At 38.9% G+C, this 68,643-nt stretch overlaps 3 protein-coding genes across 4 annotated transcripts; 1 reads left to right on the forward strand and 2 right to left on the reverse strand.

The window, feature by feature from the left end:
- Window positions 1-10,784: 10,784 nt before the first annotated feature.
- Window positions 10,785-20,518, reverse strand: CDO1 (cysteine dioxygenase type 1). Of its 2 annotated transcripts, XM_056514392.1 has the most exons (6): window positions 20,223-20,457; window positions 18,219-18,296; window positions 16,210-16,367; window positions 13,639-13,812; window positions 13,368-13,376; window positions 11,475-11,539 (listed from the first exon to the last, which is right to left on the reverse strand). In XM_056514392.1, exons 1-6 carry the CDS (start codon window positions 20,399-20,401, stop codon window positions 11,475-11,477), a joined length of 663 nt encoding a protein of 220 aa, XP_056370367.1. In that variant the 5' UTR covers window positions 20,402-20,457. The 2 variants fall into 2 exon arrangements, with proteins under 2 accessions (XP_056370366.1, XP_056370367.1); XM_056514391.1 differs by lacking the exon at window positions 13,368-13,376 and having other exon boundaries at window positions 10,785-11,539; window positions 13,643-13,812; window positions 20,223-20,518.
- An 8,896-nt stretch (window positions 20,519-29,414) lies between these two features.
- ATG12 (autophagy related 12) lies at window positions 29,415-32,078 on the reverse strand. The gene is made up of 4 exons (XM_056513042.1): window positions 31,907-32,078; window positions 31,631-31,767; window positions 30,186-30,248; window positions 29,415-29,837 (listed from the first exon to the last, which is right to left on the reverse strand). Exons 1-4 carry the CDS (start codon window positions 32,076-32,078, stop codon window positions 29,778-29,780), a joined length of 432 nt encoding a protein of 143 aa, XP_056369017.1. The 3' UTR covers window positions 29,415-29,777.
- On the forward strand, window positions 32,027-60,447 carry AP3S1 (adaptor related protein complex 3 subunit sigma 1). Its single transcript, XM_056513041.1, has 6 exons — window positions 32,027-32,473; window positions 34,479-34,570; window positions 37,123-37,234; window positions 45,450-45,521; window positions 50,572-50,679; window positions 59,860-60,447. The coding sequence occupies exons 1-6, from the start codon at window positions 32,405-32,407 to the stop codon at window positions 59,986-59,988; spliced, it is 582 nt and encodes a 193-aa protein (XP_056369016.1). The 5' UTR covers window positions 32,027-32,404; the 3' UTR covers window positions 59,989-60,447.
- The last annotated feature ends 8,196 nt before the right edge of the window (window positions 60,448-68,643 follow it).

Genomic DNA, 68,643 nt, shown 5'->3' on the forward strand with positions numbered 1-68,643 from the left:
GGTCCAGGGCACTTCCAACTCTGTTCCAGCAGAAGCAACACAGGACACCTGCTCAAGCTCTGGTCACAGCTGTATGCATCCTTTGAAGGCAGTTAGGCATTAATTAATTTAATTTTTAAAATAGTAATTCCCATCTCACACATGCAGTTTGTACTCACAGATTCAGATATAGTTCTTGGGAGTTGGTTGATTTATATCCACATAGATACAGTAGATTGCACATAACCACCTGTCCTTATTGGCACATCTCTCACTGTAATTATTTTTAGAGTAAAAAAACCCTTTTGTGGCGAAGCAATCTTGATCATCATTTTGGGATTTACTATATGATTTATATTCTTAGAACAGGAACACATACCTCTCAGAGTCATCCCAATTTGTTTTTCTGTATATATTCAATTTAGCTGTTTATACATTTAGGAAGTAAATAATATTTAGAAAGTATGAAATTAGTAGAGCCGGGGAAAATTTAAATGAATCTGAAGTGTGTGCATGTTATGACACAGTTTTTAAATTCCTGCCTTCCCAGATGGGTGTGGAGATCATGTATTATAGTGTGACTATGTATATATTGTCTATTTTAAACTGTTAAATAAAATATTTTACTACTAAAGCAGAAAAGCACTCAGATCTTAAACAAACCAGTCTCAGAGTAGGAGCCAATTCTAATTGTAATGTCTTCCAGCTACAACTGTGCAATATTCCAGCAGGGCTTTTCCTGTTAGCTGCTAGGATTTATGTTACACTTAACCTTGAGTTCTTCTGGCATTGCAGGGCCTGGTTCTGCTTCTCTGCTCCATCATGCTCACAGCAGTGTGATGATGCACCACCAACACGGCACAGCATGTCTGGCAGGGCTCCCCCAGAGGGTGCTGAGCATTTTGTTTGCACAGACAGCAGATCTGGCTCTTGAATTCCTTCTTCTTGCTTCCCTTGGCAATGTAAGACCTTTGACACTTTAATCTTAAGAACTAAAAGGACTCCCAAGGGAAGATATTGCATATTGTGGTGAGTTTTCACTCTGAAATGACAATTTCTGTGTTGCCTCAATATCCTCCTCCTTTATCCTCCCCCTTCAGTGCCCTAACTGTAACCTCAATATCCTATCTATTTGACCTAAAGGAAGGAATTTGACTTAATGCTAGCAAACATGAGGTCACTAAGGAAACAGAATCCTCCATTGTGCCGCTATGTTAGTCTTGGTATAATCACCACTGACTAGGAGAAAGAGGCAAGACAGAGAGCCCTGTCAATTTGACACATTTGTTTGGCAGATGTAATCCCTGTAAAAAGATATAATTTGAAGGTATTTGGAGACAGTTTGGTAAAAGAGCAGGTGAAAAGCCTCTATGTCTTCCACACTGCATATTTTGCTTTGCCAATCCATTTAAATATCCCATCCTTGCTTTGTTAGAGCTTCACCACAAAACCAAATTCTCTCTCCTGGCTACACCCATGATGCTTAGAAAATATCATTAAGGCAGAAGGTGGTGGTGGAAGGTGAGAGGGGAAAGAAAATAGCATAGAAAGTCAGGAAGAAAAAGGAGCAAAAACAAGATGGCAAGGGGGTGAAAGGAGGGGGGAAAGGAGGGAATAAAACCAAATTTTAAACTGACAGCATGACTGTGGCCTGCAGACACATGATAATGAATAATAAGTTACAAACCACATCAAGAGTGCCCTTCAAAATGCCTGGCTTATTTTCCCTACTTTTGCTCCACTGAGTTATTATTGGTCTGCATCCAGCAGCAAAAGACACAGCAAAGGAGACACCCCCTTAACTGGAGAGGACCTTCAAACATAACAAAAATAAAGCTGCAGGCCAACTGGTGTTCTTCAGTCAGGAATAATGGTACTTATGGGAGTAAAGCAAAAAGTGGAAAAAATAGTATCTAATCAGAGCTGTAGAGCAAAAAATGTGTCTATGTGGAAAAAGGTAATATCCAAGTTGAAAACTAACCAGGAAACAGGCTTGAAATAGTGGAAAACAGTAAACAAATTCCTGTGAGATGAACTAACATTGTGCCCTGCAATGAAAAGCAATTGGAAAGTAAAGAAAACAAGTGGTTTGGAGCCAGGACATAACAAAAACCATCACAGAGTCTGAGATCCCAGATAGCCCACACACTTCTGGTGTTCGGCATCTCTTGGAAGAACAGTTGGTCTCCTGTTTGACTCAGGAGAGTTCACAGGAATTTTAAAATCACAGCTGTCTGCTGAAGGGGATCTGAGAGATATAAAGAACATTGATGAATTGCTGCTGCCCTTTCCAAATGCACAATGTCAAAACCTCACCATTTATCACTAGGATTGAGAGATACGAAGGCCATTGCATCCAGTTCTATTTCTGTGGGGATCAGTAGTTAAACTCAAAGTTTAATATAGAAGTGATTCTATGAAAAGCTTTTCTGAACTTTGACATTGTTATTTTATTTGATTTTCTTCAGGGTGATATTGCCTTTCTATGAAAGAATCCCACCTCCATCAAGAAATTTCCTGTAAACCAGTGGGTTGCCATCTTAGACATAAATTTCTTCTGAGATTTAATCCTATGTGTTCATTATCTCCATGCAGGAAGACATTGTATCTGCCTGAAACTTGTCCTTTCCTAATTGTGATAGCTGATTTAGTGACACTTGTGGTATAAATTAATGGAGCTTTTTTTGTTTGTTTGGGGTTTTTTTGGGTTTTTTTGGGTTTGTTTGTTTGTTTGTTTTTTATCTTATGGGTCTCTGGAGCCTTATTCTTATTAATTTATGAATTATAAAAATGAGTTACAAGATCCCCCTATCACAAAGACACCAACACCCCCATTATGATTGTCTATAAGTCAATTACCTTCCTTGTGCCTCATCTGGAAATGTGGTGCCAGAGGATGAGTCCATGGAAACTACTGACATATCTGGAAGAGCCAGTGGTAACATGAGAAGTCACTTGGCTGGTGAGATCCTGTGCTAATGCACAGGCACCTGTACAGACTCTGCTCTCTAGGAGAAATGCCAGCAAAGCTGCAGCAACCCAAAAGCATTGGGTCAGCCCAAAGTGTACCCTAGAACCATCCTCCAGTGAGTGTCATGCAACAGATCTCTATCAATCAGTAAAAGAGAATTAGTTGAGATGTACCCATGATTCTTTCAAATGAGATGGCAATACTGACTCCTATAATCCATGGTGTCCCTACCCTAGCAGGCAGGGCCACGTACTTTGACCCCTAATAGAAATTTCACATACTTATTAAACGAAAATAAATCTCTTCTCAGCACTCCTAATGTTTGGCATAAGTTATTTGCATCACAATAACATCAGTAGTTATAACACTGAAAAATCAGCATGTCTTTTAACTGCTAAGCCATTGCCCTCTCACCAATCAATAATTCCAGATGTCTTCTAAGGGTACTGTCTCAGCAGAGTCCTTAAGGGAATCTTGCATGTAGAGATCTTATATGCTTATCAGGAAGCAAAGACTGTGAGTTGATTGAAGACTTCTATAAAAGTCTTTTGAGATCTGATTTGTGTAGGCAACTCTGGTCTTAGGACCTCATGATTGCTGCCAGTTAAACTGCTTGATCCAAGGTCATCATCTTTCCGTCTTTTCTGCATGGTCAATCATCCAGGGCCATTCAAATTATTATTATTTAGTCATGGGATAATTTCCATGAGCCCAGACTGTGGCATAGGATGTAGGAATACTTGTGTGCTAACTCAATGTGCTGTTCCCTTTGCATTAGTGTCATGAAGCTGCTTTCAAGCCACTGTATTTATTTAACAACAATGTCAAGACAACACTAGTAGTTCCAAGTCTTGTGTTGAAGAGTATATGTGGTACAACACCAAAATTTTCTTTCTTCCCATCCTAACTAGGAAGGAGATTTTCAGTTTAATGGGTTGCTGCCTCACTGTTTTTTGAGTGTGACCTTACTGGTACACTTTCCACCTTGCACCAAGATCAGTTGAGAGTATATAGCTCTTCATGAGCTTTGGTGATTTATTGCTCTGCAGGTGTTAAATCTGGTGTTAATTTCAGTGGACCTTAATATGCAAAGCTGCAGACTGTGGTGGCACAGAAGCATCTTCAACCTACAGATAGGCTCCAGCCTCTGAAACATGCATGTCCAGATGGACAGCTGAAGGTAGCAACAGCCTGACCTGTCCATTTCAAACTGCTGGTGACTCTTGGTGCTGACTGCTCCTCACTGGTCTGTACGAATGTTGCCACACAGCTAATCCCAGGGAAGCTGCAGTCAACAAGGATTGTAAATACAAGCTAGTGGCAGTGTGAAAATGCAGTTACTTGCAGTGGCTTCACTATTTTAGGGTGACAGTGAGATATCCCTTACAGATAGAGAGCAACACTTGTTTCAGAGAAATCCATTATAATTAAGGTAAGCATTTAATGTTCAGTGACTCCATGACTCACTCGTCTGTTTGGGATCCTTCTAACTAGCTGTTCTGCAGTTGGAAAGAAGGGAATTCCAAAGGCTAGTCAATATTTGGTTTTGTTTTATTTAGAACTAGCTGGTTTCCAAAACCCCACCTTTATTTTAGTATGAGTCTATGGAAAGAATTTTTCATTTGTTTTGTATAATTTTCAGCTCTGTGGAAAGGACCTGCACAAGTGTTTGGGAATTTTTGATTCTAGAAGTTGCTTTTGTTGAATGCTAAAGTCATGACTTCAGAGTCAAAACCTACTACAAAATACCTAACATTATTTCTTTTTGAAGTGGACTTTTCTCTGTAAAGCTGCCTTTGATATTTCTAGGTCTTATTTTCAAATTTAGTCTTTCAGTAGAAGGACAGGGTAACTGAGTGATACATCATAGAATCATAGGATGGCCTGGGTTGGAAGGAACCTTAAAATCATCTCATTCCAACCCCCTGCCATGTGTGGGGACACCTCCACTAAACCAGATTTCTCAAATCCCTGTCCAAGCTGGCCTTGAACACTGACAGAGTTGGGGCATCCATAGCTCCTCTGGGCAGCCTGTGCCGGAGCCTCACCACCCTTGCAGTGAAGAATTTCTTCCTAATACCTAATCCAAAGCTATTCACTTCCAGTTTGGAGCCACTGTCCTGCCACCAGAGCTCCTGAAGAAAAGTCTCTCTTCAGCTTCCCTGGAGGCCCCCTTGAGATACTGGAAGGTTGCTTTGAGGTCTGCACACAATCTTTTCTTCTCCAGGCTGAAAAGACCTAACTTCCTTAGCCTCTCTTTGTGAAGGCCATAATTGCTCTGCAAGAGCAAGTCCTTATATTTTAGCTCTCCATGGAAGATGGTATTTTTTTAGGCAGCAACAGGAATAAAGATTAGCTAAACTAATTGAAAACTAGCACAGGGTCTGCAACATTTTTGTAGAGCTATCTGCCCTGACAGAGGGCCACCATTTTTTCTGTGCTCAGTTCTGTCCTAATTAAAGAACTTCATATTACCCACCTGCTACAGACTTCATACTGTAGGAATAAAAACTTTCAGGAGCTCAAATGCTGAAGCAGTACAGGTTACTTAGGCAAAATCTAACTCATTTTGTGTACAAAAGTCTAATTCTCTCTAATTCACACTCTAATGCTTATTACATACTTCTGTGAGTCAGGAATGGAGGAAGAGATAACACATTGCATACGAAAAAGCAACAATGATTTACACTTTTGTACTTTATGCAATTTAATTTCATTGAGAACCTTGAGGTTGTTTTGCTATCTGGTTTAAGAAATTTTTCAATTGGAATATTGCAGCACTTTAAAAAATGCCCTAAACACTGTATTAGCAGAAAATCCAAGTTTGGAAATCTTAAAATTATTTAAGCTGTTTTTTAAGTGATTTGTGCCAACAGAGCAGGAGCCAGAATTCAGATTACAAACCTTAACACAAGGTTTTCATTTTTGCAAGATATTAGAACACCAAAATAGGTAGAACAAATTAAATGACCTTCTTAATCTTTGTCTACATTGCAATGCAGCAGCAAAGTGAAGTCCAAAACCAGAGGCGTGTGCTGTTTGTTTTCACTGATGCAATGATGTAGGAAGAAGCTTTTCCTCTCATAGTTGCCTGTTGTCTGAAGACTCTGATTCTGAATACTTCTGGTGGGCATGAAACTGGAGGCTAAAGCTTTTCTCAAGCAGCACCTCTTCACTCATAAGTAACCATGTTCAGGGAGGGACACAGTTGGAAATCCAGGTAATACAAGTAACCAGAATCAAGTACTCAATCCTAGTAATGGCTGTTTCAATCAGTGTAAAACATTTTAATCCTGTTGACAACAGCACAGTTCTTCCAGCTTCAACTGGATAAAGATCTAGCCCAAGAAGATTATAAGGTTTCCTCCAGCATCTGAGTTCAAACAGGACTGTTTTGCACATTTCCTATGAACAAAACTTTTTCAAGTGCTTGTTTTCTCCCTATGAATATGCTTGGTAAATATTCTCATACAAGCAGTCTCAGGCTCATTCAGAGCCCTAGCTATGACAGAGGAATAAATATGTGCTACAGGTCTGGGTGCCTCCAGTAGGTTTTTTCAATATTCTTGTGTAAGGTTCAAACCATGTGCTCTATAAGCATATGTAGCCAGAACTCAAATGAACTTGGTCTGTGCAGTAGCAACAGGCCCTCAGCATTCACAGAGTAGTTCTTTGATGTCCAGAACTATTTCTGCCCCTTGGAAATGCCTGTCCTTATGCCTAGGACATGCACCTCCAGGGCCATCCACTGGGTGAGTGATCAGGAGGAGGTCTCTGCACCTGTTTCCAAGCACTCACACAGCAGTTTAGTAATTCTCTTAATGGAGAGGCTGCCTGCAGATTGAAACATGGGAAGAAGCATAAGAAGTATTTTTCAGCAATCTTATTTAATCAGAGTTCTCATAGTTAACAGGAGATGTTTTGCTGGGGCATCTCTTTCAACTAGGGGGAGAAGAGGAGGTTTCTTTCTCTGACTGCTGCTCTCAGAGCTTCCCAAGACAGTGATTTTCAATGAAAATCAAACACTTTGCATTAACAATGTGATTTTATAAAACAAACATGGAAAAAAAAAACCAAAACAAAAAAGAAAACCAAGAGATCTGGGGATCTGATTCTGAATACTGACTGGGAGCAGAGAACAAGATGTAGCTGTCTTTTGCAGCGGAAATTTTGCTTGCTGGTCATGCAATATATTTTTCTCATAGTAGCTTTGTGATTCATGTGATTCATGGATCTCAGGGAAACTGGCCAGATAAGGGTAGCATGTGCCACACAATCCTCTTATGCTGTTCCTCTAATCATTGTGACTCAAAGAAGTAGGTTAATGATGTTTCATCTCCTAAGACATACATTAATTCACATGTATCCATTATGTTTTAAAATATTCTTCATATCCACAGATCAACCAAACAGCTAAACTAAACCTGAGAGAAAGCACAGGGGGCTGAAAGAATAGAATAGGCATGAAAAATAAACCAAAGCACAAGTGAATGAACAGCATATACACTTTATCTTTGTGGAAAGAATTTTTTCCTACTGGGAAGGGCAGTGCAAATAGAGTTCGTTTTAACCCCTCAAACTGCAATGAGAGAGGAAGAAAGTACATCTTAAATGTCAAGAAGTTAAGTTTTAAGAGAAAATAATGTACTTATCTGTCTGTACCAAAGGTTTCTAGTGAATTAGAGAGTAAAAGCAAAGGTGAGACAGATCTGGAAAAGGCATAAGATGTTTTCATTACTTGTTGAAAAGCCCCTCAAATGATTTCTGTGTGGCATGCACAAAATATCAATTAGGTCAGAAGGGTTTGTTTATCCCTATTTTGGGGGTAATTTATCCCTGCAGAAATATACTGTAGTCTTAAGCACCACAGGGTTCAAAGATTTGAGGTAAAATTATTGAATAAAGCTTCATAAGAGCCACAAGTGTCAGAACCAGTCTTGAAGACCTGCACAGTTGATCCATGGTGGTTTTGCTTCCTTTACCAGACACAGTGAATGGAATTACTCTCCATTCACAGAACATAAGTCTCTGACATTCAAGGACAGAGAAATCTTTCATGAGCTAAACTGGCAAGAACAGAGTGTATGCTATGGTTGAAAAGCACCGAGCTTCTGCTTGATTTGTTCTGTTTGTCTCTGCAAATAGTCAGTGTAGGCAGGTCACCTCTCTTACCCTTGGGAAGGCTATATTCTTGCAACACAGCTTTCTCTCAGTCATGACAGGAGTGTGAAAAAATAACTACAGGGACTAGCTAGTGAATAGCACATCTTGTATCATTGTGGTTTAGGGGAAAAAACTGTAATGAAAGAAGGGTTATATACAGGGTGGATTTTGGTTCTGTATTCCTCTGTACATCAACAATGGACAATGATGGACAACGTTCAAATATCAAGAGACTCAAGGCTTAAATAACAAATTTAACTGATTGGTGTATGTCAAGATTTTGTAGTGAGTTAGACACAAAGTAACTCTAGGCTCAATTATCCACAAGAACGTTAATAAACTCTTTAGGCAGTAAGGGACCTCTGAGCAACAGTTCCTGCTAGAGGCTTTAGAGGTCTCAGACCTCAGCATATGAAGCAAAAAGCTGCTCGCTTGCTGGTTATACATAAGTGAACTACCTCTTAAACATGTGTATAATTTCAGTGTATTGTCAGTCGTATTGTTCAGCCTTGTCAGCCATAGCCAAATTAACTTTCCTTTCCTGGAGAGCCCCCATTGTCATCTTTTCCCTTGAATATGGCATATGCCTTCCCAGTGACTCTTTGCTACAGAGCCTTCCCATCTCACACATGTCTTTGATAAACAGTTTTTCTTCTTGCTAAATTTTTAATAATAACAACACTCCAAACCAAAAACACCACACCCTTGGAATTTGCAGAATTTATGTAAATATTGCACTTCACTCCACTCCTGGCATTGTTTTGCCTCCCTATGTCATTCTGTTGCAGCTCCTTCACTGAAGTCTTGGTTAATGCATGAAATCATATTTAGGCTGAGTTCCTCCTGCTGTTACCAGCATGTATGATTTGAGGCAGTATCCCTCAACCACATAAGGAACTTAATGGTAACCCCAGTAAATGTTAAACACTCTTCAATTTACAGTGACACTGTTCAATTGCACCTTCCAGGTAAAAGCATGTGAAATGCTAAACATTGTACATTGCCCAGTGAAATCTAATTGTCAGCCTACAGCATATTGCTGCCTCATCAGGTGGCCAGTTCACTCCAAAGCAAGGGGCATTCATATGATAAGAGATTTAATACCTTGGCTGTTTGGTCATAACATTGTGCAAATACTGTTTTGTTATTACTAGTTCCTGTGTTTTAATCCAGCACAAGTTATACGAGCAGACTTCTCATTATATTACTTGATATTTGAATATTGATGATTGAATATTTGAATACTTGATGATTGAATATTGCCTTTAGCAGGTAGTAGCTTTATGCTTGTGCTGTTCAGAGCACTTGATATGTAGCTAATCCTTAGGAAGTAGCAAAGGTGGTGGCTGTGATGTGTGTTCTAAGGACTCTGGACCCAGTTAAACATTCCTCTTGAGGTCTCCTGTATTTGTACCCTTTGTGTTGGGCAGGCTACCTCTCATATGTTGAGGTATGGAGGACACAAATACCTGGTAGGTACCTTCTTCTGAAGCACCTAAATTCCTGTACCATCCTATGCAATGTACAATATCATGCTTACCATGGCTAAAAAGTATTTGGGACAACTTGTGTAGATTGTTGTTGTCACTTCTGCCTGTATTTTCTCTGTCCCACTTGCTAGGCATATGAGTGACTAGCTGGATGTGGGTATGCATCCTAGAACAGCTAGCTGCTCTCATATTTACTGTGCCGCCTTGGCTGTCTCTCTGATCTTCCATTCCCTTTGGCCTGACTGAACATGTGGTCTACAAGCTGTACAGTTTGTCCTTCAATTCTACCTACTAAGCAAAAGCTTGATGAATAAGCTGTAATTGAAGTTAGTTAAGTGAAACTGCTAGTTTTCTGCAGGAAGGATGAGGAGAACAAGAGGCACTGGGTGCAAACTGAAATGCAAAACATTTTGTCTAAAAATAAGCCTTTTTTACTGTGAGAGTGATAAAACACTAAAAGCCCAGAGAATCTGTAGTGCCTCAGTCCTTGTAGATACTCAAAATCCAACTGGATGTAGTCCTGAGCAATCTGCTGGAGGTGACCCTGCATGAGCAGGACAGCCAGATTGCCAGCCTCAGCTCATCCCTCATGCTGTCACACTTTCACAACAATGCATAGGTTCATTCAAAAACAGTTACACTGCTCCAACATTTTCTGAAAATTTGACACAGCCTCTCTGGAAATGAGGCCTCATACATTAACTATTTTCTGAGCTTGTCAATACAGAGAGAAATATGTGATTCATCTTAATCCAATATTGATAAAATTTAAACTGCTGTCTGACTAACTAGCCATCACCTACAAGACTAGGAGAATTGTTACACATTCCCTACCTGAGAATACGTTAAGAACTGCATTAAATGAATAGGATAGCCTCTATGCAGGCAGCTTTGCTGATTTTTATGTGTTTAATTACAGTTAACTTCTTTCAAGAAGTTTCTTTCCCTGTGACTAAATCAGGAGGATAAAACTAAACATCGGCGCACTTAGTGACAGAACTCCCCCCTAATTTAATTTGAGTCGGGATTCTTTGAATGTTTGACATACTGCCAGCTTTTAAAACTCTTTTCTAACAGTGTGTTACTTGGAAAAGATTTAGATGTTCATGAGGAATGTGGATTTTGGTAAAATGTGATGAGTATTTTAGTTACCATTAAAAAAAAAGCTGAGAACTCTGAAACCTGTGCAGAAATCCAGTTTTATTTCAGTTTTCTTCTTCATTAGCTACACAGAATACTTTGGGAACTGGACATTAGCTGAATTAAGTATGATTAGTCTTCTTAAAAGTCAAATCTTTGTGCAATCAGTTTTGAAAATCATCATGCATGAAGCATTTCTCTGTTCCTATTTAAAACAGGATCTGACAAATTAAATTAAAAAAAAAAAAAAAGTAAAAAACACACAAAACTATCAAGATGGCCACCTAAAAGACTTAATTAAAATAAAAAAAAAGGTGCTGCTGTTAGTTGTATCTACTGTACTACCCATAGGTACAAATGACTGGAAGCTTAGAAGTTTACATAGTTACTAATTACATTGAGAGCATACATCCCCATAGGTTTATCGAGAAGAATCAGATGACGTTTAAAAACCCTATTTCTGATATTCTCAGTGTGATATCCAAGGCGGAGTTTAAGAGGCGCTAGAATTAGAAAACAAACTACCGAATTCTAACGGGAGCCCAAGGAAAGGCATTTAACCTCTGAAGCAGGTTATGGCACTAGTCAGCTCAGTGTCCCGTAATTGGCATTTGCTTGAGGAAACTGCGTGCGGTCTGCAGGCTGCCCTAGCGTGCTCCGACGTACAAGGAATTGAAAGAGACCTGTCTGCCAGCCTCAGCCATGCAAGTCTTCTGTCCCTGGTTAAACATTCAGCAGGTCTTACGCAAAAGCATGCTGATGCTTCTCAGTTGTTCTCCTGCGGCGCTCCTGTGGCCTGAAAGGAAAGAGGAGAGGTTGGTGCTTTAAGGAAAGAGACTGTCACTGCCTATTTCGTGGTCTCCCTGTGGACCTTTGTTCTCAGAGTAGCTCAACACCTTAAAATACTTGGAGCGCACATTTTCAGAGCTCCTTGCCAGGGTTTTGTAGAGGGCACTGTGTGCCGGACAGGCACCCTGTCTATAGGCCCTGGGTAAGCCCATGGCAAAAGGGACTGCTGAGGAGTGCTTCCTCCTTCCTCCTTCTCTGCCTGACAGCCTGTTCTACTTCATTTTGACAGAAACTGCTCGAATGTCCAGCTTGGAAGTCAGGCTGCAAAGAGATACTGCTTCCCCCTGCAAAATTCCTGGCAGAAGGAACTGGTGTGCTGTAGCATCCAAGACAAAAATCAGTTTTCTGTCAGTGAACTTTCCTGTCAATATTCTCATGGTTTGTACTCGAACTATGCAGCTACTCCCATGGGCAAGTCCTTTGACACACATACTTATTTTTACACATTTAATAAAAATACGCATTTGTATTATTAAACCTATATAACCTATTGTGTATTTCCAGGAGAGTTAGTTAATCAAGACTTCATCATGGCCAGAGGCCAGAAATCACAAGGGATTTACGTGTGTTTAACCCATAAATATAATTAAGACAAAGAGGAATGGGCTTTTGTTAGGCCAATCTTCTCACTCAAAAATGATACCCAAATATACTTTACATTGCTCTCTTGGTATTTACAATTTATAGATGTCTGCCTCCCTATGTCCTTCTGTGATCTAGTAAGCAGAAGAAAGTTCGCTTTTCCAATCTGTTCTCCAGAAACCAAATCACTGAGACCAGAAGGTTTTTGTAGCATGAAGTAATTTTAGGCAGCTGAATGGTCTAGACTTGCTACCACCTTCTTCTTTAATGGAATTCCATTTATAGGAATTCGTGAAAGAGACCCAGTGATTAAGATTTTTCTCCTTCCTGTAAGCCAGATCCATTTTCCCACAAATGGTGAAAACACTGCCAAATGGTTACAGATCAGAGTAGGGAAACACTCCAAGCCAAAATATCTAGCCCTCTTACTATCTTATGTACTTAATATTCAATAAATTCAAATTAAAATAAAAAGAAAGCAAACAAGCACTGAATCCTTGCATAAGTTTTGTTTGGAATTCTTCCATGTTAATTACCCTTCAAAATCTGAACTATAAATTAAAATTTATTTCTCAAAGAGTTTTCAAACTTGGGAAGGTCACAATTTGTGTTTCAGCTGTTTGATAATGTGACAGGCTTCAGAGAAATAATTTACGTGGTACTTGTCAACTATATAAAACTTTAAATTGATCTGACTAAGGACTCACTCTAGGAAACTCCTGAGCACTCAGTTTCTGGCTTCAAGGAAAGTGAAACAAAACTAAACATTGTTTGAACATCTGTGGCTGAACATGCAGAATCAGTCTTTTCTCTGCAGGTAAATAGTTTTTTTCCCCAATGCATGGAATAGTGTTGAAACCCCATTACTCTTCTCTCACATGTCCTAGTTTGATGAAAAGATGGTCATACGATTTCTTTCCTACCCAAATAAAATCTCATGCCATTGCCCAAGAATAGAGACAACAGCCAACCAGCCTACTCTTACCCTCAGAGCAAGTCTTACTGTGTGAATATTGTGATTCTGAAGAATTCAGTTGGTTAAAGAAGTATTTGCAATAAGCTATTAGGTTTAAAACCTCCTGAAATGTGATCCTTTTTGGCAGAACAGTTTAGGCAGGAAATGTTACACCTGATTAATGCTGGCCAAAGCAGTGTAGCTACTTCACACTTTCCATTGACTGGGTTGTATTTACCATCATTTGCTGCCTGAAGATGCTTAACTAGTAGCAGATGTCTCATTAATCCTCCCTGCTGGGAAGGAGAGGTAGGCTACAAAAGGAAGTACACCTCGACCAGTGAAGCAGTACTTGGAACCAGGTTTTATCAGGTGCCAGGAAGGGCAGAGGTGCTGACTCTCCTGCCTGGCAGGCACAGTCACTGCAGGCTGTGCAGGCAGCAGGGCAGCCCCTTGCACCCCTCCCCACAGGGCTCAGAGCCCTCGGAGAGGAGCACCTCATCTCCTACTTACACAGACAGTCCTTTCTCCAAACTGGCTGTAGAAGGTCATGGTGACTTTGTGCTTGTGCCCAGTCCTCTGATCAAAGGTGTTACAGGTGTTGAAGGGTGGGCTGTACAAATGCAGGCTAACAGCGGGCTCTGTGTGGCTTATGTTCTCCACACGGTGCAGGCCAATGGAGTCTGTACCAGCAAAGACACAAAATGAGAAGATGTGTTAGCAGGAACATTCAGTGAGATCTCAATTGCCTGGAAAAAATGCTTTTTAAACTGTAACTCATGAGCAAATAGGCATGTCCACTTGTTGCCCATACTTCTATGGGCAGCAAGTAACTCAGTACAGAGAATTTTACTGCTGTTCTCTAGCACAGATTCCTAAATACACTGGTATTTTAAAATGCCTTATTGGCTTCCACAGTTTGTGTAAATTCTACATTATCTGCCACAGGATAAAGGCCAACAGAAATCCCAGGGAAATTAAGGAAAACCATATTGTAAGTATTTTTCTAGCTCTCATTCCCAAAGGACTTCAAGCTCATTTACTTTTCTAGGAGAGCTGCTGCAGTACATGCTTCAGAAGCAGAAAAGGGGCAAAAACTTTTGCGTTGCTAATTCTTCACAAACAACAAGGATATCAGTCACGTTAAAAGTCAGCTACATGCATTTCAGGCATGGACTTATGGGCAGAAATATGGTATCTTCTACTGCAGGCATCTGTTTTGTAATTAATCCTTCTAGTTTATTGCTTTGGAGAACATACTTTTCATTTGTTTGCTCTTTCCAATAAGGTGACTAATCAATAGCGACTGGCATACTTCCAATCATGACTGCATGGTAAGCATAATCCAGCTATTACATAAAAATGTAAGGTAATGTAATGTAAGAATCACATCCACGAAACAAACTGTGTCCATTCTACACTGAAATGGAGGTTTTGAGGTACTTAAGAGAGACCTTGAATTTAATTTATGACCCTACTGTAAAAACGACTCAGGCCTTTGTACTTGAATTTGTTATATAATACCTGGAATTGTATTGTGCAACATAGCCATGGTACTCTGAGAGCCATGAGTGCACTCTTAACTCTGATTGGAAACCCTAAGTGTTGTTAACATACTTTATCTAAATAGAGGATGTAGCAGCTGGGGAGAAAAGTCCTAAATCTGTGCTCATCTGATGGGGAACTCAAATAAACACAGTTTAGTCGTTCTAACCCTTATGTACAAGAGCAACCAAGAAGCACGCAGAAGAATCATGAGGGCACTTGCTATTGATGCAGTTATGGCCATCAACACACTGTCAATGTTTTCCTTCTGCTCGTTTAACGTGTTAGTTTTAAACCAAAACATCTGTTATGAAACATGGCAGAGATCCAAACAGCCTCAGAGAACTGGATACCAAATTTGTTTTAAACAACCAAGGGAGCTCTGGATAAGATGCACACAGTCTGCAATTGTTTGCATTGGAAAGAACTGCCTATGTAGGAAAACCTGACTGAGATGGAGTACCCATGTCCCTGGCATGGAGCATCAGCAGATGTGTCAAGCCACTTCTTGTATTTCCTGCCCTATCAATTTAGTGTCTTCATTTAGCATGGCAAAGCTTCAGCAGGGGCTGCAGCACACCAGTCTTTCTCCCCACCCTAGCTAAGTTCATAACCCAACATGAGGCTGCCTCTAGGTGGGAAGTTACCAAGGTCAGCCCCACAGGGTGTGTTCTCCAGGGTTTAACCCATGACATTTAAAGGAGATGACCTGCTTGTCTGCTGCTTCGCCTTTCTGTTGAACCAAGGTGGCCCAGCTCGATGTGCAGTGTCTTTCATAGAACCAGCACACATTACATGCAGAGGGCAACTCCAGGATGGGCTCCAGCAAAGCACGAGGTGATAAAAGTTAGATGCATGTGATGATGGCTTGAATTTAGGCACTTAAAGAGCCTTAGTGATGGAGTCTTAGTCAATCTCAACATGGTGTATTGTTTTTGTAGACTGGGAATTTCAGTTTTGCTCACACTGCACTTCAGTGCTATAGTTTTTTTGATTTGGACAAGAAGTAGCACTGTTACAGGTTTCTGTTCCTGGCTGGTCAATTTACTTCATAGAAAAGCTCTTACATTTTCAACATAAATTTTCCATGACTGAATAAAATTATTACTTCTTTGGGAACAAAAACAAAAACAAAAACAAAAACAAAACAAAACAAAAAGAATCTAAACTTTGCTTCTGTTATTTCTTAAAAAATGCTATTCAAGTATATGTTTACAAGCAATTTCAGATAATCATCAGGGGCACAATGCTAAAGGCTGCTGGGGCTAGAGAAGATATCTAGTATATTAAATTATCAAACAATTGCTTAAAACAATGTTTTAAAAGTGAGTGAAAAACACATTTTTGTTGTGGTTGTTTATTTTACTGAATCTAAATACAGGCTCGTGCACAGTCTAAAGAATCACATTCTTAAACTGTGCATAAAGCCATAAGTATTATACTGTTAAAGGTGGGAGACTAAAAAGAAGATGAACTCTTCAGTTAGGAATAAGACTCATGGACAGACAGTTGTCCAAACAAGCTTAGTATCTTACCATTAATGTAGGCACATTGATTTTCCCTCAAAACTCGTTCTGATTTCTTAGTCATTTCACCATTTCCTTTTTTCTCAGGCCATTCAAACAGAGTCTCCTTTAGATTTCCCTGGAGAATCTTCATAAAGCAGTGTGAATCAGTGTGATCATGGATACTGCTATATATGTAAAAAGAATAACCAAACTCAGTGTGATACACATATTTAATTTCAGCCAACATAGCATATTGTATGGGGACAAAACCTTGGAATGAAATTCCATTGCACAAGGGACATGCATTAAGGGATGTCTACTTAAAACTGCTTCTATAGAAATATATTGAGATAAATTCACATACAGAAGGATTTGGAGAAGAGTCAGATATTGGTCAGCCTATGACTTGAATATGGAGAAATATAAAGAAATTCTAGGGAAAGAGTAGAGCTAAAAATTTCTTCAGAATGCAAAAAGTCTTCTGGGCCAAGAAACAAAACAATGCTTCTATCATGATCCCAGTACTTCCAGTACTTTGCAAATCCACCATGCTCGCTCCCAAAATGTGAAGAAATGAGCTAATTCTGCTTAATTTCTACAGCCGCTTTACTGCTGGGATTCACATGCATTGTTGGGAAAAAAATGCTGTATTTCTCACTCTGATAGTAGAAAATACATCCAGCTATACAAAGATGTTAATTTCACTGGGATTTTCACATTAAAACCCAAGAGAATCTGGTAGAATTTGTTTGCTTTCTTGATCTCTCTTCTTGTTCTGAGGCATATTTTATTTGCCATATTTACATATGGGTTAGATTTTTAGTTTAGTATTGGTTTAGTTTTTTTAAAGTACAGGACTAACTGTTACAGAAGTAAATGGGATTAGAAAAAAGGGAGGGCTCTCCACTCATCAGGGGCAAAGGAGAAGAGGGAATTTGACCCTCCAAAGTACAGTGCTAATGACTTTCAATCAAAAAACTTGGTACTTGTACATTATTGTTTTTAGCCAACAAACATTAGGGTTTCTTGCAAACTGAGATGCTGAGAGAGCAGAGCTTGCTTCAGGTACAGAATACTTCACAAATGCCACATTCTTATGGTCCTTCCAAAAAACATGAGAAAATCTGACCACCTTCTTGTAGGAAACAAAAGCAACTTGTCTCAGTCTAGCTGTAACAAGTGCCCACCCAACTTGAACACAATTTAACATATATTACAGGCTGTGTGGGAATAGGCCAGAAGGAGTAGAGGTGGTCAGTTCCTCTATCGCTCTATCATGTTATGGCATCCCCTAAAGAATACTGTACATGATTAATTCCAACAAACAAAAAACCTGTTCCAACATCTCCTAAGGTTTTCTATTAAGATGTGAGAATATCTGGTCAAAATCTGCATACTTTGCTATTGCACTTTTTGTTTTAGTCCATATTTTGTGAAAGACCCTCCAAGAGACATTGTGTAGGACAACACAACCAAGTGTACAGTCTATGCACACGACTCAGGAGGCCACATCAGCATTATGATCCATTTTGAGGGAAGAGATTGGATGCATGAACCTAGAGAAAGACAAGCCATTCTGGAAAGGGGCTCTCTCCTCACTATCTGCAGTCCTAATCCAAATCTACTTTTCTCATCTTGCCACAAAGGCAGATTTAAACACCCTGAGAGAACAAAGACTATTTATACCATACCTAGTCCTGATTCTGAGATCGGGTGTTGGGACAAAAAGAACAGGGTCATATCAATCACTCTATCTCTGGGACCAAAAACTTTCTCTGACAGTAGAGAAGTTTAGTTTTTGTAGAAAAACAAAACATTTATGAAAGAGTGCTTTAAAAATGGCCATGAAGTACAAACTTGCAAAAGTTACAGCAGATATTCAGGTCTGCTGTGCTAACAGGAGCTCTGCACTGCTTACTTTCCACACACCACCTGATAGCACTCATAGGACTGATTAATTTTCCCTCTATTTTGTATGACAGCAAAATATATGGGAATTTATATATTTGCTAAAATCATAGTCTTTGAAAACAAACCTGCCATGACCTTCACCCCAGCACAAGATCATCAAGTTGAACTTTCCGTTTCCATTGTCCACAAGATTTCTCGTATACCTGAAATACAAAGTGTTTGCTCTTTACTGAACTAACATGTCTACAAAAGAGAAAATTATACAAACATATTTATGAAAGAAGGTTGTGACATACAAAACCTTTTTCTTCTGTTTCATTGAAATCCAGGTTTTGCTTTGAAAAAAATGAAATTGTATTGTATATAAGTTTGGCTTTTTTTTGTGGGAGCTCTTTTTCTGGGAGGGCAAAGGAATACCTAATATTTTGGAATTGAAATATCATATTTCTTTTGAAATACATAGATGATTGGAGTTTGGGAACTGTGAGTCAGACTAGAGTGGTGGACAGGATCAAATCAAAATGGTTATTGAATGAAGTCACTTCAGCAGCTGGCTTATAATTAGAAACAGAGGTCTGCAATGAAACAAGAAAAATACATAGTTACATTCTTCTGCAGTTCCTTTTCTGATATTCTTGGCTTTCCTTCTCTCATACAGAACTCATTTGTACAAAGCCAAAATAACAAAGAATGAAGATGCCAGACTTCCTCTACATGGTCCTCCCACTCTGTTCCTGAAAGTTCCATGTCTTGTCTTGTAGTATTTTCGTGTGGATAAAGCACCTGTGAGTTACATTTTGCCAGCATCTACTTCCAAACAAAGCTTATTAGAGCAAAATTCCTTTTACAACAACATTTTATGTTTGTTTCCTTTTACTCTCCGATAAGATTTCCCTGAACTGCTGATCATCTTGTTCTATTGAAAAGTTCACTAGAGAAGGAATTTGGATGTTGCTCTATTGCTTCCCATAGTGTGACCCTTCTGATCTGGGAGTGATGTGACAGTGGGATAGTCAGATTTAATTTTAGTAGTAGTCATGAGTATTTGCACTTTGCCAGGTAAAGAAAACTTTTATGCCTACCATGGTACTCCGCAGTCTTATCTGAAAAATGCAAGCAAGGGCACACAGAATGTGCACTGAATTGAATGCTTTCAAATTAATATCCCCATAAGTCCACTCTATTTTACTCAAAAAAGGATGCTCATAATGAGCTACTTTCAAAGCAGATGTGTATATCTATAGACTGCTTCTTACTGCATCCATGACCTGTACATATATTACACAGACATATTTTTCCTATCATGTCAGAAAACAAGTAATCAATGCTGGCATTTGACAGAACTTTTCAAGTGCTGTTACTTCTGTACAGGTCTGGCTGGACAAAAACAAAAATTATAAATAACGAAAAATAAAAAAAAGGTTGCCATGCATACTGCCAATCTTAACACACTTTGTTTTCCTATTCTTAGTTTCCTATGTTTTGTTATGAAAGTCATGATTTGTTCTGAATGGAAGATAGTCACAGAGAGGTGAAAGGAGACTAAAAAAGTCATGCTAGAATAGCGCTTTCACAATGGCACAGTTAAAAGGAAAAGTTTTGGAGTTCGGTGTGTTTGAGTTTTTCTGATTTTTTTTTTTTATAAGAAAACACTCTAATAAAATGTATGCTTCTTGAGATTTAAGGCAGCGAAACGAACAGCGGCAGCGACAAATCAGTTGCTTAAAGCTGGCAGGTATTTTCCTCGCAGGGGGTGAGAGGCAGGGCGTGCGGACGGGCAGCGAGCACGCACCGAGCGCGCCCGGTGCGCGGTGTCCCGCCGCCCTCCGAGCGCCAGCCCCGCGCCGCCGCCGAGTTGCTCCGGGGCTCTTTCTCCGGCGCTCTTTACGTGTGTATTCGCTCATTTCGGCGGCCGCCGTGTCTCCGTGGGCCATCGCGGGGCCGGGGCCGGCACTGGCCGCTCCGCCCGCTCCCCGCCCCCGGCCTGCCGCGACCCCCGCCCCGCGGCCTCTGCCCTTCGGCCCGGAGGGGCTGTCGGCTGGGCCGGGCGGGGGCGGGAGGGGCTCGCCCTGCGCCCCTGCTGCTCCCAGTCCCCGTCCGCGGGCTCCCTGCTCCGTGGTGCTCTCTACCTGTACTGGTCGAACTTGGCGTACTGCAGCCACTCCTCGGGGTTGCTCTCGTACGACTCCATCAGCGCCTGGACCTCCTCCACGCTGACTTTGTCCTCGGCGAAAATCTTATGGAGGATACGGATCAGCTCCTCCAGGCTCCGCGCCTTCCACGTCTCGGTCTGCACCGGCTGCTCCATCCCCGCCGGTCGCGCCCCTGCCGCCGCCAGCCGCTGCCCCTGGCCGGCCCCCGCCGGCTGCCTTTATGCGGCGGGAGGCACGGCGGGAGCCTACCACCGCCCCGGCGGGCGGGCCCGCGGCCAGCTGCCCGTCCCCGGCCCCGTCCCCTTCCCCGTGAGCGCGGCCACCGACCCCGGCGGGCGGAGGCAGCCGGAGGCGGCTGCAGAGGCTGCTCGCACCGCCCGCTGCTGCTGCCCCTCCGCAGCCCGGGCGGAGCGGCGGAGGTCGGGCCGCCCGGCGCTCCGGTATCTCCGGAGGGGGAAATAGGAGGAGAAGAGGCTATTGCTGCCGGGCGGAAAGCATCTCTCCCTCTGCAAGGGAGCGAGGCCAGCCGCTGCCTGCGTAACGTACACGTTGGTTTGAAAAAACACATCTAAAAGCTCTGTTGGAAAACAAACCAAGACACAGCTATTTAAGACACACAGAAGATTGCTGCTGGATATTGCCTACAGCCAGCCTTCCCGTTGAAAGTGCTGTTTCTTGAAAGTCAGTGCACTCTGCAGGAACATTTAGGGCTGCCGTAACCACTAGCACTCAGAACGACACCCAGACACACAGTGAATGGGACAAGGGAGTGGGCGAACATAACCGATCGCCCTGGCGCTCCTCAGTCTATCCAACCTATATACTGGCTGCAGGGCAAGCAGATGCCATGCCAGCCGTTTTCTTTCCACTTCAGCTGATAATGAAACAGGTATTAGTCATGAATTTTGGCAACAGATTTCACTATGCACAGTAGAACAGTGTTTTAAGAAAACCCATCAATTCTTTCTTAAAAAGAAAGGAAGGTTCAGCTCTTTAGGTCTGCCCTATGATTGTGGAGCTGGAAATAAGCAGACTGGTGGTGTGGACTCCTGTAGCTGAGGCTCAAAGGTGCTCACAACACCGGCAGCTTGCTGTTTCCCTTACAGACTGTTACACTGAGGGATTTTTAGCACACCTGCTTTCTCTTCCCTCTCCCTGACCTGTGCACGAAAGTACAGGCATGAGAAAAAGAAGTGCCATTATTAAAGTAGATACAGCTCAAGGGGCTGAATGAATTTCTGGCTTCACTGCAGTAGGAATACCTTCCCAGTTTTAAATGGGGCTGGAATCTAGCACACTGGAGCGACACACAAATCAATGTACTGAATAGCTGCATTATTAGACATCACTCCAGAACCTCTCCTGGCATGCAGAAAGCAGACCCTGCCTTACCAGTATTTTGTAAAGTATTGTTGGTATGTGCATGTGAGAGAGACAGAGAGAGAGAAAACTGCAATGATTTCAAGATTTTTTTAAGGTCTGAGAAAACGTAAGACTATCCCAAGTCTCTTAAACAGCCCTGGCACTGATCTCAGCAGCCATGTCCAGTCTTCCTGGGCCAAGTGCAGGTAATGAACAAACACATCACCTCCCTTGGTAACTTCTTCAAAGTCACAATTAAGAATGAGTCTTATTTCTTACTGAAATTTGCCTCTGGTCTATTTTAGCTGTTGGTTTGTGCTCTCAAAAGACTGGATGGGCAAGTAGCACCTTTTTTCAGGACTTACCTGAGTAGTCTCATACAGCACCACTAAAACTGCTGTAGGTTACAAGGAAATAGAATTAGTGTGAAATATCCTGTCATTTATTTCAAAGGCAGAATTCACATTCTTTTGGCGGCTGTTGGAAGCACCGTCCAAAAGAATAAAATGTTTCTCAAGAATAAATTGCAAGAATTACAATAATGGGTCATGAAATGACGAGTGAGCTAGGTTTTGAAATATTTTTGTCTTACTCTGATATTCACAAGATCTGACAGAAACTGACTTCCAGCAGCTATATTTCTCTGCTTATTTGTACACCTGTGCTTAGAGGTATTTTCCCTGGCATTTAAATCTAATGGAAAAAAGTGTTATGCCACTGCTGTTAATCCCTGACCTCAGTACTTTGATTCCTTTGCCACAATGTTGATGAGATCATTAGTTAATACTGCTAGTAAAAATAAAAGGACATTTTATTTTCCATCTATTACAAGTAAGGGACCAGACTGGATCTACCTACTGCAGTTTCCTACTGGTGCTGTTCATTCCAGTTTATATAGTTATACTTTTTATTTGCTCCTATTCAAAAGTGTTACAGCTTTTAATTTGGAATTGTTCAACATACTTTTTGATCCTCAAAACTTCTACAGGAGTTGTTTACTTGACTGCCTGGATACCATTAGGAACAATATTTATGTCTCTTCAACTTGTGCTTTTGCTTATGCCCTATTGACAGAAATGGCATAAGGGTCTGCGCACATACAGCTGTTAACTGTCACTGAAAATTCAATATATAAAAAAGAGAACATTGAAATCCACACAGCATAGAAATTGTTTTTACATTCTAGCTGTGATTCTGCACAAGGAGACTGCAGGATTTTATGCACTTTTATTGCTAGAAATCATACACCTGCAGAAATTAAATATTAGATGTATTTCTCAAGTATGCTATTAAAAACTTGTCTCGGAGAATAGGAATTTGGGCTTTAAGCACAAAAGCTTTGCTTTATGTACAAATGCTGAAGCACTCTGCTACCACTCAGAAGACAGGTATAAGCAAATCAAGCAACGATTTGTCATGATATCTAACTCCAAGAGCAGCTGAAGAACTCAAGCATGCACTGGTGTGTCATCTCCAACTGTGGGACAGCTCACAAGGTTTCTCTCATGCTTTATTGAGGAAAATCTTCAAGTCAGATAGATGGAATTATCGAACTACAGCATTAGACACTTTGCACCATGTACTAGGCCTGCAAATGTAGCCTGTGACTGTACTTTATTTTACATCTTGTAACTCCAAATAAAAATTGTGAGTTGAAGGTGGGACCCAAGGTGTCTGAATGACCAGACTCTTGCTGTGTCTCTTTGGTCTGTTAGCCTGGCCAGGTGGTAGCACTTCAACATCGTAATGAGTACTTACACCTTGTCCTCCAGATAGAATGACATCCAGGGGTGCCCAGCACATCCAGGGGTACACAGCACATCCAGGTGTGCCCAGCACATCCAGAAATGCACAGCACATCCAGGGGTGCAAACCACATCCAGGAATGCAGAGCACATCCAGGACTTTTACTAAGTCACCTCTTTGTTAAGTCTCTGTTCACATAAGTTTGTGATGTTTGTAGAGGGCTCTGAAGAGAAAACCTGGATCTGCAGTTGTAGTGCAAGTTTTGGGACTATGTGATTCAAATGTAGTCCTGAATCAATGTATCAGTGCAGCTGTTCCTCATTAGTATAATGTGTAAAGTGAGATTGATCACTCAGTAAGAGATCTTACATGAAAAACTGTTGCATGGATTCTGAAAAAAAGCTTGAAAACAAATGTATCAAACTTCAGGCATCTTCAGACTAAAAATATCCAATAAAACATGAGTGAAATGAGGACACCACATACAAAATCATACACAGAAAGCACCAACAACAACTAAATGGCATGAGCTCTGCTGAAGGTAAAAACAAACTCCAAACAATGTAGTGAAGACTTGTGTGGTATTAAACCACATAGCACAGAAAGGACTTTTGGAAGGATACTCTGATCCACTTTTGGTGGGACATTAGTACACCATGCGTGTGCTATAAATAAAACACAAAATATTGACATTTTTCTCCTCAAGAAAGACACTTGAAAATAAGTTTGTGGTCTTTTTCCATTTATGGTATTTACATGAGAAAGCCAAAATGCTGGCTAGCCTCTGCATTAGGAATATTACTGTGCAGTTTTGCTTGGAGATCTTTTTCCCTTCCTTTGACATTTCCCATTAAGAGCTCTTTAGGATTATTAGTTCTGATACCAAATAGAGTTCAAGGGATACATCTTTATCTGCTTAAAATAATACATTGATTTTTGCAATTGTAACATGTTAACTCAAACTTTTTTTTAAGGTTAGGCCCCCAATGCAATTATATTTTAACTCTATGCTGTGTCCATCTAATTGATAAACATACTATATATAAATAATTTGCATGTGGAATCATTCCAGTGGAAGATACAGAGCAAGGATTCCAAAACTCCTGCACTTTAAAAAAAAAAATTTTTAAGTAAGGTTCATCATCTACTTTTAATAAAGAAAGGTATGTTGAACCAAGACATATAGCTAGTACTTTCCCACCATCTATAATCTGCATACTCAACAAAAAATGTTGCTGAATGTGGCTATAAGTACGCATTCAGAGCCTCTCCACTTAGAGAGACAATTGCATGGAGAGGATGCAGGGGAGTAATTTTTCAAAAGTTCCTAGATTGCTCCTGAAGTTTGAAGAGGGACCATGCTTTTCCTTCTGAAGTTTAACTCTTCTCATTGTGCATATAAGGCAATGAATGCCTCACCTTAAATTCCACCTGTTTACCTAGAAACAAGTATCCCAAGGACTGATCTGTGGCACAGGGGCCAGCTTGCAAAGAACAGATTACATACATGTTATTTACCTTCTGAAATCCATAACAGGCTGATCAGATCCAAAGTGCCCACCAGAAATGGTACCTTGCCAGCTCCTGAATTGAGCACAGGCCAAAACCCATGCCAGCAACTGTTCTAACAACCAACGGAACAGATGACTGAGCTACAATGTCCCAGAAAATTTCCTGGCACTACCAAGTCTAGTGACACAGATGTAGTGTGACAAGCTTAACATTAAGCCTTTAACATACTCATTTTGGTCTCAGACAAAAATGTGATTCTACCTTTTTTAACCACCTATTTTAGGATGAAACAATCTCTAAATGAGCTTTTGTCACTCTAATTCTGACTGAAAGAGGCATCTGACATCTCATAGTGTTATGGCTATTAAAGCAAGAGCAAAGCGTGGATTTTTATAACATTTAGCCTTGGAAGCATATTAAATATGGTAGTAACAAACCTGAAGCATGGTCTTCGCTAAGAAATACATTTTACATGTTTTCTTGTCAAGTGTTTTTCTTTTCTTGATGATCCAATATAAAAGAAGGTTGAAAAGATCTCAATTTTTTAATGCACATTTTTATACAAGCTTGTAACAGTCACAGTCCTTATGAAAAACCCTGGAGTTGAAGGAATTTTTGCTCCCCTTTTTTTTTCTCATCCTCAAGATGAAGATATTGTAGTATGACAATGCCTTGAATAACCTCAGTATAATATTTCTGAAGAGTAACTGAGACTTCTTGTAGCCAAGAACAATGCAAGCCAAAAAGCTGTTCAAACAGGCAGAACTTGATTTGCAAAATGAGCATGAACAGCAACAATCAGTAAACAGAAGCTGCTTTGGAGTTGGAAGGAGTTTGAAGAATGGATGTGCGGATTTCCAATCCCCCCACCATGAATTTACTGTGTATTAGTACATTTGAGATTAAGTTGTGGGGATAATTAACTGTGTTGGATTGATGTGGCCAGAAATGTGTATTCTATCACCACCTGTTGAAGCCGGGCAGTGATTCCTTATCTCCGTGGCACATACCATGTGCTAATGGGCCATCTTTAAGACTAGGTGAGGCAATCATCTTTATCTTTTCCACAACCCATCCTCCCTCCAGGAAGATATACTGTCTGCTGCTGGGCCATTAAGTCCTACTGTATGACTGATAAAATTACATTATTCCACTGGGAGATGCTCCAGCCAGGGGGAGGAGCCAAGCCTTTCCTACCTAGATAAAAACTGAGATTTTGGACAGCAATTTACCTGCTTTCCACTGGATTCCAGATGAAAACCGGACATTTCCACATCATCCCTGGACCTTCAGAGGAAAACTGCACCTTCTACAGGAGCACTGCTTCACCTGAACCACATCTGCCACTGCAGGAGGACTGTAGCCACCATTTAATGGGACTGCTACCAACACCCTGACTGACTGACGGGGTGTCAGGTTGTATTCTGACTCTGTCAAGGTTGGGATTGTTCTTTGTAATACTGCATTTCTATTTTAATTTTCCCAGTAAAGAGCTGTTATTCTTAATTCCCATATCTTTGCCTGAGAGCCCCTTAATTTCAAATTTATAATAATTTGGAGAGAGGGGGATGACATTTTCCATTTCAAAGAGAAGCTTCTGCCTTTATTAGCAGGTAACTGTCCTTCAAACCAGAACATTAACACACACACAACTTCTGTTAATTTGCTCAGAATTCACATAGGTGGCACAACTGTGAATTTTATCATTTCATTCTCGAGGTAACTTTAGTTCCATCTAGCTCCCTCAGGTTTCCACGTGTCTCTTTGGTCTTGATTAGTTCAAGCTACAAATTACAAATCTACCATTAATGCTAGTCTCTAAACCATTCTAATAATTCATAAAAATAGTGCCTCACAGTTTAACGGGTTTGCATTTGATGATTATTAGTTGAAACAGCATAACTGAATTTTGCACTTATTTTTTAATATCAGGATGTCGTGAAGTACTACGTCTTTCATAAAAACAATGTAATAACTTCCCTTTCCAATACTTATTTCTCAGTCTTTAAAAATTAGTTTATTGTATTTTTTCAATTTGCCTTTTCTGTCAATTCAATTACATTAAATCAAGTGAATTAATTTACATTACAAATATTGGCAGTTCAGTATAGTATATCAGTATAGTAGCATATTAGTTGAACACAATACTCTGAGTAAATCCAGACTTTTTTTTTGTTCTGTTTTGTATAAATCTCATTGATTTGTCCAAGAGTCAGTCCTTACTTTCACATCCTTTTTCTCCTACTCTAGCAGTTGACGTCACTTATTGACACTGTCACTACTTTTGATCAAGGCATACCAAATACAGAGAACACACCTCATGTTCTGCTTGGCTTCTGATGTTTCAAATTTACTGGAAATATCCTTTACAAAGAAATAAGCAGTTCAGGATCATCCATGATTTTAGAAGCAATAACTGTTCCGTTTTAAAATAGGAGATTTAACATTTCTTCTGGAAATTCTAAGAGCAATGTACTGGGAATCACTTATTTGTTTACTTGACATTTTCTACTTGACATGTTTGCAGTCTAGTTTGTTCCTTAAGAGTCTGAACAAGGAAAATTTTCTGCCACCTGAAGTCCCAGCTCAACTCCAGACAGAAAGAGTCCATGGTCCCTAAGGAGCTACCAGAGGTAAGTACTGACCTCTGATGCAAGGTACAAATCTACAGGGAAAAAGTGGCAAAAAGGAAGATTCTCTCTGTAAAGCAGTACAGAAGTTACACGTGGGAATTAGCAGAACTGGAGCTGGCAGACATTAAAAGTAACAGTAATAAATAAGTATTGTTCAGGGAACAAGCTGAATCTTAGATAAATAAGTAATTCAAAGCTTCATGATTCATTTATCCAGTCCAAAAATGCATGTGGTAAAGAAGGAAATCCAGACCATTACCCATGTGGGTTTTACATTACTGGATTATCACATTTTGAAGAATTGAGGCAAATGATTTTTTTTAATTCAAATTCAGAGGAAAAAAATTATTTAAAGATTTAGCATAAGTGACAACCTTCTATAATTAGTTGGCAGACACAATGACCTACAGTTCTTCTAGATCTTAATGGGTTTTTATTTTTTAAAACCAAAACACAATGTCCCCAATACCCACACACACACATCAAACTTCTTGCATCACTTCTGAAGAGCACATTTGCAGTTTATCAGTAGTTTCATTTGTTAAGATCAAGTGAGGTGAAAGGCACCAATAGAACATTCTTTAAAGAGAACCAGACTAGTAGCTTATCTTAGGTAAACATACTGTCACACGGGAGAACAAACTACTTTTATTTTTAAGGCCAGCATGTGGACATACTATGAAAAAGATTGAAAAAGAGCCCTAGATAAAACCATGCAAATACCTTTGTCCTTGTGTACCCTCTAGTGGCTGTCGAGGTTGTACTGGCCTCACAGTAACTAAGCAGGCAATTTCCTCTATCAGACAGAATCAGTGCTTCCCTCTGCAGCAGCTCTTTTAAATAGATTGAGATTCATGAGGTCAGGGTTCTGAGCAGGCAAAAGTATGTAATAATCAAAGTTTTAAGTTTACAAGAAATTCTGCCTTGTTAGTTTAATGAAGTGAACCCAAGCTTTCCACTTAAAAAGTGCCAAGATACATCAGGCTATTCACACAGCAAGCATTCAGGGTACATGCCTCTGTAACTGGGGTATACATGCATGCTCCCCTCTGAGGTAGAAAAAACCCCTATACACAGGTTGCAGAGACTGCATTAAGAGCCACTTATGTATGAAATACCAGCTCAAGACTACTGTAGAAACATGCTTTAAACTAGAACTGGCTGTACGTGCTGAAGAACTGGATTATGTCAGGGACAAAAACTGTCATCCAGCATAAGAACATCCTGCAAGCATTAATGTTTAATTTGGTTCAGCTTAAACAAACATAAAAGACTGTACAGCAGACATTTCAAATAAACCCACTAAAAATCTCCACTCCTCATACCCAAAGTCCCCAATAAATAAAAGCAAAGCACCCTAGTCAACGTACCAAGTGCTCTCCATAATGGAAAAAACTTCAATTAATCCTCACTGCAATGATCTAGCAAAAGAATATAAATTGCATTCTACTGTTTAGTGGACCAGAGAGCTGGTGAAACATGAAAATTAACAACAGCCAAAAAAAGAATATATGGAGAATATATATAGCACCTCGTATCTACTTCTTCATGAACTCTAGATGCTAGTTGCATCATTTAAAGACATAAGTCATTAAATAACATCAGAAGAAACACCTTGCTGAAGCGTTGAGCCTTTAACAAACCACTAAAAATTCGTGCAGGAGGGAAGTATTGTGGGGCCCCTCATGATGCTGTGCCATTATAAACGAGGTACTCACATGACAAACACAATGAAGGCAAAGGGTGGAGTACTTAGACTAGATACCAGGATCTATATGTCACGAGAAAAAAAAAAAAATCAAAGTGCTGTGTTGAAATGATGAGATAATGCCAATTCAAGATGAAGATTTCACAAAGAGGATACACACCACAGATGTACCACACGCCAGAAGTAAACCGGATCCCAGGCTACATGTACAACAGACATTACTTTTAATAAAAACGTTCTCTTATATTCAGTACAGCACATAGACAGAGCTGCCCAGTCATTCCTGCAGACACCGAAACAGTTTCCCTTCAGACACAGCAATTAAGTAGCCAGCAGCAAGAGCGCTGGCTCTACTCTACATGGCAGATGCAGGTGTTTTTTCTGCACTTCAAATGTACATCAGGAAAAAGCCATGTGATCACATAGCCTAGTCAGCTCTTTGTTTGTGTTATTCACCTGCATCACATGTTCATAGGCAGCAATGCAAAAATTCCTCTGTGTGTTTACAGCCTAAGTTTGTCCTTTCTCCATTTTTGAAGAGAACACCTGAACAACTGTATTGCCAGTCATTCATCCCCATGCCTGAGTTTTGCAATAATGCAGTACAAGCTTGCCATCACTTCCAAAACACTGCAAGAAAAACAAAAAAAAGAGAGCTGTTACAATTATTCATGGGCTAGCATATACATGAAGCAAAGCAAAGAGCCTTCCCACCAGATACATATGTCATGGAATATTGTCATGAGAAAGCTCTCCATAAATGAGAGACATGACAACACACTGCACATGGAGGAATGCACTTCCAGAGACTGCATGAAGTCACATCTCTTTGGATCACATTCACACAGATCTGTGAATATTAACCACACTACGCCAAATGTAAGATATTACTGCTAGGGACAGTAACAGATTTCAAGTGCCCAAGGTGTGCTGATCCTGCTCAATACGTTTGGAAAGAATATTTAAGATGTAAGTTACCTCATAGAGAGTCCCCACTTCTTGGTCTGGAGATGGAGCAAAAGACTGGTTTACATATATGAACTGCAAGAAAATGAGAGAGAAGAGATGGAGATCTCACATGGATCTCACTGAGAACACACAAGAATCATTCTGCAGTCAAAAGTTCTCTTATAATCTTTAAGCCTATAGCAGAATATGACCAGTTACTATCTTCATTTCAGCGTGGAGGAGCAACATGATCATGAGGAGTCACCTCTGTCTGGCCAGCCACACCAAGTCAAAGTAAGCGTGCTGACTTTCTTTTTTCTGCAAGCTGACACTTTACTCTCCCACACAGCAGCACAAAGTGAAGTCACTGGTTTAGCTCTTGCTCTTATTTCAACCAAAACCACTCATGCTATTCCAGATTCATCAATTAGTATGGCCACCAGAAATTAGAAGCATCTTGTTCTATTCTGAAGTCATTCTCACTTCCTGCTCCAAAAAATGCATTAAAATTAATAGGAGCTAATCCACAATGACAAAGAGGGCCTTGGGATCTGCCCTGTGAGGCAGATGTGGGTACTGGGGTATCATGTGCTACTTCCAAATAAAAAATATAAAATTCTTAGGGCTTTGTTCTTCAAGCATAGTCTCAGTCTTCAGCCACACTGGAAGGCTATATGCTCCTATTTTTTTTTTTGCCCTGAGATAATGAGATGATAGCAACTGAATCAAACTGTTGAGAATGTCCTTAATTAATATCATACTTATCACTCATCTCATATTCAACCATGGAAAAGCAGACTCCTCATGATTTCCAGGTGAATGAAGTTCCTGGCCTCAGTGCACTTATGCCTCTACATATATGTGCCTATACATATATACATATATATATATATCTCTCTATAATTATAAATTCTGCTCCAAACCAGGAACAGACTTAATTCAGCTACACTAGTTGACTACTTTAATGAGTCTAGCTTTAACTGTACATCTTAAATAGAAACTTTGGACTGTATGGACGTTGAGAGTTCACTGCAGAATAACAAAATCAGTGCAGTTGTATTTCCAGCTCTTCCAGTGTTATCACGAGACCACTTTGGCTGGTCACTTCTGAAAGAAGGAACACATAAATAATAGCGGCAATCTGCTGCCCAAGGGCAAACACTTCCCAATTACCCATTACACGGTGTCTAGAAATGTTTCCCTAGGATACACGGCTGCTCAGCGTGCACACATCTCTACCTGGCAGACACGAAGAAATACAGACACTGCAAAAAGCCCAAAGGTCAGCGCAGAGATACCCACACCACGCTGCTACAGCTCGCTCAAAATTACATTCTGGGGTCTACTTCGAACAGTTCTCTCGATGCTTCTCCTCCACGTTTCCTACAGGTAGCTGTAGCCTAAATTTCATCAGTGCCTTTGCAGGGTTTGACAGCGCCCTGGGCCCGCAGATCCCGCCCGGTGCCCGCCCGTACCAGCTGTTCGGAGGCCATCAGCTTGAGGAACTTCTTGATGAAGTCCACGAGGCCCTGGATGGTCCGGGTCCGCTCCACCGCCCACTTCTTGGTCCTCATGATGGGGGTGTCGCCCACGGCCTTCAGCAGCACATCAACTGCGGGGAGAGCCGCGTCACAGCGGGCCCGCCCCCCGCCGCCCATTGGCCCCTACCGCCCGCCCCCGCCGCCTATTGGCCGCCGCGCCTGCCCGTCACCGCGCTCGCCCGCCCCGGCAGAGGCCTCTCGCCCCATTACTTTTCTTCTTCGCGTCGCCCGCGGGTTCCTCGGTGCCCGGCGATCCTGCTGGGGGCGGAGTCGATTCGGCGGGCCCCGCCGCGGTCCCGCCGTCTGGGGCCTCCTCCCCGCCGTCGCTCCGGCCGCCGCCCTGCGCCGGGGCGGGCGGCGGCTGCTCCTCGGGCTCCGCCATGATACTGCTGTTGCGCGGACGGCGGGAAGTGACGCCACACGAAAGGCGGCCTCCGCCCCGCTAGGCGTTTTGTCCCTCGTGGGACGCCGCATTCCCGTCACGTGACGCGCCAGGAGCGTCACGTGCGGCGCGAGCCGTCCCGCCGGCAGCGGCCGCGCCCCGCCGGTCACGTGGTCCGCGCGCCCCGCCGGCACCGGCACGAGAGCGGGAGCGCGGCAGGGAGAGGGAGAGGAACGAGAGAGAGGGACGGGAAAAGGAAGAGGAGGGGAGCGGCACACAGCACAGCTCGTCCGGCCGCCGCCGCCGGCCCCCGCCGCCGCCCCATCATGATCAAAGCCATCCTCATCTTCAACAACCACGGCAAGCCGCGGCTCTCCAAGTTCTACCAGCGCTATGTACGGGCGGGCCGGGGCTCGGCGGGGCGGGCGCGGCCCGGGCGGCGGCCGCGCCTGGCGGCGGGGTGTACGCGCGGCCCGGCCCGGCCCGGCCCGGCCCTGCCGGCTGCGCTGGGCCCGGGGCAGCGCCGTGGGGCAGGGACGGTGCTGGGAGCGTGCACGCGGGGCTTCGGAGAAAGCCGGTGCTGTTTTGGGATTTGCCTTTTGGGAGCTCCGAAGGTGAAGCGGGGAGGGAGGGAGTCTCGTCCGGCGGCGGGCTTGGCTGCCCTGCAGCTGTCTGAAGAGAGCTGCCTTGTCTCTCTGCCCGGCGCCGTGCTGCGTGTCTCCGAGCAGGGCTGGCAGAGCCACTTAAGCGGAACCTTTTCTTTCGGAAAGCGTCACTGTGCTGTAAATTTGCAGTTGACATGAGAACGTAAGGGACCAGAAAAGAGCATTCTTTCACACGGCAGAAGGCGAGCGGCAGAGCAGGTCTGAAAATGCAGCACGAGCACTCAATCTGCATGGAGAGAAAGTACAGTGGGAGCTCGTGATTTAGTTCAAGGATAAGAGATTTTAAGATGATGTTTTGAGCGTACTTTATTTCCTAGCAAATATGCTGAGGTCTGCTTGGACATTAAAATACAAGAAAACAGCAGGTATTTCTTACAGTTGTGTAAACAACTTTTCCTAGCAGTGGAGTTAGTTGGATTTGTGGCCCCTTTCTTGCAGTTCTAGCTGTTACAGAACTCCTAGTTCATTGATAAGGATGCATCTTACTTGCACACCTCAGAGCAGAAATGATGGCTGTGACGCTTCAGTTCGGCCAGGTTTTGCATTAAAGGATTGTAACTGATACAGGTCCTTCTGATGTGTGACTAAAGCAGAAGGGGAAGGAGAGGAACAAATGGCCAGAGGATACCAGATTTTTCTTGTAAAACCATTCTGATCTACTGGTTTTGTAACTGGGCTTAAAAGAAATTCTCAGTGCCTAAAGTAATATGTTTGAATCAACATAGCATTAGTGGATACCAGATTAAATTAAGAAACTTTCTGGTGCACAGAAACAGGTGCAATCGAATAGATTGGATTTTTATGTGTGATTTCAATAATGTAGATTTGTTTGTGGACCTTTTGAAGCTTATGCATTCTTCAGTGTCAGTTGAACCAGTACTTGAGGCAAATCTCAGCTTTTTTCTACAAGGCAACACATTTGCTTTCTAGAGGGATTGATTTGGTCAGATCTGTGAAAGATGCATTTTTTGTTTCATAATACTAAAACTTATAGATCAAGCTGATATATATATATATATGAGAATGGCAACAGCATAAAATGAAGTTAATAATATTTAGTTATTGGGTAGAGTTAGGTAGAGCAATAATAATTTATGGCAATTAAAATATATGTCATAATTTTGTCTTTCAGAATGTAGACCTGTGGATGTAATTTCAAAGTTAAAAATTAAATGTCTAAAGAGCAAGAAGAATTCAGTCTCAGAAGTGTTGTTTCTGATCTGCTAAGAGTTAAGGTCATGGCTTAGGAGAACTTGTTGCTTATGGTGCCCCTGTATTTTAAGATATTTCTGGAAGTATAACATATTGTGGGATTTGTAGCTTCCTTTCTCCCTTCAAGCTTTGGGGACTTTGCTTTATTCTCTGTTTATGGATAAAAGCAGTTTCAAAGCATGCTTTCAGGCATGTAGCTGTTCAGGCTATGTTAGAGATACAAAAAGTTCAAGCTACTTGAGAATACTTCCAGTTTACTTAAGAAAGCTACATTTAGATTAATTGTTTGCAGATGTTCCTTAAAAAGAATCACTTTTCCACATTTCTCAGCAATACCTTCTCCTGCAACTTATAAATAATGGCTTTTTGTGTTGAAATGACACAAACAATACACATCTTGTTAACTGACAGATTTAAGGCTTCAGAAGTAGATGGTTTGATAGTGCTGACACACTTCGTGGTTTACAGTCTTTTGTGCTGTGCGTTGTCAATCCTTTTTAGCAAAATGTGTTTTCTTCCGCAGAGTGAAGATACTCAGCAACAAATTATCAGAGAAACTTTCCATTTAGTATCAAAACGTGATGAAAATGTCTGTAATTTTCTAGAAGGAGGACTGTAAGTATCAAGTTTGAAATAAATGCCCAATACCGACTTTCAAGTATTATTACTTCTGATTGCAGTACAACTTTTGCCAGCTGTAATGTAAATGCCATGTAACTTCAGACTTGTTGAAACATACAGAATTATATCATTCTGCAACAAATGTACATATTCTTTACCAACTGAAGCACAGCTATATATACCAAAATGTGTCAGACAATAAAAATATTTTTTTCCTGCTTCTGTAATGGCCACAGTGCCATATCTAGTGCCATGATTGTTTCAGATGCAAAGATGGGGAAGGAACAGGCAGATATTGTTTTGCTAAAATCAAGCTAAAGATTTCTGGTGACATTTTAAGAAGCATTGGCACTTGCCATACATATTGAATCACAGAATATTCTGAAGGGACCTGCAAGGCCTCTGAAGTAAATAGCCCAGCCTTGGTGTTTTTAGCACCATGCTCTGACCAGCTGAGCTAAATCTCTAGAAAATTAAAATATCTTGGAGCTGTTCTTTGGCTTGAACTCCTAAAATTTGAGCAGACAGCCTTTGATAATAGGATTCCTCAGCCTTTTTATCAGGATTTGGGCTTGCTGTCTGAGTTAGGAAGAAAAAAAATAGGTTTTAAGCGTGGTAACTAGTACAGTTTCAACCAAGATATTTTAAATAATAAAGGAAAAGTAAGGTAGGAGGAAAGTGAGGCTTATGTGTTCTGTCTCTCTAAGATACAAAACAGTCTTCTTTGAATTATCTTCATTGTTTTTGAAGGTCTTCTTGCTTCAGCTGAAGAAATTCTGAAATGGAGATGTGTTTTATTTTGAAGTTTTTATTAGCCATCAAGAGTAAATAGACGAAGAGGTTAGAATTGATGGAATAAGCTCATGATCTCCAGTCTATGACATAGAGATTATCATAGTCTGTTAAATATTATCTTTATGGGAATTTCTGGGTACTGAAAGTTGGTCTGCTAACACCTAGATTTTTCTGTGTGCAGAGTCAGTAAAATGCTTAACTGTACCATATCAGCTAGGATGTCTTTTTTCGTGATCAAAGTGATTCCTGATTTTTTTTAATTACAGTTTTTTAAATTTAAATTATTCTTTTCCAACTACTCAAGTGGTGATTCTATCACTGGGTTCTTTGAGATGATCTCAGCTTGGAAACATTCTGGCTTGAATTCTGTAAGTGAAAGGCAGAAGACATTTGGAGGTTTTTAAAAAATCACAGCTGCTTAACAAGAATAAACTGAGACAGAGAACACAATTCTGGCTTTCCTCCTACTGCTTATTTACAGGGTTACCATTTCAATATTTTTTGAGGGATGTTTTTTTTCAGAACAGGGTTCACTTTATGGTTTGCAGTTTATCCAAAGGTCTCAAAATTTAATGTGTAGAACTGTGTGTACTTCAAGTAGGAAGTATTTGAAAGAATTGGGTAAATAGATCACAAAAAAAGAAACTTACATTGTCATGTTTTTCTACTGTCCTCTTTGTTTGTAGTAGTGTAGTAGTCTGATACATAAACATAATTCCTGCTTTTCAGAAACAAAGGGTTCCCCTTCTCTACCCCCATCCCTGCTTTCTGCCAAGCATTAATGCAAAGTTCTTAAGCAAAAGTGACCTGAAAGATTTTTTTTTTTTTTTAATTTTTTTTTTTAATCTGTGTGTTCTCTCCCTGTGATAAAGACAGAAACTAAAGGGATGAGTTATGGTGCACCAAATGGGTGATTTAGTTCTGGTACAGAATTAAGGAAAAATTGCGATAGTCATGGCCATGTAGGTTCAGCCTAAAAAATACTTTTGGCTCTGTAGAAGTGGGCCTCTTACAGCTCAGAGCAAATGTCAGTGATCTGATGTAGCTCTCCTGTGCTTTGTGTGCCTTTTTTTGGAAGGTCAGAGCAGAAGAGTGGAAGAACCTACCTCTTCAGACCTCTTCTCTTTCAGTGCCATGATGATTAGTGAGTCTATAAAACTAAATTGCTTCGATGACTGTACAATTGCATCATAAACTATTGCTTGAAATATGGTCCTACTTCTTAAGATGTCAAACATTTTTTAGCACAGGTGTTACATGCTCTTGATTAGTAAATGGATCATAAACCTAATTTTTTGTAATCCAAATGCCAGTCTTCATTAGAGGTTTTTTCTCTTGATGCTCCTCAGAGAAGGTCAGGGAAGGATTCATAGGTACACACTGTTAATCTGCAAAGCAGATTATTCCCTGTGCAGTGCTTGCCTGCTAATGTGGAATAGAAGTACATTTAATACTTGGTTTTTTTTTGTGATCTGTTTTAATTGATTTTAATAAAAAGGTGCACAGGTTGATGTAATTTTTATATCGATGTGGATGACAATAACTGCTTTTGTGGTAAATGTAAATTGGTCTGTCTTGTTACTTAGTCTTCCATTGGAATTATATCACAAAACAAAACTTGCAATATAGTTGGATTTGGGAGAGCTTCAGCTGTTAATAATAGGTCTCCTATTAATTGAAATAACTGTGAGGATTTGCTCAGCTTTTCCTGAAGTGCTAACTTCCTTTTCTTTGTTTTATTTCCTCTTTAGATTAATAGGTGGGTCTGATAACAAACTAATTTACCGACACTATGCCACCTTGTATTTTGTCTTCTGTGTGGATTCCTCAGAAAGCGAGCTTGGTATTTTAGACCTCATACAAGTAAGTTCTTTTTGCTTTGTGTTTTTTTTTTTTTTTTTTTTTTTTTAATTCTTAATAACTGTAATTCAATTTTGGAGTAGCTTAGAACTTAAATATTTTTCTTGCCTTTTTTTGGTAATATTTGGAAGGTTGCTTTTGTACTGTGAACATACCAAGAAGTGCTGAGTATTATTCTTTGCACTTTTCTGGGCTGTCCTTGAAACAGTCATTTCCCAAATTGATGGGAGGAAACTGTTGGGAGCCTCCTGGACACAAACTTATTTTTTGTTTTAACTTTTCAGGACCCTTTTTTGGCTGCAGGTAAAAATGGTGCAATTCAAACATCTGCTGCACAAGTGTAGATTATGAGAACTCTGATAGGCAATGCTCTGTGTGTAAATATATATTTATGTATACTAATATATATCCAGACTCACATGCACATACATGCATGTATAGATTCACTGTAAATGTATGATGCATAAATATGCCTCAAACTTCCTTGGATTAAACTTTCCTTGTGGCTTATGAGCTTTTTGACAGGTATGCCTTAGAGAATGAGAGCAAATGCTCCCTTAGATATGTGTTCTGCACCAGGGGACTTGGGATGGGTGGGGATTGGCTGGGAGAAAGAAGATCCATAAGCCTAGATTCTTTCTGTATCACAGTAAGAAAGCTGAACAGCACAAATGGGTTAATAAGGTAACTGCTTAATAGGACAGAGTGAAAAGATGAGTGCAGATGGTAAATCTTACACCTCTTCAGGTGCTGGGCATGCCAACTTCATGTGGTACCTGGTGGAGCCCAAGTGGGTTTTCCCACTGTGCATGGGGCAGAGCAGATCCTATCTATGGAGAGAAGCTCTCCCTCTTTTGAATCTTTGAGCTATTGTATAATTTCCTCACAGGAAAACGATTCTTGCTAAAGGTTATTTTCAGGAGAACTTCTTGCTGCAGTTTGAGGTCATGGTGAGGCCATACAGGTTCTGGTTTCCACGTGGGAGCTGCCTGCAGGCTCCTCTGTTAGTGTGAGCTGGCTGAGTTTATCCCTTAGCCAAGGAATTTCTGCAGCACAGCACAGGCTTGTGTCTATTCAGGTTGTGCTACATGGATGACTAACCCCTAAACATGCAACAGTCTCTTAGTCAGAATCAGTATATTCCATTCCTACAGTTCATTTTTGCCAAGGACATTATGTTAAGAAGATCCGGGCTGCTCGGCCCAGTAGAGCAGATAGGGCCCGTTCAAGATCACTGACTCCTTAGATAGAATGTCTTCTGCAAGGCTTCCAGGTGTAATTTCCTTCCAGCTCAGACACCATTGAGTTCAACTCCTGACCTTGCCCAGGGCAGGCCAAGAATCACACCATGTACCTTAAAGCGTTCAAATGCTTCTTAAACTCAGGCAGGCTTGATACTGTGGCCAGTATTAAAACTACTAGGTACATCCCTATCAGCCTTGTAACAAATATCTTGTCTGGTAATATGAGCATTCCTAGGTCAAGAGGCCTCTGCCTAAATCAGTGATCTTTTTCAACTTAAAACTTGTAAACAAACAATTTCATTGACGATCATTAGTGAACTCAGATGTGGCAAAAAATAGTTTCACACCGTTAAGTGATTTATGTCTTTGCATAAAATGGATCTCAGTTATATATGTATATATATATAAAACAGTAAATATAACTTCCTATTAAGCCTTTCGAAAGCTTGCATGTCAGGAGAATTAATTTATTGCATAAGTAAAATCTATCCTGAGATATGGGATTCTATCAGTTGGTTTTTTCACTTTGAATCACTACAAGTCTCTAAAGCCTCACAGTTCCCTGCTGACCTTTCTTGAAGCCGCATAGCTTCTCACAGACACCTTGAGCTGTTCAGAACAGCTGATCTAGTGTTGCAGGAGCAATCTGTTCTGGATTGTTATATCATCTTTGGTCATAGAACATTCTGCAATATCTTAGCAGCACAGCATTGACAAGTATGGTACACAATGGCTGTGCCTGTTCTTAGCAGTTTGTTGTACAGGGTTGCTTAGTTGCCTGTTGCATAGTGTGTCTTCTTACTTGGAACTGCCAGAGTATTTATGAACAGAGAAAAGAAGCATATTCATACGTAGACAGTGTCGCCTAAATTATACATTCAGGTGTTGAAGCAAATTGCTTAAACTTAGTACTACCTGTAATTGTATAGCCCCCACACTTCTTGAATTAGAGAATTTAAACTTTTCTCTAAAATGCTTTGTTTCTTGTATCAAAAATATTTCAATAGATATTAATCTCCTTTCTCCTTTTAATCTCTTTGTATTTCACATTTTTCCAAAAATGCCCAACTAATTATATGTCAACATAATTGCTTAAGGGAGACTGAAATAATAAAAATGCTATTTCCGTTTGTAGTAATACTAAGTTTTTCTGACCTGTATGATTTTGTTTATAAATCATACAGTCTCACCACAGTGCCTACAGCTGTTGAGGATTCCAATTTCTCTTAATCATTGTAATTCAACCATTTGATTACAGTGTAGAGTATTAGAGATATATTAAATATTAAGAGTATAGAGAATAATTAAATATTTTTAATTTCTAGACTGGCTAGAAGAAGGATCTATTTAATCCTAGCAATCAGAATCAAATGTATCTTTTACTGAAAGAGGGCCCTCAGGAAGTTTATTATTATTTGTCAATCCCACATGCCACGTAGACTAACAGTATATACACACGTATATTGTATTGAGCAATTAAGTTTTGTTTTTTTCTGAGAAGTGCTTAACCATTTTTATACATATTTGTTTACCGTAGTTTAGAGATAACACAGGTAAGAGACATCTGGACTTTATGAGCCATAATGAATTGTCTAAGTAAGTAGATATATAAGGGACCAGTTTATGATGGAAAGTAAACTGGTAAAATGAACTCAGTATAGCACTTTGGAGGTTTCTGTCATGTAAACTGAATAAATGCATAGGAGATTAAATTACGTATGGCAGTCTGCAGTTCTTTTCAGCAGAAAGTTTTTGTTGAGATACTTCAGATATTGTGAATGTCACCTCTGCATTAGGTCAGAGCTGTTTCACAGGTAAGTCTTCTTTACTTAGATGATAATGAATATGCATTACATCTGCCTTGGGTTTGATACTTTCTTCAACCTGTATTTCTTTGTTCGAACACCTAAGGCAAATTCACACTGTTAATCTTTGACCATTTTCTTCCCCTTTTTCTAAATATGAAGACAAGTTTCTTTTGTCATACATACTTACTTGGATTGGGAGATAGGTCAGCATCTGTCGTATGCTTAGGTTTTGCAGTCTTGGATTCAGTGTAAATTCTGTCATGCTAGTTTAGTGTCTTTGTGTTAGCCTGTGAAATGTAAGGTTTGAGTGCATGGAAGGAAAATGTGTGTGAAGACACAACCAGCCAATAGACTGCCAAAAAGAAAAAAATGAGGGGCATTTACAGTGGTAGCTTAGCTATCTTATGGACCTCAGGGCCTGTGTCAGCTCTAAATATGTGTGAGTATTTCAAAGACATAATGAGTTAGCAAGCAGCAGTCTGTGAGATCAGTCTTCCATAGGAAATTCAGTAGAGTCTTTCAGGGTAATGGTGTTCAGTGAGATGCATGTGGGAAATGCAGTGCAGTTTATGTAATGTGTTTTTCTCAGTTCTTAAAGATAAATGATCCTGACCAGAGATGCTTTTATTCTAATTAAATAAAAAACAGGCATATGGCTGGGCAGATTTAATTACTTCTGTCCTCAGGTTTATCATTGCTGTTTAGCTAAGGAAGAAGAAGGGGATATTCTTGGTATGAGCTACACCTGTTGTTTTTAGTTCATTTTTTGTACCTGCTTTTGTTAGTATTTGGTGTTATCTATGCTCAGATACATTTAATTTATTAGATGTTCCGAGTTTTCTGCTGCCCTTGTTGTCTTCCTACTAGTGTATGATTTATTCCTTTTTTGTCTTACTTGCTTATTTTAAAAATAAGCCCTTCATTTTAAAGGTGATGTTTTATGTTTTGACATATGGCTGAGTATTCCTGGCTTGCACATATTCAATAAAAATTTGGTATTTTGTTTCACATAACTTCCAGTGTGTATCTGTCTTTATTAAAGCATATCTCTTGCAAACGAAATTTGTATGGGTTTGTTTTTCTTTTCATGTTTTCTGTTTACTTACATGGATATGTGCATTTTTTTTTTCTTTTTACCATAAAATATTATAATTTCAAAAATTAAGCACAAGGGGGAGCTAGTTATTAATTCTGCATGCATGCTTATTTTCCTGCTATTCCAGTAATGTCACAAGGTGAATCTGAACTGATGTGTGTGGAGGGTGTGTGTGTGTGCCCATAACAATTTATATCTTTTCTCTTCTGGTTATTGATCTACAAGTCTGCAGTATCTGAAGTGATTACTGAAGTACTTAAATTTTAGCACTACTTGCCATAGCATGCAATTCATTTGACTCAACTAAAATTCTGATGGAAGTGACTCTGATTTTATTTACCGTTGCAATTATTGAAGGCATCTTAAAATAGGCAAAGAAATGGTAGCGTGAAAAATCTGCCTTGCAGACCAGTGTTTTGAAAGACCATTTATAATACATGCAGACCTTGTCATTTCTGGCATTATTCTGGGTAAACTTGCCATCATGAATGAAAGATGGGGGAAATTTCCAAAGTTTCAAAGTTTCCATGAGAAATCTTTAGTCAGTGAAAAATCTCAGTGAAGGAATAGTCAGTGCCAGCTGATTTCTCCTGGATTAAAAAACATTTGTTGCGCATTGCTGGTCGTGTGTTTTAAGCAGAGATTTATGAATTTATTTAGTGTGTGGTGGGGTTGCTGTGTAATAGGTAAAGGTTTAAAAGTAACCACTCCAACAAGGAATCAAGTGTTGCTATAGAAGCTTTATTTACTGGAAGAATGTCAAAAAAATTAAGCTTTTGTGTTGTTGATGTGTGAGCATGTATGCTGCTACTAAATACATGTATCTGGGGGGTATTTTTAGGATTCTTGACTTGCCTTTGTTTTTAATGGGTTCCTTTGTTTTCCAAGGAGCTAGACAAATGAAGTCAGAGTGTGTGAATCATGCAAAGTTGGTGACTTATATGAGGAATAGTGTCAAGCTCTTAGTTCTTGTGACTAAAACCATTGGATAAAGGTTGCATTTACACTGTTTCCAATCTTCTTCTTGCAGCTAATATCAAACAACACTTCTTCTAAGGTGCAAGGAAAGTAAGAGAACATCTTTGGTGATTTGTTTTGCTGCACATGTTGTCAAATGTGTAGTTTTTTTCTGCTTAACATACAAGTTTTTTGTTTGCTTGCATTCCTTCTTTATAGAAGGCTGTTATTATCACAATGAATTAACAACTGCTTGAAGAAAAAAATCCCTGCTTTGCTTAGCTTCAGTATAATTTAACAGAAGCATATTCATTTCCTTAGTTAACTTGTCACCAAACCTTATTGTCCTGAGTCTGCCTCTGAATATGCTGTATGTTCCTAGTTTAAGTGACAGATTTGTATTTTGGTATTAAAGAATAATCCTTGTTTTAAATGCATGTATCATCAGTTAAGTTGTAGTTTGACTTCAACATTTTTAAGACTTCAATAGTAGTAGTAGTTATAGCAAGGGCAGGGTGTGATTGTCCTCTCTTTTATAATGTGAATAGGATTTGAAGACCAGTGATTAGCATATAAAAGTAATCCTTGTTGTTAATGTGAGGTAGGCAGTTGGAAATGGCTGATGTCAAGCAGATCTTTTTCTCTTGGTCTGTAGATATAAATAAATATATTTCTATAGGAGCAGGACTTTTATCCATAAAGATGGAGGTGAATGAAGTTCCATCCAGGTGGAATCTGGTCAGCAGTGGTGTTCTCCATGACTCAGTGTTGGGGCCAGGCCTCTTTAATATCTTTATCAGTGATCTGGATGGGGAGTTTGAGTTCTCTCAGCCAGTTTGCAGATGACTTTGTGGTGAGTGTGAGTGTTGATCTGCTGGAGGGATTCAGACAGGCTGGGGTGATGGGCCAAGGTCAGTTGTATGAGGTTTGACAAAGCCAAATGCCAGGTCCTGCCCTTGGGTCACAACAGTCCTTGCAGTGCTCCAGGCTGGGGCAGAGTGGCTGGAAAGCTGCCCAGTGGAAAAAGACCTGGGGGTGCTGGTTCACAGCATCTGAACGTGAGCCAGCTGTGCCCAGGCAGCCAGGATGGCCGATGGCATCTTGGCTTAGATCAGCAATAGTAAGGCCTGCGACTGTCCCTTTATACTGGGCACTGGTGAGGCTGTGCCTCAAACCCTGTGTCCAGCTTTGGGCTCCTCACTGCTGGAAAGACATTAAGGAGCTGGAGGAAGTCCAGAGAAAGACAGTGAAACCAGTGAAGGGGCTGGAACACAAGTCTTGCAAGGAGCGGCTGAGAGAGCTGGGAGTATTTAACCTGGAGAAAAGAAGGTTTGGGGGAACCTTATCTTTCTGTACAACTATGTGAAAGGAGGTTATAGAGATGCTTCAGTCTCTTCTCCCAAGGAAGAAGAAACTGCCAAGAAGACAACAGGAATAAGAAACAGCCAATAGGACAAGAGGAAGCAGCCTCAGTTTGTGCCAAGGGAGGTTTAGACTGGATATTAAGAGAAAAAATTTCACTGAAGGAGTTGTTGAGCATTGGAATGGGCTGCCCAGTGATGTGGTGGAGTCACCATGCCTCATGTTTTAAAAACATCTAGATGTGGCACTCAGGGCCTTGGGTTAGAGCGGGATTTGATGTGCTAGCTTACCTGTTTGACTCATTTATCTTCAGGTTTCCAACCTAAACAATTCTGTGATCTATGTCAGAAGATGGTTTCTTATTCCTATTTTTCTGATCCTAGGCAGTTTGAAATCTGGTGTCTCTCAAATACTAAGATGGGGTTCATAAATCATATGGAATAGAGAATCAAAATGAGATGTTTACCTTCCATATTGCTTCTTTAGGATGTTTGAGCTTAGAATTGAATACAAAATTGCATACAGTGACAGCTTAATAAGTATACATATTGTGACAACGTGGCCTTGAAACATATAAAACTGATTAAACTTTCCAACAAGTTGCCGTTTATTTTCTCGCCATTAAGATAGAAGATATTGATAGAAGATCAATAGATCTCCTAGATTTATTGACAGAAGATCAGTAAATTCTTACAGAAGTTCTTTTTAACTTTGAAGACCCCAAGGTCAATCTTACATTTAACTTAGAGAGAACTTGACATAACCTGTCATAACTCCATGGGAGTTATCCCTTGGACAAAGGGAGCTGTGCATACAACTGTGTAGACTGGAGTCTTTGACAGCAGTCACCCCAAGCACAAGGTGATTGGCATTCAGGAATGTCAGAACTGCAAGTACAATCATCATTTGATTATGTGGACTAAGTGAGGATCGAGTGCTCTTGGTGTATCAAAGTACAAACACAAATGCCAAGGAATCTGTTTCAGAAACACTCAGAGCAAGGTTATGTACAGACTGTATCTGGCAGGGAATATCAGTGGCTGGAGTTCAGCAGCTGCTTGGATTTTTCTCCTTTATGCTTTTGTATTCTGGTTTCAGAAGGGACTTCCTTGCCTGTGTATAAACTGCTAGACTTTTCTAAATTTATATGTCTATATAAATGTATATAGACATTTATTAATTTCTAAGTTTGTATATGTCCAACAGGATTGGGAGGTGCGGCATTAACACAAATGCCTTTTTGATCCTGGATTCAGTGGGTCTAAGTCAGGTGGAAGCTGGTGTACTGCTTCTGGAAGGAGTGATGCTGACAGTTAACAGCAAAGTTAACAGTCTGGTTAACTAGGAGTTACCTGGAATGTGTAATTATTAAAAATAGTAATAGGAAAAGCTGATGGTTTTTTGCTTCATAATTGTATTCGAATGACATGGGAAGGAGTACTTTGAATCAGCTGCGAAAATTATAGTGTAGATTATGTTACTGGTTTTTCAAGATGTGTCTGTTTTTTAAAACAGTGTGACTTTAAGCAGAGTTTTAACCTAAATTGGCTTGTGCATACAGTTTTGCCTCTCCATAGATAGCATACTTTTGACATAATGTTAACCACATAATTTCTGTAGATGCCTTTAGTGCCTCAAGGTCTGACCAGTGTTTAATTTCTGTATTTGCTTTTCTCAAACCACACACCCAATGGAACTGTTGAGTTTTTGTTGAAGATTGACCTTTGGTGCTTTTTTTTCCCTTTTTGCAGGTATTTGTGGAAACACTAGACAAATGTTTTGAAAATGTCTGTGAGCTGGATTTAATCTTCCATGTAGACAAGGTACTGTGATGACCTGTAATATTTTTATCAAGTAAAACGTTTGGTTCTTCTGATACTTGATATTAAACTCTGCCTTAGTTTCCAGAGAAGGGTAACAAAGCTGGTGAAGGGTCTGGAGAGTAAGTCTGGGGAGGTGTGGCTGAGGGAGCAGGGGGTGTTCAGGCTGGAGAGGAGGCTCAGGGGGAACACTGCCATCTGCAAACACCTGGAGAAAGGAGATTGTGACAGCATGGGGGTTGGTCTCTTCTCCCAAGTAACCGTGGACAGACAAGAGGAAATAGCCTCAAGCTGGATACCAGGAAGAATTTCTTCCCTGGAGGAGTTGTCAGGCATTGAGGCAGACTGCTTGGAGAAGTGAGGGAGACTCCATAACCAGGGGTGTTCAGGAAACAACTGGACATGGCAGTTAGTGCTGTGGCTTAATTGACATGGTGGTGTTTGGTTAAAGGTTGGGCTTGAGAATCTTGGAGGTCTTTTCCAATCTTACTGATTCCCTGATTCTGTGATTTAATTATCAGTGAAATCTGGACTGTTTCTGCTAAAATAATACTGTTACTACTTGAAAGCTGCAATGGATCATGCCTTTCTGAGGAGCAATAAAGTAATATGGGAGATTTTCATAATAATATTGCACATAACATTGTAAAATCCAAGACATCTGAATATTCTTAGAGTAGGAAGAGCTTCAAGAAATAATGTGCTCTGTTTTGTTTGTGGTTAGGTTTTATATAATGCAGAACTGAAGTTGTTTTCCAGTTGGGATTGGCCTTTCATATGCTATGATTATGTAATTTAAATGCTCTGTGGATCTTTCTGTTTAAAATCTCAAACAGACTGTGTCTTTTTTTGAACATTTAGAAACAATCTTGTTTTAATATTCCGAGCTATAAGAAACAAGTGTTTTACTATTAATCTAGTTTAAAGAAGTGCTTTTACTATAGTGCTTTTCATTTAAAAGGACTTTGACAGTTCTTAGTGTAATACCTAAAATGCTGAGAATTTAATATACAGAATTTATTCCTTCAGTTGCATTTTGTGCCTTCTATTACTTTCTGTGCAGTCACCTTTCCCCATCTGTGAACATCTTTCTGCATGAATGGCAGAAGATTTCAAAGGAAAGTAAGATAGAAAAGGTAGACTGAAAATAATACCAAGTTAGTTATCTGAAAGAACCATTTCAAACAGACTCAATTTGTTTCAAAATCAGGAAATTCTTTTGGAAGAAATGGTTGCACCTTGACCAGACAGTGAAACGGAGATGACCTAGAGTGAGTGTTTAACCAACACTTAGGTCATGAAAAGTCATTAGGATTTCTAGTAATTTCCATGACTGGAACATGTTGGATATTTCCAAAATGACAGATTAAAGTACAAAAGAGTTCATGAGTGGTTTATATATTGGCTTCTGACCTTAAAGAACGAAAGTACTGCAGTCATTTTGTGGGAAGGAGTTTGATCTTTAGCTGAAGAGTGCTTTTGCTGATATGTACTCTCACCTATTGCTCTGTAGCATGTTTCAGAGTGTTGCTTAACATAACTTGATAGACAAAATATTTCTAATACATAGAGAACTTAGGTACTTCAAAATGTTAAATTTCTTGAAGAATATTTTACTTTGTATCGTACATGAGATAATATTTCTTCTAGAAAATTACGTATCAAATGGACACTAGAATTTAACTGTTTCATTTGATTTACTAAAAATCTAAAAGTCTTCCTAAGAATCCCATTAAATGCTTAGACTAGAATTTTCAATATCTGAGGAAAATGGGAACCCTAAATAGTACTTAGATATTTTAGAAAAATAGTCCATTTTTCACAGCAAAAGTCAGTGAAACCTTGAGTTCAAAACTCTGAACGTGACATTAACCAATGCAGTGATTTTTAACTTGAGCATAAATGAACAAAAGAATTCAATACAGAGACATGAATATCTATAGTAATGCAAGGCTGCCACCAGCTGTACAGTAGCATTAGTTGTGCAGCTGTGACTAATTTGATGTCATCTCTGTTCTTCCTTTTTTCCCCCCTCCAGATTAACAGTTCATCAGTATTCTTGTAGGCCTGAGAACAAAAGAGGAAGATGTATCTGTGAGAATGAAATTAGAGTGTTAAATTGTCTTTAAGCTGCTGTCAAGAGGCATAATGCACTGAACCTTCAAAGTTAATGCATTAACTTTCTCTTGTCACATATTTGTGGCCTGCCTTGTTGAAATATTTCAAGTGTGCAAAAGGGAAAAGCAGCAGCTGCTCCTGTTTGATCTAAACAGTCTTAGTTACAATGGGTGTTTGGGGTGAAACCTTTATTATATTTGTATTTTGAGTGGTCTGGTATTGAGGAAAGTGAGGATTGGCTAAGTTATTTGAATGAGAGTTGTTCTGTGTCTTCAGTTCTTGATAGAGCTGTGGGAGGTTTCTTTCTTTCAATTTTCTCTTGAGAGCTGCCTAAACCTATTTTTTTTCTTGTAAAAAGATGACGTGGCATGTAGAAGAGTTAAACTATGTAATCTCAACAGATGTTGCCTCCTTTGTAACATTTTATGTTGTATTTCTGTAAGGAAGTATTTATGTTCATCCGGTGTTTATAATTGTACTAGATTCAGTGGTGACTTACAGTAACCTGGAGCCAAGACAAATGCTTATTCAAGAATATTGATGCAGTATGAGAAGTTCATTTGGAGAATAGAATATAAATGGGAATGAGTGTTTCTAATGTGCTGTAGCAGATGAGAAGTTGGGGTGTTGGGAAGTCTAGTTTGTACAGGAGAGAATTTAACTTCTCTTTTAAAGATCATCTGCATTACAAGCAGCCAAAAAACTTGCCATAGCTGGAGGAAGACATTTTCACATGTCTTGTGAGGAGGAAGGGCAGGTTTATTTCAGTCCTGCACTGATTCCCACTCTGAGTCCAACAATCTAATGCTTTCTGATGGAAAAGGCATTACTGGAAGCTATTATACAACTAAAATAATAGAATACATTCAGCTAGGGATGTAAGGGAATACTTTTGTTTTTTTCACAAGTTTTTGGCACCTATTGAAATATCTCTGGGAGTATCATGATCTCTTGCAAGAGTTTATTATCTAACCAGAACGGTGAACCATCCAGAATCAAATTATCTTGAATACAAGAAAATGTGTTTGTCAGATTTTCCTGAAACAGTTTTTTCTTGGTACATTCCTCCTTCTTTAGAGTATGCATTCATGCTTTAATGGAGTACATCAAATATAAATAGGAAGCACTCTTGATTTTTTGTAAAAATGCTTTAAAATTATTATTACAAAATATCAATTTCAGATTTTAAAAAGTTGATGTTCTCAACAGTCAGATCCCTTTTGGAATATAAGATGTCTATTCATTGTGCCTTCAGTCTTTCACTGTTTTGAATATACCATTGAAGTGTCTTTTCCACTTCATTTCCACTTAATGCATTTTTATTTAATATTTTTTTTATTTCTTTAGGAAAATAATTAGTGATTTTTTTAAAATAAGAAAAGATAGAGACAATAAGGTGCATTTGTGCATTTAATATGTATTTGCAATTTGAAAAGAAAGGCAGTTACTGTTTATTTTTATCTTGCTGCTGCTTGCATGTGAGCAAACCTATGTTTAAGAGGAAGGAGTCAATGCATTATGATAGTTACATAACTTTATTAGTCAAAGCTGTGGTTTCCTTTCATATGCAGATTACCAAATAAAATTAATTGTATGCTCTTATTTAGAAAACCATCCCTTTAGAAGAAAAGTGGGGCAAGACAAAATAGTTAAGCTTCTTTAAAGCCATCTATGCTTTGAACATTTTTAAACACTGTGTGTTAAACTTCACTATTGCATCCTGAAAGTATGAAAAAGTGCAGAGAAAGGTAAGAAGCATGACCCAAGGTATGGGGCAGTTTACATTGAGGAAGAAGTTAAATATTCCAGAGGCTGGAGGCAGAGGAGTAAGAAGTATATAGAAAGAAAGGTTTTGGAAGAGCCCAAAGGGGGCCTAGAGCCGTTTTCTGTCTCTCTAGATACATAAATTATAAATTTGTATAGAAATACATTTAAAATTTATCAGGAAAACGAATTCAATTTTGTTTTTTAGGTATGGCACAAAACCAAGAACTGTGTTGGTTTTTAATGTACTACCTCCAGGTTGTTTGATTTAGAGATTTACTTCTATCCACAGAAAAACTGGGAGAATGTCCAATGTAGTAGGTAGAATTATGCTTTTGAGATACCAAATTGTACATGTTTATTTCTGAAAAGTAGAAAAATGCTTCCTGTGTTCAGATGATTTCAATACTAATATAGGATTAAAGTATTATACATTACATGGTAACTGTGGATTTTTGCTAATGAGTGTGCATAAAGATGTCTTCTAAAAAAGAAGAAAAACCCAAAACAAGTCTTGAGTATGGTTTGAATGCAGACTCTGAAGGTGCAATTCATGAACCAGAGCTTTCATGCTCAGGGATGAAAGGGGCTGCAGGAAAGAGGGATATTTAAACATACCCATTTCAGTAGTGTTCCCAGCTGGTTTATGTGCTCCTGCAGTTTGAGTCCTAGCTGGCAGTCTTAGTTGTATATGCTGAAGACTGTGTATTTATTGGGTATCTCGGGAATGCCAGTTCTGTTTCTGAGCCAAATCTTGGGATCTGTGGTGGGTGAGCATCAGAGTCTCTTCAGAGTAGTGTTTGCACATCTATTTGTGTGCAATTTGCTTGGTCTTGTAGGGCCTACTTCCTAGAGGTGTTACTGCTGTTGATGCTAATTTGAGCTCTAATAATTGGATGGAAAATGCAAACAAAGAAAGGGGAATGTGAGAGTTTCTTAGCATTGATAAGTGGTATAGCAGATGAGTTTGTAACAGAGCTGTGAACAAAGAAGATATTGGAGAAAGGAACGTGAAATAATGAGCTTTGTTCCCAACTGACTTTAGATTAAATGCTAAAGTTGATTAGGTGACTTACAAAATATGTTTCCCTGTATTGAGGCATCTAGACCGTCTTTCCAGATTGTATGGAGGATATTTTTCATTTTTAAATTCTGTTTTGGTCTCTTTTAGGTCCATAATATATTGGCTGAAATGGTCATGGGTGGAATGGTTTTGGAGACCAATATGAACGAAATTGTCACTCAGATTGATGCTCAAAATAAACTGGAGAAATCTGAGGTAAGAATGATGCACTGTGTAGTTTCTAAACTAAAAAAAGGGTTGTAGTAAATGCATGCTATTTAATGCTCTTTGTCCTTCAGCAAACTAAATAATGTAAGCTGCCTGCTTATAGTGCCAAAATTTTGCAGTGTATCTGAGGGTGTTGTACCTTTCATTATAAGTAATAACTGCTTAGTCGCTGCTGATTAGATTTTGCTTTTTGTATCTAATAGCATTGTGCACCATTGCTGTTAAGATACTTCTGTAGTTCTCTAAGTTTCGTTTGTAGAACACCTTTTATTTCCAGCATACTTGTTATGCTGGACTAGTGACTTCAGCACTTATATAAAATTATATAAAGAAACAAAGTGTGTCTTCAAAGACTACATATTCCTATCTGATAGTATGCTTCTAAGCACCTGAAATAAATAGCAGCAGTAATACTGCAACACAAGAAAATAAATTGGACTGAAATTGGCTTTAGTTTTAGACATTTCAAAGTAAATATGAATTCTGCAATTTTCATAATTTGAGCCTTTGGTCTTCAGTGAGTGAGAAAATTATATTCTGTATTTGCCCATAACAGGCTGAGTGAGGAATGACACATAAGTTGTGGGAATCCTTTTTCTATTCATTAATTGTTGAATTTGTGTTTAGGAAAGACATTTAGATAAAGAAAGCATGTTAGAATCACTTTATCTTTGAAAAAGAATATTACTGTCCCTTTAATGTCACCATTTGTGCCTTGTAAGCCAAGATGCTGCTAATATTCTTAGCTAAGTCTATGCTGGTTTCTAAATGATAAGAGCAATTCTGCAGAGGAATGCATCAAAGCAATAGTATCCAAGTTTCTAAACAAGCCTTTACCTGAATCAGAGACTTTCTAAAGTTGAAGTTAGCTGAGTAGACTGAAATCTTCCAAGTGGCATAAATATGAACTCAATGGCGTTTTAGGAGTGGATCTGGAGAACATTTTAGTTCTAACTGAAGAGCAGTGAAGAGAGAAATGAATTTTCCAGCTTTTTTCTTGCGATACAATGTATACTGTTCTTCTGATTCTGCAATCTCAAGCTGTGCCACTTTGAGTTTTTTTTAATATATTTAATTGTTTGTTTTGCACAATTTTCAAACTGTATCCAAGAACAGGACAACAATATGTGAAAAAGAAGAAGCAGCTAGGTATGATATGGCACAGTACATAGCAATATGCATCTGAAAGCATTCTGTGATAAACTTTAAACATGTCCAAAGTGTTCGTTCTAATGTTTTTGTCACACTCAGAATGAAACATTGATCACTGAGATGAATATGAGTTATGAGTTATTCTCATAAATTTATACTACATTTTAATAACTTCTGTACACATAAGTTTTTCTTATTTGATAGAAAAGTGTCCATGTTCCCAAAAGCTGAACTTGCTGAGTCCTGTGTTCTACCATGTATTATATACATATTGGTTCTTTTTAAAACATTTCATTATGTAAATTCTGTTACCAAATCAGTTTAGATCAATTTCTGAGTAGTCTTCTGAAACACATAGATTCAGTGCAGCCAGCTGCAATACTTGCTGTCTTCCATTATTCATCAGTAAGTCATTCTTTCTTTTAAGAGCTTTTAGTGTAAAACTAGATGGTAGACAATCTGAAAAAAACACACAGAACTTGAAGTGTATGTAAAGCAAATAAGAACTTGTTTCTTTACATTCAGCAATGAATTATAGAAGGTAAAGAAGTAGAAGTGATAAAAAACTTGGTGACTGGGATAAAGCAGGACATTTTACAGTCTGCTCACCACTAATACTTTCTTTTTCCTAAGTTCAGTGACTGCTTCTTTTCAAATTTGACAGTTACTGTAATGCTGAGATACATTACAATGTCTGGTAATTATTTCCCTAGATCGTTAATAATTTGTTTCATGTATATCCACAGAAATTTCCTGATTGCTATTTCTTTTCCTTTTGTCTTTTTGATCAAGATTGTAAATCTTTCAGTATGTCTTTCCTGAACACATATTTTCAAGACACAAGCAAATCCACGTAAATAGAAATAACTTAATACATTTTGAATGCTGGTCACTAAGAAATCAAAACTAGTGGATCTTCTTCGCTTTCTTTAATTAAAAAGAAGTAAAATTTAGGAATTATTATGGATGTAGTCTGTAGTTTATAGGAGTGCCACCTGTGCCCACCACACTGTTGCTTTAGTCCCTTTGGCTTTCAGACCACCATCATACCCCTTATATTTACAAAGCAGCTATTTTAAGATTAAGTTACCTTTTCTTTTATAGCTGAAATGATGAAACTAATAAAGCTGTAACTGGGTTATGTTTTCAGAAAAGTACTTCAGTATTTATTGAGCCCATCTGGCTTTCAGGAAGATACAAAATTTAGCTATTTAGCATCAGGTATTTGTTTAGTTATGCACTAAGTTTCTAAACAGGCTTGCAGTTAGAATTTAATGAAAAAGATTGAATGTATTTATTATATTCGCATATATTTGAGCAAATTTATCAGCTCAAGAAATTTGTTAATATTTTCAGCAGAGATTAATTACACCACTATAAGGGAGTCCCTAGCTTTGGTTTGTGATTCAGCTAATATTGTTTGGATGGACTGCAAAGAAAACTATTTGTACCTTGAGAAATGTTGTTTTACATGCATTTCCCTGCCTTTCAGTGTAGTGTTAAGCTGTGAATGGGTTTCTGCTCAATCCTAAAACCAAAGAATTACTATGATAAAGGGAGGGAATTCTTTGGGAGAGGGGCATTGGGATTTTATTCAGAGCTTCTGGAAGTATTGTAGGTAAACCTGGGCTACGTCTTCTCTATTTGGAGTGTTCAACTGCGTGTGATTTAGACTTAAGTTGGGCCTCATTTTTTCTGAACCTCCTGATCTTTTCTGGCTCTTTCCATTCTTCTCTCTTACAGACCTTTATCTTTCAGTCTCCCAGACAGGACAGGTAGACAAAGGTATTGCTGAATTTTAGAAAAAAATGTACTTTTAACAAAAAGGGAAAGCAAAATGATGTCAAAGGCAATAAATTACGTAGGCCAGACTCAAAAATTATGTGTAAAAATACCCATACTAGTCCTTGTAGCCTACTTTTTGTGCTAGTTTCTTGTAGTTCCCTCATCTTTTTATTGGCTATACTGTATTTTAATAGCTTTTCATTGGCATCATATTTTTTGTTTTATTTCTCTTCCTGCATTTTAGAATTTAACTTTTCTTTGTATCATTGTTAAGAAACAAAGGAGTATGAACTTGTGTGATTATTAGCCAAAAAAACCCTGCAAAATTAATGTCGATAAAAAATGAACACACAGATAACAAAATAAGTTATGATGACATAATACAAATAACTTCTTTGTTGGGAGAATTTTGTCCCTGATAATCTAAAATAAGTGATACGAACTCTTTTGTTTCACCATTTGGTATTTCCAGATAAAAACAAAGAACTTCTACTTGCTTGCAAAGAGAAGTTTCAGAATAAGCTTCAGGTGAAAAAAAACATTAAAAATCCCACCACCAAAACCAACAAACTGAAATAGTTCTGTATAGAGAGAATAAAACTATCAGTGCAATTTGTAAAGATGATGTAGAAATTCTGAAGTTGATCATCCACCCTTAGGCATGTTGAACATAAAATGACAAGAGCTGTCAGCATGTGCTCAACTTCACATGTACATTTGCTATCAGTGTAGTCTGAATGTCTGGATTTTGCTCCAACATATCCTGGTAACTGCAGTCCCTGAACATGAATGTTAATAAAGAACAGAAAAACGAGAAGGAAGTTGTGTGTTTGAAGTTCACTTTATGGTCAATATCACCTGCCATTTGTTGTTTGAAACATTTAGTTTGGCTTAACAGTTTGAATGTCAGTGTTAATAGCAGTACTTCAAAATTAATTTCCACATGTTTTAAGTCTCTGTATTCAAACTGTAGATATTTTAAGCAGGTGGAATCTTAAGCAGTTGAAATTTATTTAATTTATGAATAGCTTTGCTCTTCTCATTTTATGTGATCTTCCTAGGATAATGTACTGCAATACCGTTAAGATTTAACAAATACAACTCCACAATTGGATTTAGTAGCACTAAAATGTTGTAAAAGCATTAGCTAAAAATAGTTTTTGCAACATTTTAACCTAGATATGAAGTATGCTACAGCACATGAAGAAAATCAAGGACATGACCTTCCTCTGCCTAATATGTTAGCTAGCACTTGCAACATACAGTCTGTATTTCATTGGTAACACTAGGGAGCTTGATCTCAGATTTTTGGTTTGGTTTCTTGTTTTTGTTTTTCTTTTTCTTTTTGTGCAAAGCTACTTTTCTTTTTCTGTGTTCTGCTCACACATATTCTGTTTTTATTTTTGGGTCTGGCAATGAAAAACAAACAAATAAATAATTAATCATTCCCATCCATTACTCCTTTTGTGATTCAAGTGCTTAAAATTTCTAAGAGTATGTCTTAAGTCTTCTTATCTGTTTGGCCTCATTTTGATATACTTGCAGACTTCATTTTGGTTTTTCTCTAATTACGTTCATTTATTTAACCTCATGAGCAGGGGACATGATCATTCCTTTATATTATGTATTGCATCCTTTCATGATTTCATATCCCTGCTGCTTTGAAGTCATATTTGTTCTGAAAAGAAGCATTGCTATGAAACACCAGCAGCAGAGAGGTCCTGGTACCTCTGAAGTATATGGAAAAGGGTGGCTCATTTTGCAGTTTTAGCCTTCATTATTTTGTTTTCCAGTAGGCTGTGTTTTTTTAATATACTTATTTTAGTGCTAGCTAGCTCTGTGTAGAATTATTTGGGATTACAGTTGAAACATTTTTATTTGTATATGCATATTAACAATGTTTGTGATGCACAATACTTCTCCCAAATGATCTGAATTTCTTTTTATAGAGTTAAACAAGGTTGCTGGGATCACTTTGATATGAAATTACCAGTTGGGCATTCTAAGAAAGGGTGATGATAAGAACAAAGAAAATTTATTCCTATAGTGATTAATAATGACCTAAGTAAATTAATGACAGCTTATGTTTCTTACTTGATAGATTAGGACCAGTAGAGTAAAAATCTTTTTATTAAATGTGTCTATTTCAATCTATGAAATAATGTCTTTTTTTTGCATATATGGTATTGTTTTTTAAAAGTATATGAACATGTTTTCGAGCATTTTTTGCAATAATGGCACCTAAAATTTTAATATGCAGCATTTCAACATTAAAGCACATGCTTCAACAACAAATGAAATTGAGAGTACAAAGGAGCTGCAGCAAAACTGTGTTGTATTGGCTTATTGTTATACGAGCTGTATGCAATTCATATTGTCTTTCTGAAATGGCATTGATTATGTCTTAAGAAGTTTCAGTTTCACTTGCTTCAGTCATTTGCTTGCTGTGACAGACAATTCATCATTCACTGCATGTTTAAAGCTTGCTGCGTGTTTTGTTTTCTCAAGTGGAACAGTTTTTTTTCTTTGCACGTCACCACCTTACCTGCTGAATTATGTGGTAAAAAAGGCAGGTGAAACTTGAGTTCAGTGTTACAGTGAAAGCTGTATTAATCAAGTGCCTCTAGAAAATGCCTCAAAAGCACAAGGGGCTGAAAGCACTTTCTTGTTGTACCTTTGTGTTTGTAAATACAGTTCAGTTGCAGTAAAGGAAATGGAAGGACTGTGAACTAGTTCACTTCCTGACTAGGAAGGAGTGCTAAGGAGTTCAAATATAATAACATTTGAATTGTATTAATTATCCAGCTTGGGAGTTCAAGTGTTTTTCAGTCGTTTTATCCATTAGACATTTTTTATGAACTGTTTGCTCTTTTTTAGAAATGCTGTGTAATTGTATTGTGCTTGATAGGATGGACATTAATTGTGCTAAATAGCATTCTGCTATGCATTTTATGTATCCACTATTCTACAAACTCACTTAATACAGAGAAGTGCAGGAGAAGAGAATGTAATAGTTTGAAAGTCTCTGCTCCATCATCTTATAGTGAAAGATAATCTCGCTGTCAAAAAATGACGTAATCTGACAATCACAGCAGTTTTGTCAGGGATCTTCACTGATCTTGATCCAGAATGGTCCTCATGAAACGTGACTGTTGGAAGTTGTGACTGTATAAGGGGGTGGAAGGGCAGTGGTCATGTCAATTATGGTATTTTTAATAATTCTCAATTGTGTCTCCCTTGTATCCCATGCCATTGGGGCGGGAGGCAGGGACTGTAAATCTGTATAAAGAGGATAGTAGCAGGTAGGTAAAAATAATGACCAGTTATACTAAAAATGTTATTTGTCCATTAAGAATAAATAACTTCCATTAAATTAGGGTAAAGAATCTCCATCCAAGTCACCCAGAAGGCACCTCTTTTGAATTACCAGCCATGCGCTACCATGTCATTGCTTACTATATTTTTCTGATTTCTCATTGTTTCAGCTGTAAGTGTATAAGTCATTGCTTTTAATTAGTATTTTCATCTTCTCAATGGAAAACAGTTTACATTGCCCCATTTTATCTAACAAATTTTTCTTCTGTTAGTGCAAATAAATTGTGAAGAATTAAAATCATTTAATGTTTTATCCAATAAGACTTCACTGGTGGTTTTCTCTTGATTTGAAATTAGTAATTCCAAGTTCTCAGATATAAAAGAACAGTGTGGGGCATCTTCATGCTTTCTGCACTGCTTTTTGAATATATAGAAAGAAATAGTGATGTCTAATACTACTTTTTTAACCTATTGCAGATTCAGGGATGCAGATTTTCGATACTTGTATTTCTTAATGCAACACTGCTAGTGTTAAGTCCAGGTTTTCCCCTTTAAGAAAATACTGCTATTGAAAAAGTCTCTGAAATGAATGACCCGATAGACTTGGTGATGCTAAGGGAAATGAAGGAAAAAGAGGGCTTGAAAATACTTTTTTTTTTTCACCTTTTGAGTTTTACTCAGTCTGTATTCTGAGAACTGATAATTTGGGTTGTTAGGGCCAAAGTGAAAGCAAATTTGGTTACATTAGAGATTCAGTTTTCTGAGCTTTCTTCTCTGCCCCCACATGCTTTTCCCAACTTTGGCATGTCTCACATAGGAGGGTTTAACAGGGAAGATATTGTTAATAGATGACTCATGGCTTTCTGGTCTCTGTTTCTGCTTCTGGGAATCATCCTATGACTAAAATCTAGGGATTTGTGATGCTTTAGCCTTTTCGTATAAATGATTCGTTCAAAATCAGAAACTTTATTTGGTTTTATTTTGACTTCTTTTATGTTTTTGAAGGAAGAACAGTAGGTAGGATTTTAAGTGAGAATCTTATGTTAACTTGACTTTATTTTTTATAAGAGAGCAGTAAAAGGGAGACAATTTTTTTTTTTTCATAGCTTTCAAAAAGTAGAGTTCTTACCTGATAGGTGTGTGGGGTGTCTGTCTCCTTTTGTGCAGTAGGTAGGTGCTGTGGAAGTCAGGTGTAATCTCCTCAGTACTTTTACCCTGCACTTGCAATGAATTTCAGTGAAAACCAAGAATCTGGAAAGGTTATAATTTGAATGGTAGTCATGTACTAAAGCTTTTCAGTAATCAAATAGGACACAAATGAAAAACAGCAAAGTTTTTCTTCTTTCACTTTGCTGTATTTCTTGTTCAGAAATACTTTATATGCAAATGGACTGGTAAGTACAGTCTTCGATAAATCTAAAATTTAAGCTCTTCCATTTCTACAGATTTAACCTTTTTTTAAACCAATTCCTAGCATCTTGCTTTGTTTCTTGTGGATTGCTCCTTTTTACTGGACCTGCAAGGTGACACACTCTAAAACTAGTAGTTCTGAAAATCACATTGAGATTTTTATTGTTTTTGAATATTTTTAATCTTACTTTCAAAACATCTAAATAAAAAAGTGAATTGTTTTTACATATTCATAAACTATACATATATATTTTTACAAATAGAGAATTTGGAATATGATGTCTTTTTCTGCTAATAAGAGCTCCTCTTTTAAGAATCTTCCATGCCTTTGTTTTTTTCTTGCAAAAATAAAAATTATTTTTACACATTCGTCGCAAGCCTGAAGTAACACCACACTGGAAATTCTAAATCTATATAGAGAACCTGAATTTTTAGGAGAAACATTTCTGTGCTTAAAATGAATAGTATGGTTTTTTCACAACATCAAATATAGTAGTAACTCGTATAGTCTTGTTTTAATAGTCCTTAAAATAGCAAGGTTTTGAATAGGTTTTCAGAAGCAATAGGGAAAGATGATTTTTGGTATGTCTTCAGACCTCTGAGCTGTAAACTCTTAGCATTTTATAATATACCTCAGTGTGTAAACTTGGCAGCTACTTTATCTAAAAGCAGAGCTAAACAGAAATCAGTAATTCTCTGTTGTAAAACTTGCATGTTTATACAGTCAGACTTTAGTTTTATGTGCAAAGAGACTGCATGCAGTAGAGGACTTTAATAAAAAATAGGTGCTATTTAATTTAATAATAAATTAAATAAATTTGGCATAACTCTGTTGTGTAATGCTCAAGGGGATGCAAATATGTTAGTGTATAATTACTTACTGTGGGACAAGAAATTATTCTAGCTTGTCTGTAGAAATTATCTGTCTGCATGCTCTTCATCATCCACAAATGCAGGGTATTTATCCTTTTCATCTTATTCTAAGCCACCTTGAAAATATGTATATATATGTGTATGTGTATATATATATACACACACACACGTGTGTGTGTGTTTGTGTCTGTTCATTGGTTTGACTGACATTCAGCACCTTGTTACTTTGAGGTCACTTATTCTGAACCTGTAACCAATGTTAGTCAACCATGTGAACTTCTAGAATAGGCAAGAGACAAAGGCAGCACTTTGGACACCCTGCACCTCAAGACTCTCTGTTCTATGATGTGCGCATTACACGTGCTTGGATAAGCCTCCTGTTCCTTCCTCTCATACTTTTCCATCCAGCTGACATTACATGTTTTACCATATAAAAAGGAATATGTGAACTGTTTTCTCTTTATGGCTTAATATTTCCAAATAACCCATTTCATCCAAACACAATTACCATGTGGTTTTTCTAATTGTGTAACCATGGAAATACTTGAAAAGTTAGTTGTCTGTGAGTATTGCTGGTGAATCTTCTTGTGACCAACTTTGCCTGACTTGCATTTTTCCTCACTTTATATACAGGCTGGTTTAGCAGGAGCTCCAGCCCGGGCTGTTTCAGCTGTAAAGAATATGAATCTTCCAGAGATCCCAAGAAATATTAATATTGGTGACATCAGTATAAAAGTACCAAACCTGCCCACTTTTAAATAACATGGCTACTCCAGGTAATTCCAAGGAAGAAATGTAGTAGAGATTTACTGCATAATTGTTTACTAAATAAACATGTCTAACTTTTACTGTTTGGATAAAACTCAAGGTACTGCATAGACATAACCTGAAAAGTCAGTGTGTGGAGTTGAATGTTGCTTTTGTCTTGTTTGTGAAATTAAAGGAAAGGGGTAGTTTCCGTGTGATTTCTAAATTACATTCCTATGCCTTTGCAAGGCATATCACTGTGTCTCAGCTGCTGCAGTATTTTGGGGAAGTATTTAAGATATTCTTTACTTTGTATAACCTATAATGCTGAGGTTTTTTGTATATCCACCAAAGGCTATAATTAGTGCATTCTTTAACTACTTCTGTTTGTCATGATTATTTAAGACCTAAGTGCAAATGTTGCATGAAAACATTTAACTCATTTTTTGTTTAAATAAAATCATAACAAACTGGGCTTCGAAATACCTGTTTTTGAAGTCTACTGTTTGCAATAAACCACGTTATTTCCCATTAATGGAGCCAATTGACTACATATAGATACTGTTTTAGCAGACCTTGATGTTGTAGTTTAATCTCTGAAGGGCTTACACAGGGGTATTGTGCTGAACGTATTGGCTCTTTACCTTTCTCACAAAAGCTATTCATTATTATACTGAAGGAAAAAACTGCCTTTACCGAAGATCTGACGACTTCTGTTTACATATACTTGTTGATACTTACACAATCTGATAGACTTTTTCTGATGGTCTTTATTTTGGGGGAAAATTGGCCCTGTGATTGCTCTGTGTTGTGAGAAGCACAGAATGGTCTGAGGAGATTATATTTGGGCAGCTCAAACCTGTACATGAGAGTCTGTCAAATAATGTGATAAAGACACTCTGGAAAGATAAATGGGGATACTTTAATAGGGCCTCTGTGCCTGGTGACATGTGTGATTCTCTACTTTGAGAATTAGATTTGTGGAATTTGTAGTATTGCCAAGACCTCAGAGAAATCTAAGTTCTATCACCTCTGTGTAAGTTGCTCAGCTCTTAAACTCTTCTGTGATTTAAAAAACATAAAAGGGGGATAGTGATGGTTTTTTATAATCATGCTCTTAAGCTCTATGTGATGTACAAGTCTGTTTAAATGAATAATAAAAATATCATTGAGATACTTAAAAATTCCTGCAAAGCCTTTTTTTTCACCAAAAAAAGTACTGATACTGTGTATGAAAATGCAATAATATTGTATCAGGAACAACAGATTTCAGGACTGGTCTGAGAGGTCCTGCATTACTCTAGGGACTTAGATTTTATATAAGCTAAGTGTTCTTTTCTTTTCAGTTGAATTTAAGACACTCTGTAGGATAAACTTTGAAGCACGTCACATTTTCTGTTTGATCAACAGTAACTAATACCTTTTGGAAGTGTTTGAGAGAGAAAAGAAGAAAGAGAAATAACTTTTGAGGTAGAAAATCTGTACAATCCAAGGAATTTTAATGCATTTCTTAAGGTGGGTGCAGGGAAGAGCAACAACTTCATATATATTCTTTGTATTACATTTTGTAAACATCAACTAATGTACGCCATTTTAAAAATGCTTTTGAAAACAGAGTTGCTCTCTCCAGACCTCTCAAAAAGAGTATTTATTCTTCCAAATCAACTTTCTTAGTTTGAGTATTCCAAAAATTTCTAGTGGATTTTAAGTAATTAACTGCCTCTTTATCATTTTGACCAAAGAAATTAAGAGAGTAAAACATGCGGCCATTTTTTTTCTTCCCATGTGAAGTATTCCTTAGTATTCCTGAGCTGGACACCTTAACTAGTACAAAACTGAAACTTGCCATTTCACCTGCTTTTGCCTACTTTTGTGTATCTTCTTAATATGTGGTGCATGTGACATTCAAAGTAAAGATGTTGAAAGCTTTTCTCACTGTTGCCTCTGTGATGATATTGTTAGTTCTCCTGCCAAAGGAGGAATAGGACATTTTGAAACATTTGGTACTCTGACCTAGAGAATGTTCTTTGGGCTATTTGTTAAAGCAACTCAAAATTTCAGAAATTCTTCAGAGTTCTGTTTTTGTCTCACTTTCTTCCCTTTAGTTATTTTTCAGATTTGTAAACTTACGTAGTTAAAACATTTTTCATTCCTTGCAGAGAAATATTTTCTGTCTTTATTTGGATGAAATGCCCAAAAGAAAGTATGTCTGAGATGCATCTTGACATGAAGCATATTTCAGATTAACTTCTTACCTGTTAATAGCCAGCTTGTCTTTTGTTTTAGTGATCTAGGTCTTTGCTTTTAATAATTATATGGCTATTCTAAACTCTTTTGTTTTAGTTTAGTGAGTTTTATTACTGTTGTCTGTGCTGCTTTTCTCTGACCTGATGTGGTCTGCCAAAAGGCTTTTTCTCTGGACAGCTCTTCCATAGACATCAGGTTTTCATGAAGCTTCTTTGTGACTAGCTGACAAATATTTAATGTGAGGCTGTAGCTCAGAGCTGGTGCTTCCTTACTTAGAAAATCTTTAGATGGGAAGAAACACTTCATTAGATTTTTCACAGTGAAATTGCACTCCTTTCAAAGAGAAATTCTCATCCATAGAAATGCCTCAATGGTAGCACTTTCCCCTTAAATAAACACAGGTGCTATGACTTCCTCAGGGGAGCTGAGCCTGTCTTCTTGCCCCCACTTTGCCAGAGTCCTCTTACCAGACACTTCTTTCTTTGTAGAAATTATGGAAATAGTATCCTTTAACTTCTTAGGCTTGCCTTGTGTTATATTCAGATACTCATAGGCTTGCCACAATATTGATCTGCTTTTTTTCTTCACCTTCGTGAGAATGATGTGCCTTTTGAATTCTTTCTGCTATTTCATCAGTTTCCTCTCAACCATTGCTTAGGATTTAAAATGGAAACAAAATGTGCAATCTGAGTAATTAAGCTCTTGATTATTAATTTAAATGTAATTTTTAATGCTCTTATAACAGAAAAATATCCCACCCGTAGCAGATATAGGTGAGCAGATAAAAATGTGTGTGTATATAAAACATCAGTCTTTTGCCCATTGTTAAAAATAAGGAAGGGTTGTCTTGAGTCATCTGTCATCTACAGAAGATAATTTGCCATTCTCCAAATCCATAGGGCTTGCCTTTTAAATGGTATTCTTAAGGTTGCCAGCATGTGTGAATGAATCACTGAAAGCCATTTTTCCTGACTCCAGGCCTCCATCTGCAAGATGGATTCTTCTAAACAAATAGAAAGGGCAGAAAGGATAATATTTCATCAGGGTGAGTGGACATTATCATTTGCCTCCATGGACTTGGAACAGAGCAGCTCGTTCTCAGGCAGGGGCAGTAAGTACTGCTGAAAAAACATTTTGGCCCTTTTTTTGTTTTAAGAGGTGAGTATCTCATGTTGTCAGAGAATGCTGTCTGTGGTATCAGCAGCACAGACAGTACACATGCTGTGTTATTTTTTTCCTCTCTCCTCCCTGGACACCACTGTTTTGAATATATTATAGGAAAAAGGGAAAATTTTACAATCAAAGTGTATACATAATTCCTTCTCTTAAACAACTGTTGCTGCTGTGATTCATTCTGCTTGACACGGGTAGGTGGAGGAAAGTGTCATTTGTTGCAAGGAGAAACAGGTTCAAGCCGAAATTTCAAATTGGTGCTGCCTTCCTGTGAGCACATTTGACCTTTTCTTTCTACTAGCACATTCCAATGAATGCTAAAATTAGTCCTGAGTTTTACTTAGGCCTATGGTAGTCAAATGAGAACTTGCTAAAGTTCTAAGGGTTACCTCATAAAACTCCTTGATCCAGAATTGCAGCATATGAAGGACATACCAAAGGAATTGTCTACTTATAACTGTTAAAGAAAAACAGAGCATAGGTCTTCCAGAAAATGTATCTTTCAGCTTCTGCACAGAGTATTCATAATTTTAATGAGGAACAAGGAAAGCAACCAAATACTGCCAAAACCTGACTAAAGGTGAACAATCAATTTCCCAAGAAATAGTGTTTTGTTATTTGCTGTTAACAATTACCATAACAATTCATAAATCTTTTTCTGTTGAGGGAAATGATCTGTCCTTGCATTTTTTGGTGTTCAGTGGTTACCCCAAAATACTCAGTTAGTGCTTTTATTCCTTGGGCAAAAACACAGAGGTAGTCACTCTGCAATGTTAGCTTGGCAGCCAGATCTCTTGTGTGCTGGTTTTGGTCTTGTGGCACAGTAGGAGTGCAGTCTGACCTGGGAGCAACCACAGGTCAAGACATCCTCTCTTTGCACAGAGCAAATATGCCCATGATTGGAATCCTAGGGACACTGGAGTTGATCCAGCATCCAGCCCATCAGGCTGACGGACAGGCACACTTGTGACATATTCCACTGCTTTCCTGTCCAGTTGGGCTCTTCTGGCACTTTGCAGCACACAAAGACTTTGGTGTCCCTTTCTGTGCTGGCTCTGCTTTACAGCCAGCCAGAAGGGTTGCCAGAGGAGCAGAGCAAATCCCTCTCCAGATTCCCTCTGAACAGGACTGTAAGCTTGTTACCAGAGCTGCATATGAACTCAGACTTGTAACTATGGCTGTAAGCTGCTTGGATGGACACCTCTCCTTGTTTTTTGTTATCTTTCACAGATAAATCCATAGACCTTCTCATACAATTGTTAGGACTTGGCTAGCAGAGTTGCTGTGGGACATGAGCTGAGTGTCGCAGGTTGGTTTTCCCAACCCAGTGTGCTGGGTAACTGCATGACCCGTGTGCATGGTAGGATATGTGATCAGCACTCTGTGTGCACCTGAGAAACTTCGTTGGTGTAGATGTGGCAGACACATCTTCCTCTCTAAAGACCCATCCGAGGAAGTTTCACCAAGCATTCTGCAGAAGAGAGCAGCAAAACTGAAATGGACTGTGCATTTGAAGTAGTAGTTGCAATAATTTGCTCTGCTGATAGGTGTCAGAACAGCAAAGATTTCTCACAATTCAAACAGCCATCCCATTCCCAAGTGAGGTGCTGTGAACTGTTTGGGTCAGAGGGCAGAACTCATAATTCCTTTCCTTTCGTGAGATACTGTGACATACCATGTGTCATTGCTTGCCTGCCTCTCATACTAAGTCTGTTTCCACAGGGAGGGCTCTGTGTGTCTGCCTTTTGTTTTGTCTGTCTTTTTGTTTTCAGGACAGGTACTCCAGCAGAATCCAGCAGGGCACCTCCTGGCTGCTGACCCTCCTCAAGGTGTTGAGCAGTCATTGAAGATGTGATTGTGCAGACATGTAAGACATGAATTCAAGCTGAGAGACAGTGAGTTGAGATTACATGTTAAGAAAGAATTCTTTACTGGCCAGGTGGTGAGGCACTAAAACAGGTTGCCCAGGGAAGCTGTAGATTGCCCTAGCCCTGTAGATGTGTAAGGCCAAGAAGGAAAGAGCAGCCTGGTTTAGTGAAATTTGTCCTTGTCCATGGCAGGGGGTTTGGAACTATGTGTCATTTAATGTTCAATCCCAACCATATGTAGAACTACATTAAAACTGGCATCTGCATCCTGGCTGAAGTTTTTCTCGCTGCTTTGAAATCAAGGACAGGTTAAGGTTGGTTAGAGACAAGCCCTTCTGTGGACATGCATGCTGGAACCATAGTGCAGGCAAAGAAGGGAGAATGAAAATTAGTATGAAAGCCTCTTGCCAGAGGGTAACTTGAGATTGTAGTGTAGAACTGAACATCTGAGGAAGCCTCATGAGGTATTACAGTTTTCCTAGAGGCTATGAGGCTACATAAAGGCCTAATCCAGGTCTTCAGCAAGAGGTGCTATCACAGAGATGATCTTCAGGAAAAAAATTGGCAGGTAGGAGCAGAAAGAGTATTTTACAATTTAGAATTATACTGGAAATCGGAAGATAAGAAATAGTGCTCATCCTTTCCCTCATGGCATCAGTGCAACAGATTGCAAAAGCTTGCAAATTTCAGTTCTTAGCAATCTGTTACAGCCCATTTAAGTAATTTAATGCCACTATAGTATCTCTTTAGTTTGGTTGCAGATTATTAAAATACTTAGTAATATACTTATCCAAAAATACTTACCCCAGTGTTTTGGGTTAACACAACACAAACTAACAGCTGTTACAAGAAAAGAAGAAAAACAAGTGTAATTAGGTTGTGGAAGAAGACGGAGCTAAACAGGTCATTTTATACTCTGGAAATAAAAATGTGACAGAATTGAGAAATAATTTATTGGGTTAAGTCAGAGAGAGAGAGGGAGAGAAAATAGCCATTGCATACCCAGGTGTTTTTTGGCTAAAGACAAAAGCGAGCTTTAAACTGCTAAGATACATGTGTATTATCTGACAGTTGCTGGTTGATCTAATTTTGCTTTTAAGAGTATAAGGAACACAAAGCTTCTTGATCAAAATCAAGAGTTAAAATAACAGTTTGTGTCATACTTAAGAGTTGTTTTTAGAAATTGGTCTCTGACTGTAATGGAGTCTGTCATCTACTCACTATTCAGTGTGTGCTGTGACAGTCACACCTGTTCATAGAGGACACACTTCTGGAATTTCAAATGTCTCTCCTTGTTCTTCCCATTCATCACTCTTTCCTTATCATTTTTTAGCCAAGTAATTCCAAATAAAAGTTTGAATATGTTGGGAGGGCTAGAGTTGTTAATGGAGATGACAAGGGAGGCACTTCACTCACTTCCTCCCAAGCTGATCCTCTCAGTTTTATCTTTGTTACTAAAGTTTTTGGTGAAATAAAAAAACTCTTTAACACAAGTGTAGTATTAAGAAGCAGGCATTCTTTATTTGGACAGATGCACAATGGCATAGCTCTTCCAAGATCTGTTCATGCTGAATACAGGAATGTTTCTGTTTTTATACTGCATTTTACACACATATTGATTGATTGTTCCAGAATAAACACACATATGATAATCATGTCCCCAGATTCATTAACATATTTTCCCTTCCCTTTATGCCTGCATTCTTCTGTCCTGGGGGTCTCTCTGGTGGTCTTTGGTGGTTGTAGACCCCACTGTTCCAGGTGACCTGGCTGAGTTGGCAGGGCACTGGGGCTGGTGAACTTCCAGTTCTCCTTCTTACACAATGGGCATTGTACAGTTCTATAGGCCAGTGGTTTTGGAGAGCAAGCATTGTTTTAGCTCACCAGGTGTAGAGAATTTATCATCTGGTAACATCTTCATTAGCTGGAGCTATCTGGTGTGTTAGCAGGGAGCCTGGACTCTTTAGAAGGGCTGGGGAAACTGCAGTGAGCCCTTCAATGCACAGTGTGTATGAGAGCTGAGAATGCGCTACTGTGGCTGCAGGCTACAGACTCACCCCAGGATGGATGGCAAAAGCAGAGCTGTGTCTAGACAGCAGCAGGGAGGCTGAATGCAGGGTGTTTCAAGTTAGGGAAAACAGTGATGAAAAAAGAGATAGTCTATTGCCAGAAGACATGCTAGTGGGTTTTTACTTACTTAGTTGTTCTGTTACATGTAAATACTGTGCCAAAGGTTTGGGAGTTCCAGTAACATTTAATGGCCAAAGACCTGTTTAGCACACAGGGTTTCAGCACAGGGCCAGTGCAAATACATTATATTTTTTTTCTGTCCCCAAGTTTATTATTACGCCATACGTTTTCTTTGCCTTAGCAAAATTGTTCTCTTTCCCCCTCCCTAGCTTCTGAGTTTCAGTATAAAAAAAGACTCACTTGGAGTTTTTTGTAGAGATAAGATTAAGATCATTATCGTCATTATTATTGTTATTACTCTTCTTATTGATGTAGCAGATGAGAGGTTTGGGGAGTCAGTTTGTGTGGAGCATGGGTTTATAGATGATCTGCTGGACAGCTCAGGTTTACAGCTTCTAATTCACTTGGTTACAGCACACATGGGGAGCTGCAGACCCCTCACTTTAGCTGGAGAGGGACTGCAACTCCAGTGTTTCTGTGTGAGAGGCCACTGAACTTCCTTGCTTGACATCAGGCAAGAGTGGTTTTGACAAAATCCATTAATTTAATGGATTCAAATGAAAGAAAATAAAAACTTGGGGATGCGAGTAGAAACTGAAAAAGGGAGTTTCTTGGCAAAAAGAGAAAAGAAGTTGAATACAGTTTGGGAAAAGTGATTTGAGAGAGAGGGGATGGAAAAAGTCATGGGAAGGAGGACAGACACAGAGAGGCCATACGTAGAAATTTCTGAGGAAAAAACCCTGAAAGATGACTCACAAATGTAGGATGGAAGGGTAGGAATCAAGATGCTACTGGAAGACTCTGGCATGAGGTGAAGCTTGTTAGAGGATTGCAAGATGAGAAAATCAGGAGGGGCTGTGGCTTTGCTGCAGAGCCATTTGTGTGGATTAACAGTATGGATCCTATCAAGCCCCTGGGGAGAAATTTGGGTGAAGTTGTCTCTTTAGACAGCTCTGAAATATCTTCTCCAGGTGGTCAGAATTTTCCATCATAAATGAAATCATAATACTAAACTCACATTGATTTTATTTTGTGAACACAATAATATAAAATACATACATACATACATACATACATACATACATACATATATAAAATCATATTAATGATAGAGGATTTGCATGAGTTATGCTACCATATTTCCCAAAGTATACAGGTCCAAATGAGAGCTGTACAGCTGCTTAATCTTGGA

Source organism: Oenanthe melanoleuca, chromosome Z (assembly GCF_029582105.1).
Source record: "Oenanthe melanoleuca isolate GR-GAL-2019-014 chromosome Z, OMel1.0, whole genome shotgun sequence".
In the NCBI taxonomy this organism is placed as follows: Eukaryota; Metazoa; Chordata; class Aves; order Passeriformes; family Muscicapidae; genus Oenanthe; species Oenanthe melanoleuca.

Excerpts from the sequence above, each read along its gene's own strand:
- CDO1 (XM_056514392.1), bottom strand. The coding sequence starts at position 20,401 with ATGGAGCAGCCGGTGCAGACCGAGACGTGGAAGGCGCGGAGCCTGGAG. Across the intron at positions 16,368-18,218 it reads TGGGGTGAAGGTCATGGCAG|CAGTATCCATGATCACACTG; the intron begins GTTTGTTTTCAA and ends TTACATATATAG. Across the intron at positions 13,813-16,209 it reads TCAATGTGCCTACATTAATG|ACTCCATTGGCCTGCACCGT; the intron begins GTAAGATACTAA and ends TTGCTGGTACAG.
- ATG12 (XM_056513042.1), bottom strand. The coding sequence starts at position 32,078 with ATGGCGGAGCCCGAGGAGCAGCCGCCGCCCGCCCCGGCGCAGGGCGGC. Across the intron at positions 31,768-31,906 it reads GGGCGACGCGAAGAAGAAAA|TTGATGTGCTGCTGAAGGCC; the intron begins GTAATGGGGCGA and ends CTCTCCCCGCAG. Across the intron at positions 30,249-31,630 it reads TGATGGCCTCCGAACAGCTG|TTCATATATGTAAACCAGTC; the intron begins GTACGGGCGGGC and ends ATTTTCTTGCAG.
- AP3S1 (XM_056513041.1), top strand. The coding sequence starts at position 32,405 with ATGATCAAAGCCATCCTCATCTTCAACAACCACGGCAAGCCGCGGCTC. Across the intron at positions 32,474-34,478 it reads CCAAGTTCTACCAGCGCTAT|AGTGAAGATACTCAGCAACA; the intron begins GTACGGGCGGGC and ends TTTCTTCCGCAG. Across the intron at positions 34,571-37,122 it reads AATTTTCTAGAAGGAGGACT|ATTAATAGGTGGGTCTGATA; the intron begins GTAAGTATCAAG and ends TTTCCTCTTTAG.